The 50,851-nt window shown below is 39.0% G+C and overlaps 1 protein-coding gene across 1 annotated transcript; it reads left to right on the top strand.

Moving 5' to 3' along the window:
- Window positions 1-7,014: 7,014 nt before the first annotated feature.
- STX7 (syntaxin 7) lies at window positions 7,015-49,035 on the top strand. The gene is made up of 9 exons (XM_007947372.2): window positions 7,015-7,099; window positions 34,763-34,832; window positions 35,404-35,497; window positions 36,258-36,395; window positions 38,395-38,447; window positions 39,100-39,196; window positions 40,354-40,426; window positions 43,442-43,524; window positions 48,943-49,035. Exons 1-9 carry the CDS (start codon window positions 7,015-7,017, stop codon window positions 49,033-49,035), a joined length of 786 nt encoding a protein of 261 aa, XP_007945563.1.
- The last annotated feature ends 1,816 nt before the right edge of the window (window positions 49,036-50,851 follow it).

Here is a 50,851-nt window from a genome sequence, read left to right as displayed (position 1 = left end):
TGTACCATGGAGCAAAGTACTGCCCAACCCTGCACCATACTATTATAGGTACTTAATAAATGCTAATTTGTTGATTCTCTAAAAAGAGCAAGATAGAGATTTTAAAGAAAACACTGAGAAGGCTTAGACTAAGCATCATGAGTTTTCAGGGTTATGGGAAATACTACAGTATACTTTCTCTATGAGAGAAAAGAGGCCTCAGATGTTTTTGTGCTTGTATCACCCTGAAGCAGGCAAGGTTGTCACGGTCACATGTTAGTGCTGACCCTTCAGGAACAAGAGCAGATCATACCTTTCATCTGTAGGGTGGAAAAGCACTTGGTCCCTGGGCATGCGTGATCTCATTTTGATCCTGGCTGTGGGCCCAGATGCTAGAGTCTTGTCCAAAGTAGGGAGTTCTGGTTGACAAAGCCACTGGCAGCTGAAAACACAGTTGGTGAGTTCCTACAACGTCAAAGACACGTGGATACTAGAGAGTTAAGAGCATGACTTGAAGATATGGATCTGAGGTTCATAAGAGTATAAATTATAATGGAACTACATGGCTTGAGGATCCCCCGCACCCCCAGGAGAGTATTCCTAGGAGTCAGTACCTGGGCAGTACAAATGGAACATAAATAAGAAAAAAGGAACATTTCCTCATTCAGTGTATTTATGTTGTCAGTAACCCAGTTTTTCCAGATATCTACTTGATTGTGGGGAATGAGGAAGGAAGTTATCACTGAGCCAAGAGAAAATTGTCTTATATTCAGCCATTTAATGGACTTAAAAAAAAAACCAGATCACAGGCCGCTACCCCAAAGGCCTTGAGTTCTGTAGACAGAGTTGCATAGCTGAGCTTAGAAAGAAATACACCTAAATCAACAGACGTGTGGCCCTTACACCACACACAAAGATTAATTCAAAATGAACCATAGACCTAAATATAAGAGCTAAAACTCTTAGAAGAAAGTCTAGGAATAAATCTTTGTGACTTTGGCCTACACAAGGGCTTCTTAGGTATAATACTGAAAGCACAAGTAACAAAAGGAACATATCGATAAATTGGACCTTATCAAAATAAAAAACTTTTTTGCTTCAAAGAATACAATCAAGAAAATTTAAAGCTCACAAAGTGTGAGAAACAGTTGGAAATATATCTGAGAAGGAATATTTTATCTAAAATGTATACAAAGTTCACACAACTCAATAATAAAAAGTCAGCCCACTTAAAAATGTGTACAGGATCTGAATAGACACTTCTCTAAGAAGAATGCGAATAGCCAATACCAAACCCACTGCTGTCAAGTCAATTCTGATTCAAAGCCACCCTGTAGGGCAGATCAGAGCGGCCCAGGGTTTCCAAATCTGTAAATCTTCATGGAAGCAGACTACTTCATCTTTCTCCTGTGGAGTGGTTGGTGGGTTTGAACTGTTGACCTTCTGGTTAGCAGAAGTGCCTTAACCACTGTGCCACCAAACCAAAGCCAAATCTACTGCCATCCAGTTAATTCTGACTCATAGTGACCTCCATTGGGTTTCTAAGGCAGTAAATCTTTGCAGAAGTCAATTGCCCCATCTTCCTTCTGCGGAGCAGCTGGTGAGTTTGAACCACGGACCTTCTGGTTAGCAGTCAAATGCCATAGGTGCTGCACCACCAGAGCTCCTTACTGTGCCACCACTCGTTGAATATTCAATAAGCACCTGCAAAGATACTCAGCATCATTAGCCATCAAAGAAGTACAAATCAAAAGCACAATGAAATTCCATTTCATATCCACTAGGATATTATTATAACGAAAATAAGCAAAGACCTAGAGTTAGAGAAACAAAAGGGAAGAACATGCTCAGCATTTCTCAAGCTGAAAGAACTGAAGAAAAAATTCAAACCTTGAGTTGCGATATTGAAATATTCTGTAAACAAAATATTGAATGATGCAGGAAATACTAAATAAAGATGGAAGGAATACAGTCACTGTACCAAAAAGAATTGGCTGATGTTCATCTATTTCAGGAGGTGGCATATGATCAAGAACCAATGGTATTGAAGGAAGAAGTCTAAGCAGCAGCAAAGGAATTGGTGAAAAACAAGGCTTCAGGAATTGACAGAATTCCTGTTGAGATATTTCAACGAACGAATGCCACACCGAAGGTACTTACTCATCTATGCCAGGGGATTTGGAAGACATCTACCTGACCAACTGACTGAAAGAGATCTATATTTGTAACCATTCCAAAAAAAGGTGATCCAGTAGAATGTAAAAATTACCAAAAATATCATTAATATCACATGCAAGTAAAATTTTGCTGAAGATAATTCAAAAACAGTTGCAGCAGTATATTGACAGAGAACTTCCAAAAATGCAAGCTGGATTCAGAAGAGGATGTAGGATGAAGGCTGTCATTGCTGATGTCAGATGGATCTTGGATGAAAGCAAAGATGATCAGAAGGATGTTTACTTATATTTTATTCACTACGCAAAAGCATTCACCTGTGTGTATCCTAACAAATTATGGATGACATTGCAAAGAATGGGAATTCCAGAACTCATTGTACTCATGAGGAACCTGAATATAGAGCAAGAGGCTGTTGTTTGAACACAATAAGGGGATACTTCTGGTTTAAAATCACAAAGGGAGTGCGTCAGGGTTGTGTCCTTTCACCATACTTATTCAATCTGTATGCTCAGCAGGTAATCCAAGAATCTGGATTATATGAAGAAGAACGTCGTATCAGATTAGAGGCAGACTCATTAACAACCTGAGATATGCAGGTAACACAGCCTTGCTTGCTGAAAGTGAGGATGTCTTGAAGCACTTTCTCATGAAGACTAAAGGCTACAGTCTGCATTACACCTCAACATAAAATGAAAATCCTCACAACTGAACAGAAAATCCTCACAACTAAGCAGCATCACGACAAATGGAGAAAAGATTAAAGTTGTCAAGGACTTCACATTACTTGGTTCCACAATCAACGCCAATGGTAGCAGCAGTCAAGAAATCACATGTCATATTGCACTGGGCAAATCTGCTGCAAAAGACCTCTTTAAGGTCCTGAAGAGCAAAGATGTCTCTTTGAAGACTAAATGTACACCTAACCCAAGCCATAGTGTTGTCATTCGCCTCATATGCACGTGAAAGCTGGACAATGAATAAGGAAGACCAAAGAAGAGTGGATGCATTTGAGTTGTGGTGTTGGTGAAGAATACCGAAAGTACAGTGGACTGCCAGAACAACTAACTAATCTGTTCTGGAAACAGCACTGCCGAATGCTCCTTGGAAGCGAGAACGGCTAGACTTAGTCTGACGTACTTAGGTCATGTTGTCGAAAGGGATCCTTTCATGGAGAAAGATATCATGCTTGGTAAAAAGTGGAGGGGCAGCGAAAATGGGGAAGGCTCTCAACAAGATGGATTAACACAGTGGTGCAAGGATGGGCTCAGGTGTGGGAAAGATTATGAGGCTGGCACAAGGCCAGGCAGTGTTTTGTTCTATTGTACAAAGGGTAGCTGTGAGTCAGAGCCAGCTCGATGGCAGGATGGTTATAATAAAGATACATAAATAAATACCGTGTTGGCAAGTATGTGGAGAAATTGGAACTCTTACACATTTCTAGTAGGCATATAAAATGGTGCAGCTTTGGAAAACTGCCTGACATTTCCTCAAAAGATTTTTGAGGAAAACTCTCTAGAGTTACCATAAAACCAAAACTAAACTCACTGCCATTGAGTGAATTTAACTCATAGTGACCTCCCTTGGGCTTCTAAGGCTATAAATCTTTATGGAAGCAGACTGACCCATCTTTCTTCCATGCAGTAGCTGGTGGATTCAAACCACTGACCTTTTGTTCAGCAGTCAAATGAATTAACCACTACACCACCAGAACGCCTTCGGGTTACCATATGACCTAGCAATTCTTCTCCGAGGCGTATACCCAAGAGAAATGAAAACATGTCATTTGTGTATGTCCACATAAAAACTTGTACATGAATGTTTATAGCAACATTATTCATAATAACCAAAAACTTCAATCAACGTGAATGTTCATTAATTGATGAAGAGATAAAATAAGGTATATCCATACAGTAGAATCTTATTTGGTAGTAAAAAAGAATGAAGTAATGATAAATGCTACAGCATGGATTTGCCTTGAAAACATGCTAAAAGAAAAAAAAAAAACAGACACAAAAGACCACATACTATATAATTCCATTTATATGAAAAGTCTAGAATAGGAAAACTCATAAAGACATAAATTCGTAGGCTAGAGAGTGGGGAGAAATGAGAAAAAGCTGTTAACGGGTACAGGATTTCTTTTTGGGTTGAGGAAAATATTCTAAAACTGACTGGGTAAAAGTTTACAGAACAAATTCACTTTCCATACAGTAGTTCATACACACGTTGTCTCATGACATTGACTACAATTTACCCCAATGCAACAGCTCCCCTCCCACTTCCTCCCAATAGTTACCTCTTCCCTGTGTCCATCCCTCCATGCACTCCTGCCCCCTGAACTGTCCCTCTGTACATAAGCAGCCCCTCTTTCTCCCATGATTGTTCTCTCCAAGGAGAGTATCTACCTCAGATACATGTTCAACTCATATGCTTGTCTTTTTTCTGAATATATTTTTTAAAAATTGACTTGTACACTGTAAATAGATAAATTGTCTGGTATGTGAATTATATAAATTATATAATAAAACTCTTATTTTAAAAAAGATGCAGAACTTAGAGGACCAGCCAGGGCTTTGTAGCATACTCGGGATCGTGGTAGTCTCTTTGAATTCACTGGTCCAGTCTTGTTCTGGCTGGCTGCAAGCTCTTCACATTGCTCCAGGCCCAAGTCCAAGGCTACTTGGAACAAAGTTTATTCTTGCCACCTGCTGAGTTCACCATCTGAGTTGAAATTTGAATTTACTCTATTTTTCAAATTGGTTTGGAGCTTACCTCTACATACAGAGAGGCTCATGGGCCCAGAATGGGTAAACTAGTACTGTGCAGAGGAATGAAGAGCATCTGGAAACTTCCAGACCTTCCAAGGTGGCCAGGCATATCTCACCACGTGCCAGAGTTTCAGGCATGGAGCCTGTACTGTTCTCCCCTTCTCAACGGCTCAGCTATTGTACTGCTCTACCAGTACTGTCCCTTTGAGAACCAAGACACTTATCTCATTGTGGCCTCTTCTCTACCAGAAACCTTCAATGGCTTCATATTGCAACATTCCGACTAAAGCTGGCAACCAAGGCCTTCCCTTTTCTGGGACATTAGTTTTGTGTGGTAGCAAGCATGAGTAGCTTTGGAATCAGAATAATGGGATTGAGTCCCACCTGCACCTTGTGCTAGTTGAGTTACTTCAGACCAGTTACGTAATCTTTGTAAGCCATAGTTTGCTCCTCAGCAAGGAGAATGCTACTTACTTTAAGGAGAAGGTTGTGAAAATTAGAATAATTGTCTCTGGAAAGCTTATCAGTTCCCAGTTGGGTTAGGTCATTTGCCTCCTTCCCCTTCTGTGTTGTCTCCCCCTTTTCTCAGCAATGAATTATCTGGTCCGTGGTTAACCAAGGACGGCCCCTTCCGTTGGTAAATACCTCACTGCATTTGCTATTCCCACACATTCTGGGCCAGTCCATTCCAGTCTTCATGTCTTTGGTTCTGTTGTTCTCATACCAGTCATACCCAGGTATGTGTATTTCATATTTCTAGATTAAGAACAATAGCGATTTTTCTCTTTTCATAGCCCCTATCAGTTTTTGTCTGATCCTTAACCTATTACTGCTTCGGATTGTTTTTTGCTGTTAACATTGTTAACTTTATCCTTTCTCCTAAATTATAAACTTTATTTTAGCAGATACTTTCTTTTTGTTCATTTTTACCCCCATGGATTTAGTTTAATGTTAAGCACGTAGCAGGCTCTTGCTAGAGAGTTGGCTTGGAAGTGGTCTGCCATGACTTTGCAGTATTCTACTGCACACTTAGTGAAAGATAGATGCAAGGATGGTTGAAATTCTTTGTTGTGCACAGTCTTATATGCAGGAACGCTGCTTTCCGGCTTCTTTCCAAACCCTGATAGTGTGGTGTGGGGTGGAGAAGAACAGGACTTCGTTTTCCTTCCTTCCTATAGCAGTGTCCCAGCTTTGCTTCCTATTCTAAGATCCTGGCCTCTAGAAGAGGAGGGTTATGCGTTTGCTTTGCCCTGTTGGGAAGGTGTGAGGAGCATCTTACAGGACATTCTTTCTCTTCTCAGGAATTGGCTGTGCTATCTCCAATTTAACTGTTTTTCCTTTAAAATTTCCTTTAAAATCATTAGTCTTATGTTCTTGAGCTCTTCCTGTGTGTGTTGATGTCAGTACAGTGACATTTCTAGGGATACCCTGAAGTCTACACGCATTGAACAAATTTGTAAATGCCTGCTTTGTGTCAGATGTTCTAAATATTGCGAAAATGAAGAAATGATATATAAGCCTTATGGCATAGTGCCTAAGGCATTTGACTACTAACCAGAAGGCTGGCGGTTCAAATCCACCAGCCACTCCTCAGAAGGAAGGTTGGGCAGTCTGCTTCCATAGTGTTACCGCCTCAGAAACCCAAGGAGGGGTCGCTGTGAGTTGGATCCAGCTAGACAGCAGTGAGTTTGGTTTTTGGTGTTTGTAGTTTAGTTAAGGAGAAAATATATAAACAATTAAAATGTTAGACATAAAAGAGACCTATAGAAAGGAAGTTTTTAAAGGGCTTTTGCAATTTGAACCTTATTTTAATTGTGTAACATACTGCATATGACTTTGTCCTTTAAAGACGAGATTTTTTTCCCTAGATATGAGAGTTGTGCTATTTGATGTGTTCCTTTGCTGAATTTTCCTGTTAAGTTAATCAAGTTTATACTTGTAACCTCTCAGATTAACAGTGTGGAAAATGTCAGCCAATAACTTTGAAAATACAGTTACGTGACTTCTCTTTTATGTTGTTTAGGTGACTGCTTGTCAAACAATCTGGAAAGCCAACATCTGATGAAATTAGTGAATAAGCAATTCAACCATGGCTTACACTCCGGGAATTGGTGGTGACCCCATCCAGCTGGCCCAGCGCATCTCTTCCAACATCCAGAAGATCACACAGTGCTGTGAGTTCATTTTTACATTGACTTCTTTTGCTTGTTTTTACTTCTTAACTGAGCATGGTGGCCATTCATATAGGGTACCAATGCTATGCACATAATATATCGTCTTACTAATGAAATAAAGATGGAAAAGGATATGTTGTTGTTGTTGTTAAGTGCCGTCGAGTCGTTTCCGACTCATAGCGACCCCATGCACAGCAGAATGAAACACTGCCCGATCCCGCGCCAGCCCCACAATCCCTGCTGTACTTGATCCCATCATCGCAGCCACCGTATCCATCCATCTCGTTGAAGGCCTCCCCCTCTTCCGTCGACCCTCCACCCTACCAAGCATGACATCCTTCTCCAGGGAATGGTCCCTTTTTACAACATGACCAAAATAGGTGAGATGAAGTCTGGCCATTCTTGCTTCCAAGGAGCATTCTGGCTGCACTTCCTCCAGGACAGATCTGTTAGTTCTTTTAGCAGTCCACGGTACTTTCAGCATTCTCCGCCAGCACCACAACTCAAAAGCATCAACTCTTCTTCGGTCTTCCTTATTCATTGTCCAGCTCTCACATGCATACCAGGCGATTGGAAATATCATGGCTTGTGTCAGGCGCACCTTAGTCCTCAATGAGATATCCTTGCTCCTCAGCACTTGAAACAGTTCCTTCACAGTTGACTTTCCCAATGCTATTCTGGTAGCATAGTGGCTAAGACACTTGCCTGCTAACCAGATGGCTGGCAGTTCAAACCCACCAGCCGCTCCTCGGAAGGAAGGTTGGGCATTCCTACTTCCGTAGTGATACTGCCTCGGAAACCCAAGGAGGGGTCGCTATGAGTCGGGGCCGATTCGACGGCACTTAACAACAACAACAACAACACATCGTCTAATGTCCTGACTGCTGCTTCTGTTGGCATTGATTGTAGAACCAAGCAACGTGAATTCCTTGACAACCTCAATCTTCTCTCCATTTATTGTGATGCTGCTCATTGGTCCAGTTGTGAGGATTTTTGTTTTCTTTATGTTGAGATGTAATCCATACTGCAGACTGTATTCTTCAACCTTCATCAGTAGGTGCCTTAAGTCATCCTCACTTTCAGCAAGCAGGAAAAGGATATAGATAACTTATATTTGCTCTAAAACCATTTTATTGAGATTAGTGAGGCTTATTAGCTAAATTCCATAGGTTTCGAACTGCAACATACTACTAAGACCTTAAAAAATATATATTTACCAAAAAGAAAATCTAATTGGATATAGTTTTGGTAAATTTTGTAAAAGGCAAATACATGCTGCATTATTTAGGAGCAGGGCAGAACTTAAAGGGGTATGTTTTAGCTGTGAAGGCAGATAATGTAAAAGATAACTAACTACCTGCATTTACCACAAATTACATTTGCTACATCTGTCAGAAACAAAATGTCAATAGAATGATCCAATGTGACATTTCTTATTTTGTTAGAAAGTAGTACTCTTTGGAATGTATATAAGAATAAAAAAAAAATTCTGTAGCAGATTTCAACCTTTGGATTTTTTTTGTTCCTTATCACAGCTAATAACACATGACAGATTAGCCTCATCAGCTTTCTTTCGTTATTTGGTCCTTTGGGCATTACCTGAACTCTTTCAGAGTATTGAAGAGTTTCCTTCTTTAGTCTACTTCCTCATGGTTACTTTCTTTATAGGAATGTGTGAGCACACTGCTGAAACACAGGATGGTTTCGAATGACCATCCTATGTACATTTCATCTACCGTATGTTTTCACAAATAACATCCATCTTCTGCATACTGCTCCCTCACTCAGAAAGTATTTTTGTAAAACACCCCTGTGCCAGTTTTTAAAAATAAGCATAGCACATTTACAAATATACCTCCCAGAGGGAGGGAGTGGTTGGCAAACAAATGGTGCATGTTATTTGCGTAAAAATACGGTAATCATTAACTTCACAACAGTTATTACTCTACCTGGGTGATTTCAATGCAATGTCAGTGATTTTTGGGGTGGGAGGGAGGTAGCTCAGTAAGATTACAGATGGAACTAAAAAGGAGCCACTGTGCACAACTGTGTGACATAACCCTTATTCTGATTTGGGGTAATTCGTGTTTTCTTTGGGTATTCTTAGAGGAGCAAAGCAGTGAATAGCATAGAGGTCTCATGTTGCCCACAGCTGAAACTGGGAAGATGGTACATCATCAAAGATTGTTCTGCTTTGTCCCAGGGTACCAGCACTGGCTCCTTCTTGCTCTTGTGGCTTCAGGTCTGATGAGAGTAGCCAAACAGCCTCTCCTTTTTATGACTCCCTTGCTGCTGGTTGGAAATATTCCTGATCTGTCTCAAGTGATTCTGGCTACCTATGTGAAAATTAAGGGAGCATATAATTTTAATTTACATTTGTGGAAAATCAGGAACTTTATTCAAGAAAGGACAGGGACCTTCCTCTAAAAAATGGGGCAGCTGTTCTATGTTTGGTAAGGTTAACTGTGTCAGGAACTCCAGGAAGAGGATATCTTGAGTGGAGGGGCTCTTCTCTGGAATGACTGTATTGAGATTATAGAGATAGATTGGTGGTATGAAAGACATATGGATTGGAGATTGTGGGTGAATGTGAACTAAAAGGGGGTAGGGTTAACTTAAACGAGGCCATCCTCCCTGAGAAAGGGATCAGTTGATCCAGCAAGGTGAAAAGTGGTTCCTTTGGGTTGGAGTGGAATATGCCTAGCACAGTATGTTGGCTGAGTGGTGTGATCCAGGGCAGTCATGGAGTGGTAGGAGGATGGTGGTAAGACTGATGACTGTCCCATGTGAAGAGATGTTAAGATGGGACTACACAGCCAAGACAAAGTATAGTCACTTCCTGCAGATAATTGAATCACTGTCATGTAGGAAACGAGAAATATGTTCTGCATGAACATAAAGGCAGTTGCTATCAGCCAACTCATGGTGGCCCCATGTGTGTCAGAGTAGACCCATGCTCCATGGAGTTTTTGTTGGCTAATTACATCACCGAGCCTTTCTTTCATTGTGCCCCTGGGTGAACTTGAACCCCCAGTCTTTGAGTTAGCAGCTGAGTACATTAACCATTTGTACTACCCAGGGACTTCACACAGTTGCTGTTGAGTTCATTATGACTCATGGTGACCCATCATGCTTCGGGGTAGAACTTACTCCTTAGGGTTTTCAATCGCTGATTTTTCAGAAGTAGATCAATATGCCCTTTCTTCCAAGTTGCAGCTCAGTGGACTGGAATCACCAGCACTTTGGTTAGCAACCATTTGTGCTACCAACATAAAGTCCTCTACAAATAAATAGACACCAAAGAGCATCAGACTTCAACTTGAAAAGGAAAGGTTGTTGAATAACTTAAGTTGTTTGGGGATGGAATTGGCTGTCTCAGGAAGAGAAAGATTCCTGTTAACTAAAAGTGACTTGTGTAGGATGGTCAGCTCCTTCTCAGGACTATTATTAACAGTTTGAAACATTGGCATAATAGTTCTGGTTAAGTGATTTTTAATTTTCAAATTCTCCCTTGATTCATTCAAAGAAATTATTTACTGAGCACCTACTGTTTACTAGGTACTATCCTAGACTATGAGAATGCAGCAGTAAACAAGATCCCTAAGGCCCTGCTCTCTGCAGTTTACAGTGTAAGGAGAGACAGAGAGAAAGCAGAATGAATGACCAGAAAATGAAATGGAGGGATGCAAGTGAGTTAGTGGGAGGAAGCTGCCTTAGTTTACATGGTCTCCTAAATGAGCATGAGAAAGGGCTGGTACGACTGTATAGGAGCAGAGCATTTCAGGTGGGGGATAACTAGTGTTGAAAATCTAAAGCTGTGCAGAGCTTGGGGTGTTCAGAAAATTGGAAAAAATTGGGGGAAGAGAAAAGAAAAAAAAAACCTTTTTAGTGTAGCTAGAAAACAGTACCTGAGGAAAGGAAAGTCAGGAGATGAGATTAGGGAGGAGACCCGGGTGATCACATAGGGACTTTTGGGCCTTGTAGGGAATTTGTGTTTGGTTCTAAGAGGCAGTGGAAGTCCATTGGAAGATTTTAAGCTGGAGAGAGACACGATCAGAAGTGTATTTTGAAAAGATAACTTTGGCTGCTGCTTAGAGAATAAACTCTGGGGGAATAGGAAGAGTGGGAGGGGGATACATAGGTGAGAGACAATGTTGGCTGGCGCCAGGCTGGCAACAGCAGAAATGGAGACAGATGATGGATATATTTTGAGGTAGAGCCAGCAGGACTTGTTGATGAAAGGGGTGGGGATGGGAGGAAAAGAGAGAAGTCAAGGATAGCATTGTGGTTTTTGATTTGAGCAGCTGGGTGAACAGTGGTGAGAATGTACTGAGATGAGAAGGACTAAGGTTCCAGAGAAGTGGAGAAGAATTTTGTTTTGGCCAAGTAAGGTTTTTTTTTTTTTTTTTTGTGGTGTGTATGTGTGTGTGCAGTGTTACCTCCCCTCTCCCTCCACCCCTGGTAACCAACAAAGAAAGTTTTCTTCCACATATAAATCTTTCTTTGACTTTTTACAATAATGAACTAATACAATATTTCTCCTTCTATGATTGACTTATTTCACTCAGCATAATGTCCTTCAAGTTCATCCATGTTAAGTGGTGTTTTGCATTATTCTTTAGTGTTGCATAATATTCCATTGTGTATGTACCACAGTTTGGTTATCCATTCTTCTGTTGATGGGCATATGGGGTTGTTTCCATCTTTTTGCTGTTGTAAATAGTGCTGCAATGAACATGTGTGTGCATATATCTGCTCTTGTCCTGGCTCTCACTTCTTTAGGATATGTACCTACAAAAAGGATAGCTAGATCAAATGGTTTTTCTAATTCTAATTTTTTAAGGCATATTGGTCAAGTAAGTTTTGAGTTATCTTTTAGACGTCTAAGTGGAGATATCAGATATTTAGTTTGGATACGTACATTTGGATTTCAGGATGACATCAGAGTATAAATGATTTTTAAAACTAACGGCCTAAAATAATCACCAAGAATGAGTGTAGTTAAGAGAAGAGAGCTGATGCATTAAAACTGTAGACATTGGGAGAAGCAGGTAGAAACCAGCACAGAGAGTCTGAGAAGTAGTGAACAATGACAAAAGAAGAAAAATCAGGATACGGTGGATTTCCAGAAATCAAGAAAGGAATGTTTTCAAGAGTGAGTAAGGCACCATCTGTGTCTAAAGCTGCTGGATAAGACAGAAGCAGAGAATCAGATTTAGCAAAGTGGAGATCACTAATAACTTTGAAAGCAGTATGAATGTTTCAGATGTGAGATAGAGGAAGGAAAGGAAAAGGATCTACTCTGTCCATCCCAGAGTCCTACTCATGTCTGCTTATATTATTGATGAGAATTAAGGTATAGTCACATGACTACACCTAGCTACTAGGAAGGCTGCTGAACACATCTTTTAGCTGAGTTACAGTGTCCTCACAAAAATTGGAGTTTGCTTCATTTAAGAGAAAAAGGAAGAAACATTATTTGGTCGGCAACTAGCAGACTACCATGAAGTAGAAAGAGGGTCAAAGAAAGGATTGTATTTTTTCACCACAAAAGAGAGATCCTATAAATTTGCATTTTAGTAGATATGATCAAGAAGAAAGGGAGACATGAGAAAGCAAAAAAGTGAAGGTGTAATTGCAGAAGAAATGCTCTTGAAAGTAAGGGTCTGGGGAATGGAGCACTAAGTAAATGGTTCCTCTTTACTAGGAGCAAGGGCAGTTCATTCACTCTACAGGGCCAAGTGTGCTGTGGATGCTGTGTGGTGGGGACGACGGGCAAGCTTCTGTCCCAGTGGGTCTGGTTTTGAATGAAATAGGAGGCCAAATCATCTTAAAGAATGGGCAGGATGCTGTTTGAGTTTATGGAGAGAGGAAAGAGTTAATTACTTGCAGTTTTGATAATTGAGAAAATGAACATACTAGGGAAGTGGAGAAGGAGCTCTGGTAGCGTAGTGCCCAAGGCATTTGACTGCTAACCAGCAGGCTGGCAGTTCAAACCCACCAGCCACTCCTCGGAAGGAAGGTTGGGCAATCTACTTCCATAGTGATACCGCCTTGGAAACCCGAGGAGGGGTTGCTGAGTTGGGTCCGACTCGATGGCACATAACAACAACAACAGGGAAATAGAGAAGGGCTGTTCGCAGGTGAGGTACTCATTCAAGATTTGAAGGTATGAGCTGAGTGATACCAGTCAGCACTGTGTATTTTTTCTAATTGAGATTCAATGTCTAGATGAAGCAAAATTAAGGCTTAGAGTAATTTCTGTTAAAAAAAATCTAACCCATCATCCATTGTGCATTGCTGATAAGGAATGTGCAGATATGACGTGGAAGTGAAAGGCAGAAGTGCGAAATTTCGGTTCACTTTTTCTTCCCATCTGGTAATGCTAATAATACTGGATGTGATTAAATCAAGTGATACTTGCTACCACAGTTAGGTGTTTTTCTTCACACTGTTTTTTTTTTTTTAATTTTCTTTTTTATTTTATGTGAGTACAAGTTATATGGCTTTATAAAAAAAATATAAAGAAAGGATGCTATAGGTAAGATAACAGCCTTGCAGTTAGAATAGGTGCATCTGTTCAACTAAAGCTAAAGTCCTCCAGTGGAGGTCTCCACTCCAGAGTACTGCAGTGGGAATAGTTTATTTGCATATTCGTTTGCATTAAGATACATGAGCACTTGCAAAATAGTATGCTGTGTGGTTTGGTTTATACTAAAAGAAAAAATAGTAATCCAAAAGAGTTTTGATTCTTGGAGGCATGGAAGAATAGTAATTACTACATTGGAAGTTTATTTTATTTTACTGGTGTTATATTCCAGTGATCCTTTGCAAAAGAAAATAGTATGGAAACAATATGTTTTTAAACTTAATTTTTTTTTTTTGTTAAACCATTATTTGTTTAAAAATATAACCTTATTTGCTTCACTAGTAGTTACAGTATATTAACTTAAGCATTACATATTACAAATATTTAAATATAAAGTATATGAGATACAAATACAGGTATAATTAAATAATGTAAATGTATAGGGATACCTTTTTAAGTAGGTACAGCAAACTAGAACTTTATCAGGGATTTTTCTGTTTGTTTCTCTTTGGAGCATTTAAAAAGATTAAGAAAGTAATTCTATTCTATAGATAAAAGTGTTCTGTTTACTTAATTTTAGAATTGGCAAGATACCTTGCCATCAGTGCTTTGTCTTTTACCCACAGCACAGAAGGTATTCTCTGTCATTGGTCCTAACCTGGCACTCAAGCTTTCTCAACCCAGAGCTCCAGGCAACCATTCCCAGTAGACTGGAGTTGGCATGCAAATAAAACCGATTGTTAGATCATTATACATTTAAAAAAAAATGCTTACTTTAACTTAAGGTGTTAAAAAAGAACATTTTTATTACAGTATCTGGAAATAAGATAATATACTTATTCACCATTATCATCCCTCTGAAATTTTCTTTGAAGCAAACTTTTACCTCTGGAATACATTACAGAAATGAGCAAGCCTTTGTGAGTTGAAGTGGTTAAGCCTATTATATAAGGTTAACCAGAGTAGGAAATACAGGGGACAGTCACCCTTGCCCCAAAACAAACAATATAGAAAACAGTATGTAGAATACACAGAAAGAAGTCTTATCAGTAATATTAATATTCGTGGTTTTGAAAGAAGCAGAATAGATACTTTGAAATCTATAACATAAATAAAGATCAGACTCTTTATGAATTTTTAAAAATAGAAATATAATGTATATATTGAGTAGCATACGAATAATTGGTGTATAGAGCTCTGGTGGCTTAGTGCCTAAGGCATTTGACTGCTAACCAGAAGGCTGGTGGTTCAAACCCACCAGCCACTCCTCAGAAGGAAGATTGGCCAATCTACTTACGTAGTGATAATGCCTCGGAAACCTAAGGAAGGGGTCACTATGAGTCGGGTCTGACTCAATGGCAGTAGGCTTGGTTTTTTGGTTTTGGTATCTCAGTTATCTATCATAAAGAATCCCAGTCAGGGTCAAGTAATAGAATGTTACTGGCTCCCTAAAACCCTTTTCATGCTTGTACTCCCTCCATCATCACCATAACTGATGTTTTGACTTCAATGCTATTGATTAATTTTCTTTGTTTTTTAACTTTGTGTAATGCAGGCAAGTAGTATGTTTCCTTTTGTGTTGAGTTTCCTTCTCTCATTATGTTTGGGTGATTTGTCCATGTTGTTGGATGTAGCTACAACATGTAGCATATTGCAGGTCATTTATTTTCATAATTTCTGGATTGTATTCCATATGCAGGTATACCACTGTTTGTTTATCCTTTCTGCTGTTGGTGAACATTTAGAGTGCTTCCATTTTCCCCCTTTTATGAACAATGCTAGTTCTGTGAACATTCTTCTCCATTGTTTTGCTGCATGTGTCTATTTAAGAATCAGTTTGCTGGGTTATAGGATATGTGTATGTTCAAATTTAATTTAAAAAAAAAAAAACATACTGCCATCGAGTCGTATCCGACTCACAGTGACTCTTCCTTGGGTTTCAGAAGCGGTAATACTATGGAAGTAGATTGCCCAGCCTTCCTTCTGAGGAGTGACTGGTGAGTTTGAACCGCCAGTCTTCTGGTTAGTAGTCAAATGCTTTAGGCATTGAATAGGTACAACTAACCAGTTTCCTAAAGTGATTTTACTCCCACCAGCTAATGTATGTGAGTGAGTTCACATTGCTCCAAATCCTTGCCAATACTTGGCATTTACAGTCTTTTTTATTTTAGCCATAGTGGAATTTCATTGTGGTTTAATTTGCAATTCTGTAATTAAGATCAGATTATTTAGAATGTTGATGAATTAATGAGGGGAGTATGATGTAGGCAAGCTATATGCATGTATGTGTATATTTCCTGAAATCAGATCCAAATAGTAATGTGTCCTTGAGTAAGCTATTGAACTTTCCAGGACATAGTTTTCTTACGTATATTTTTTTGTGGGACTGTATTATGGTTTTTTCCACTTGTAACAGGATATAATTCTAACCAAAATTCTTACAAGCTCTGAAGGTTCTCACATAGATGGGACTATTTTCTGTATTATCCAGCAGAAAGGATAAACAAACAGTGGTATATCTGCATATGGAATACAATCCAGAAATTATGAAAATTTGTATGGGCCATATCTGGACCCATAATGCCTGCTTCTAGAACCCCACAATAGAAACAGCCATTCCTAAGACAAGCTAGAGTTCCATTAAGATGTATGTATTATTTCTCAATATTAGGAGATGAGAGTCGTAGGGACAGAGCATCATAAGGGATTCTGGTGTGAAAAAAAGTGTCAGAATTAGAGGTGAAGGAAACTGATAAATAGAAATGATCATGACATATAGTCCATTATATAAATTTTTTCCATTCATGCATACTGTCACACCACTAGTACAAATGAAAAATCTGGCATTCAAGTAAGTAGTTTTTTCAAAGCAAAACCTGAAAGAGGAGGATGGAGAGTGACTGAAACAGTTTGGAAAATGAATTAAACAGACCCACTGGTGCCATAAAATCTGCTCATAAGAATGTACGGTGCAGACATTTTCTGCTGATGGTTGCATAATATATCGTGTGCGTACATGTGTGTGTTTTGCAAAAAATTTGGGAAGGCAGGACTTTCCTAAAAACCATTCAACCAGACCCACTGCTGTTGAGTCAATTGTGATTCATAGCAACCCTATAGAACAGAGTAGAATCGCCCCGCAGGGTTTCCAAGGCTGTGATTTTTACCGAAGCAGACTGCCTCATCTTTCTCTCATGGAGTAGCTGGTGGGTTCGAACTGCCAGCCTTTTGTTTCACAGCCAAGAGCTTTAACCACTGTGCGACCATGGTTCCTTAGGACTTTTCTAGGGAAGCGTAAAGTATGAACTGAAGCGTGTGTTGTAACGATTAAGAAGTAGTAGAAAACTTTTTGTTGAATCTTCATTGTCTCGTTTTCTATTGCTTGTCTCCTACTGATTAAAGCTATTCATCCAACACAAAGTTGCTTAGAATGGAAAAAAATAATAATATTGGTGGTGATTAGCTTCCCAGGCAGTGTTCATACTTTGTTTAATAAGAAGGTTTGGTGTGTGGCTCTTGTCCCCGTAAGGTTTTAGGACTTTGAAATGAAATTAAAAGCTCTATATAAAAATGAGTCATTTTGTTACCTTTAAGAATGAATACAGTTCTTTTAATTGGGTCTGGTGAACAGGACACTTGTTTTTGCGTCTTAACACATGACTGCACAAAAGGGAAGCTAATATCACCAACTTCTCTTTTTTGGTGCCAGGGAAAGCTTCTCTTTTTTCTTTTTTTTTAAAGGCACTGGTCTTGAGAAGTTAATGAATTTACTGGAACTCCATATTTGCCAAGGGATTGGAATGTTTCTTTTTTTCTGAAGTAGGCTGTTTGTGGATGGGAAGGCGATTTGCAGGAGAAAAGAAATTGAAAAACAGCTCGCTCTCTCTCTTTTCTAAAACACTATTTTTATATACCTACTTATAGCAACACAACTTCTGAAGTATTTGGTTGAGGTTTTCCCTTTTGAGGAGAAGAACTTCAATATCTTTGATTTTATTTTTGTTACTGTCTTTATGCCTAAGATAGAGAATTAAGAATGACTTTCGCTAATGGCCAAGAAGCTCTGGTGGTGTAGTCATTAAGGCATTTGGCTGCTGTCCACAAGGTTGGTGGTTCGAACCCACCAGCTACTCCACAGAAGAAAAATGAGGCAATCTGCTTCCGTAAAGATTTACAGTTTTGGAAGCCCAATGGGGATCGCTATGAGTCAGAATCAACTCAATGGCAGTGAATTTGGATTTGGTTTTTCACTAATGGTCTTTTAATCTAAGATTATATGTTTATAAGTTAGGGAATTTACTAATTATGTTGCTTCCATAAGTGAATATTTCTGAGTTCAATATCAATCAAATAAAGTGTGATGTTGAGTGTATAATAAAACTTGTTAAATATGTTTCAACACTCCACTTATTTTAGAACTACAACTATTAATAGAATATTTTTCACCTTAAAGCATTTAATATGATCAGTAATTGTATTATAGGTAGCTTCTCTTTTATTAGTTCATGGTTAGATGTATAACAGCCAGTCAGCTGCCCTGCAGTTGTGTCTGTCTGCACATTTTAGTTGGTGCTGATAAGGGAGTCAGACAGCAGAAGTTAGGCTTAGCTGTTTAGTTTTGATTTCCTGTAATGGGGTTTGACATTCTGTTCTCATCTCTTTGACCATTACTGTCTCATTTTTTTTTGCCAATTATAGAGCCAGATTTTTCATTAAAGAGTAATTGCCTTTTATACTTTTCAGACTGTGTAATTTTTTTCTTAAAGCCCTTATTGATTTATTTGCTTGTTAATTGATTTAGAATTACTTGAAAGTGATACAAATTAGTGTTCTGTAAGTCTTGGTGTATTTATTTTTCATAGTCTTCATTCTTATTATAGTGTTATTGTCATGATTATATTATTAATGTGTTATAGTGCTATTAACATTATTTAAAGAAACCATCAGTGCAACGTATTGATATGGGACACGGCCATCTGCTTAGCTGGCATAGTTTGGTCTACATCACACACAAAATCAAAGAGAATGCCCACAAGCATTGCCAGGATCCCCTTGAGCCATATGGACTATTATTTTTCCACTTGGGATTATGGGAGCTGTTAGCTAAAAATCCAGCTGAGGCCTGGTCATTTATGAACATCAGGAGAACTGCCTGCGTGCTATGTCCTGGGAGGAACGCTGGACGGGTGGCCCAGAGCATCAGAGATTTTTTTAGGTTATGTAATATTGCCCATGCCAAACCAAAACTTACTGCCATCGAATCAGTTCCAACTCATAGCGACTCCCATCAGGTTTCTGAGGCTGTAAATCTTTATGGAAGTAGATTGCCCCACGTTCCACAGAGCAGCTGCTAGGTTTGAACTGCTAACCTTCTGGTTAGCAGCCAAATGCCTTATACTCTACACCACCAGAGCTCCTTAATATTACTTGTATACCCTGCCTTTTTCAATAATGCCTTTCTGAAAGATATGTAAATATTTTTAAACTGTCTTTTATTGACTGTTTACTCTGTGCCTTGTGCTGGGCATTGTATATCCATTTGTACTTGGTAATTTGATGTTTCCACCAACCCTAGAAAGAATTGAGGTTGGGGAAGGTTAAGTCATTTCCTCAAGTTAATAAAACTGGTAAGTGGGAAGGCTGGCATTTGTGCCTAAGGCAGTCTAATTCACATAACATTATGCATTTGAGTCATGACTTATAACAGGTATTACTTGTCCATTTACATTCATTCATTCCTTCCACAAATATTCATTAAGCACTTCTTATGTATGTCCAGATGCTAGAGATAAATCAGTGAAGAAAATGAACAAAAATACCTGCTGTCATGGAACTAATCTTTAGTGAGAGGAGGAAGAGGTAGACATTAAATTAACAAGTAAATTATGAAGTATATAATAAAGAGATAGGTACTCTGGTGGTACAGAGGTTAAATGCTCACTTGCTAATCATCCAAAAGTCAGAGGTTTGAACCCACCAGCAGCTCTGAGAGAAAGATGCAACAGTCTGCTTCTGTAAGCTTTACAGCCTTGCAAACCCTATGGAGCAGTTCTGTTCTACCCTAAAGGGTTGTTATGAGTTGGGTTTCAACTCAATGACATTGGATTTGTTGAGGTTTTTTTTTTGGTTTTAAGAAGGAGATATTTAATGTTATGCAAAGCAACAAAACATACTGTCAGGGATCCAGTATGCTAGAGAGGAGATTGCATGTATAAATAGAGTACAAGGGGAGTCAGGTTAGACCTTATTGGGATGATGATAGCTAAGCAAATGTTTAAAAGAAGTAAGGGAGTAAGAGAATGAGTCCTACAGTATGTGGAGAAGGAAGGTTTTTAACAGAGGAACAGCAAGTACAGGGACCTTCATGTGGGAACGTGCCTGTAAGTTTCAGGAGTAGTAAGGATACCAGGGTGTCCAGAGCAGAGAGTATGAGCTGGGGCAGATTGGGTAGGGTCTTGCAGGTGATTGTAGGCTTTTACTCTAGATGGAAAAAGAGTTTTGAGCAGAAGAATAACACTGCAGATCCAGAGGAGGTACAATATTGGGCTCAGGCAGAGTTTTAGATTTGTCAAGTGATTAGATAAAGAGAGATAAACTTGATAATATATACAAGGGAGTGATTTCATGCCTGACTGTGGAGGATAGTTGGGTGAGGAGGCAGGCGAAGACATCAGTGGCTGAGGGAAAGTGGCAAAGTGGTAGGACCAGTGTAGGGCCTGATTGATGAGTTAGAGGATTGGTGAAGTCTTTGTCAGTGGGAGTGAGCTGAACATACAGGAGGTGATGATTTGTAAGTGTTATGTATGAAACTAATAATGGAAGTTATAGTCATTGGTAATAAGAAAAAAAATTAAATGATCTTGGAGTGATGGCTGAAGTAGATGGAAGGCAAGATCATCGGAGGAGAATCGTTCAAAGATCTGAGGCCAAGATGGTAGAAGGATCATTGATACGTATATTGAAGTTACCAAGAATTAAGACAGGGTGGTATTGGACAGAGTGAGCCGGGAGCCGGGAGCTTAATCTTTCAAAAAATGAGAAAGACTGGCCTAAGGGACTTAAAATGACAAAAACTGTAATGGGTATTAATAATGGGGTGTGATATGATGCTTTCTGTGTGTCTGTTCTTTCTTTCGCTCCTTGTCATTTCGTCTTCATTTCTGAATTTTTTTTTTTTCCTTTCTTTCCTGAGTTTCTCCAGTTTCTGCTCCTCAATGCTATTATTTGGCCATCACATTCATGGGTTCTTTTGCTGTACTCTGTGATCTGTCCTTAAAACTGTAGTTGCCTCATTGAGTTCTTAAAATTTGTGTTGAAATTTTGGGTTATAGATTTCACTTTATCTGCTTTGTGGCAACATTCTTTTTTTCCTGTCACATTTCTGTGTAGGGAGCTTTGCTGTTTTCTACATTTGTTGTAGCCATTTGTGTGTTTGCTGTATCCTTGTTTGTTATTCATTGGAAGGATTTGATTTCCTTGGCAGCAGATTGCTGTGGAAGGAGGGAAAGGCCTGGCTTCTGCTCTGGGCTCCTTTCTCCACTCTGTGCGACGTCAGGGCAGGTTCTGTAACGCTGTCTGTCTTTGCATCCAGGCCTCCTCTGCTTCCCAGCATGTCGTTTGGTAGGTCAGAGGGTCCCCTCCCGTCCTCATGCCACCCCATTGCTTCACTGAGCCCAGGGTGCACAGCCATCTCTTGCCAAGATCTTCCTTTCCTTCTAGAGAAAGGTGGCACTTCAGAGGTCAGGTGAGCTCTAAGTATGTTCCAAGCCTCCTTGTCCCACTTCCCCGAGGAGAGGGCCAGTTCTTCTCAGCTCTGCTTTTGGTCATGACGATATGCTGGTGACTTGGAGCTCTACCTGCCCTACACTGCCCTGAAACCCCTATGATTCCCTGCCACAACCATATGGCTTCCCACTCAAGGTCAGCTTCTTTATGTTGCTTTTGTCCATATTCTCTTATATTTTTTGTTCTCTTATTTCTTTGAACATGTAATATTTAGGGGTTCTTTTTATTATTCTGTATGGTTTGAAGGGGGAAGATTCAGAAACAAGTGTCTACAATGCTGCTATAGGAAGTTGAAGTCTATTTTCAGTGTTTACGAACATCTGAGTAGAAATGTCTTGCCAGTTAGAAGTGATCAGAAATCAGGACTGATTGAGGCTAAGCTTTAGGAATCACTGTTGTGTGAACTCCATGCCATGGCTAATATTTAAGTGTTTTGGAGCAGGATAATTATTGGGTTACCTAATGGATAATGGAAAGGAAGATTGCTAAGGAGCTGGGCAACATTGTCAGGAAGGGGAGAGAACAAAAAGGAGATCTTCACCACTGTAAAGTCCTTGCCTGTGTTTGCAGCTTACAGAAATCACATTTCCAGGGACCAGGTCCTCCTCTGAGCCCTGGTTACTTCTGATTGTAGACTGCCTCAGAGCAGATAAACTGATCAGGTCCGTCTGATAAAATGTTAGGGCTGAAATATCTTTGCCAAGAGTGAGAGGGTTTGCAATGTTCTGGCCACCTAGAAATCCAAAGTATTGTTTTTATGCAGTTTTATTTTTGCACTTCATTTTTTAATTTTATTTATTTTGTTGTTGACAGTATACACAGCAAGCATGCACTGGTTCACTAGTTTTCTCCATGTACGATTTAGTGACATTGGTGACATTCTTCGAGTTGTCCAAGCATTCTCACCCTCCTTTTCTGAGTTGTTCCTCCCCATTAACATAAACTCACTGCCCCCTAAGGCTCCTATCTGATCTTTTGAGTTGCTGTTGTCAATTTATTTTAAGAACTGTCCCATCAGACTTAACCCATTATTAATCTCCAACAGCTTTAAGATGCCACAAATTCCCACTTTATTAACCCTTACTCTTCTCTACCTTTGATGTATCTGGTATAAAACCCAGTGAGAAATCGGAAAGTAAATGTATTTGTTGTAAATTTGAGATTTCTTCTGCAGAAGAGGGATATGCCTTTAGAATTTTGGTGTTGAAAGAGTACAGTAAACCAGTGGCCTTGACTCTAAGTCAACTCTAGATGCACCCTTTGGAAGATCCTTCCCCATTTTGCCCACTAGCAGCAGTTTGTTTCATTCTTTTATCTCTAGCATCTAAGACAGAACATGAAACAATGAGTGCATGGGGAAAAAGATCACAATTATTTTAATAGCTTTTTTCAGACTCTCTAGGAAATTTTTGCCACTGCAATGTGCTTTCTAGAATTATAGTACCCTTTTCTTAGTTTTTCTTGGTATGTGAAATAGGTGAACAAGTTCATTTAACTTTTCTTCTTAGAACATTCTTATATTCATATTTTATTTTCAACTAGTGATATAGATATTTTCTAGTGATATAGATATTTTATTTGCTCTATGTGCTTATACTCTATAATGAACTTGGATTCTAACTCTAATTTTAATTAACTTACTTATAATAGCATTTTGTATTCTTATAGATACCTATTGCCATTTACAGAATGTTTTCATTTATGTAATCTAATTTAATATTCCAAACAATCCCTTAAAACTGGTAGAGTATGTATGGGGCACAGCCCTAAAACCTCTCAGAATGGTTCCCAGACTCCTTCTTATTTGATCAAGAGAGAAATTTGCTAACTCCACCTCCCTTCCTCTCCTCAGGGCCAGTGGAGCCCTTCTTTAGAATAGCTACAATTCGTTAAGCTGCTGACAGTAGCATCTAAATCAAAGTACAGCACAGGTGGTGATCAGAAGACACTGTTCAAGGCCCTTTTAGCCTGGGCTTGGCACCATCCTATCTGGGAACAGACATGCAGCCCCCATCCCTAGCTCCTCAAACCCAGGCGTGGATATCCTGGAAAGTGGGAGGGGGTCAGCAGTTACTTGAACTGGACCCAGCCTGCCACCACTAGAATACTTGCCTTCTGAAGACATTGGTAAGCCTTCCTCCCTGCTCATATCTTGTAAACTCTATACTCTTACTTTGCCATCTTACTTTCTTCATAATAAATTCCTCTCTTACATCTCTGAGCACGCCTCCAGGTAAGTTTTTAGATTTTCTCATACCTACTCAGGGGGAGGTCTTAGCCTCCCTTGGTAATTCTCTGAACAAAGGTTGGATAAATGTGGACATATTTGAGACTAGAAGGGAGTTTGTTTCTTGTAATAGTTAACTCACTGCTGTTGAGTTGGATCCGGCTCATGGCGACCCCTGCTGGGGTTTCCGAGGTGGTGTCACTATGGAAGTAGATTACCCAACCTTCCTTCTGAGGAGTGGCAGGTGGGTTTGAACTGCCAATCTTCTGGTTAGCAGTCAGATGCCTTAGGCAATATGCCACTTTTTTTCCTACTTCTGTTTCAGTTCTCTCATTGCTTATTACTGTCAGATAGTTAGTGACTCTTCTCTCTTAACTGTGGAATATAACTACCTTGTACCAATTGGTATCACTGTAACTACAATGTTCATAACTCTGTCAGAGGTTATCTACCACTTATCTCTCAGTTTATCGTACTTGGGTGGCTTGCATGTTGCTGTGATACTAGAAGCTATACAAATACCATTAGGGTCACCCATGGTGGACAAGTTTCAGGAGAACTTCCAGATTAAGACAAACTAGGAAGAAGGACCTGGAGATCTATTTCTAAAAAAAAAAAAGAAAAGACTAGTGAAAACCTTATTAATAGCAACAGAATGTTGTTTGGCATAGTGCCAGAAGATGAGCCCCTCAGGTTAGAAGGCACTAAAAGTGTGACTGGAGAGAACTGCCTCCTCAGAATCAAGTTGAACTTAATGATGTGGGTGAAGTAAAGTTTTTGGGACCCTGACTTGCTGATATGGCAAGACTGAAAATGAAAAGAAACAGCTGCAAATATCCATTAATAATTGGAATGTGGAATATATGAAGTAAGAACCTAGGAAAATGGGAAATCATCAAAAATGAAATAGAACATGAGATCAATATCCTAGGCATTGTTGTTGTGGTTTTTGTTGTTATGTGCCATTGAGTCAGACCCGACTCGCAGCGACCCTTCCTTGGGTTTCCAAGGCAGTATCACTATGGAAGTAGATTGCCCCATCTTCCTTCCGAGGAGTGGCTGATGGGTTTGAACCGCCAGCCTTCTGATTAGCAATCAAGTGCCTTAGCCACTATGCTACCAGAGCTCCCATCCTAGGCGTTAGTAAACTGAAATGGACTGATATTGGCCATTTTGAATCAGACACTTACTTACATGATCTACTGTACTGGGAATGACAAATTGAAAAGGAACAACATCACATTCATTGTCAGAAAGAACATTTCAGGATCATTCTGAAGTTTATTGCTATCAGTGATAGGATAATATCCATACACTTACAAGGAAGACCCGTTAATATGAATATTATTCAGATTTATGTACCAGCCACTAATAGAAAAGAGGAAGAAATTGAAGATATTTACCCACTTCTGTAGTCTAAAATTGATGAAACATGCAATCAAGATGCATTAATAATTACTAGTGATTGGAATGGGAAAGTTGGAAACAAAGAAGGATCAGTAGTTAGAAAATAAGGCCTTGGTGATAGAAATGATGCCAGTGATCGAATTTTGCAAGACCAACGACCTATTTATTGGAAAAATACCTTTTTCCAGCAACTTAGGCATTTACTGTATACATGGAACTTGCCACATGGAATACACAGGAATCAAATTGATTCTGTGGAAAGAGACAATAGAGAAGCATAATATCAGCAGAACAAGTCAGAAAAAGGCCAGGGGTGAACTGCAGAACAGGCCATCAATTGTTCAGGTACAACAACTTCAAGATGAAAGTGAAGAAAATTAAAACAAGTCCGTGAGAGACAAAGTATGATCTTGAGTATATTCCACCTGAGTGTAGAGACTATCTTAATAGATTTGGCACCTTGAATACTTACAGCCGAAGACCAGCCAAGCTACAGGGTGATATCAAGGACATCATACATGAAAATAGCAAATGGTCATTAAAAAGACATGAAAAGACCAAAATGGATGTCATAAGAGACTCTGAAACTTGATCTTGAGCATAGAGTAGCTAAATGGAAGATGTGATGAAGGAAGAGCTGAATTGAAGATTTCAAAAGACACCTGGAGAAGACACAGTAAAATATAATAATAAAATGTACAAAGATATGGCGTTATAAAACTTAAAGGGAAGAACATGTTTGGCATTTCTTAAGCTAAAAGAAGTGAACAAATCCGTGTCTCCAGTTGCAGTGTTGAAGGATTCTATAGGGAGAATGCTGAATAACTCAGGAAGCATCAAAAGAAGATGGAAGAAATACACAGTCTTTGTAACAAAAAGAATCGGTCAATAATATTCAACCATTTCAGAAGGTAGCATAGGATCAAGAACTGATGGTACTGATGGAAGAAGTCCAGGCTAATCTGAAGGCATTGGTGAAAAATAAAGCTCCAGGAATTGATGGAATACCAGTTGAGATTTTTCCCTAAACAGATGCAGTGCTAGAAGTGCTCCATGTATGCCAAGAAATGTGGGAAATAGCTACCTGGCCAAGCAGCTGGAAGAGATCTGTATTTGTGCCCATTCCAAAAAAACAGTATTCCAATAAAATGTAGAAATTATCTAACAATATCATTAATATCACATACAAGTTTTGCTGAAAATAATTCAGAAATGATTGTAGCAGTACCTTGAAATGGAACTGCCAGAAATTCAAGCCAGATTCAAAAGAGGACATAGAATGAGGGACATCATTGCTGATGTCACATGGATCTTGGCTAAAAGTAGAGAATGCCAGAAAAATGTTTACTTGTGTTTAATTAACTTTGCAAAGGCATTCAACTGTGTGGATCATAACTAATTATGGATAACATTGTGAAGAATGGGAATTCCAGAACACTTTAATTGTGCTCATGCAGAACGTATGCATAGACTGAGAGGCAATTGTTTGACCAGAACAAAAGGATACAGTGTGGTTTAAGATCAGGAAATGTGTGCATCAGGGTTGTATCCTTTCACTGTACTTAATCTGTACACTGAGCAAATAATCTGAGAAGATGGACTATATGAAGAAGAACACGGCATCAGGTTTGAAGGCAGACTCATTAACAACTTGAAGTTTTGCAAGTGACAACCTTACTTGCTGAAAGTGAAGAGGACTTGAAGCATTTACTGATGAAGATCAAAAGACCTCAACATAAAGAAAACAAAAATCCTCACAACTGGACCAATAAGCAATAATGGGGAAAAGACTGAAGTTGTCAGGGATTTCATTTGACTTGGATTCATAATCAATGCCTGTGGAATCAGCAGTCAAGAAATCAAGCAACATACTGCATTGGGCAAATCTAGCTCAAAAGACCTCTTCAAAGTGTTAAGAAGCAAAGATGCCACTTTAAGGACTAGGTGCACCTGACCCAAGCCATGGTATTTTCATTCACCTCATATGTATGCTGTGGTGGGGTATGGTTACAGCATTCAGCTGCTGACCAAAATGTTGCCGGTTCTAACCCATCAGCCACTCTGTGGGAGAAAGATTAGGCATTCTGCTTCCTTAAAGATCTGCAGCCTTGAAAAGCCTATGGGGCAGTCATACTCTGTCCTGTATGGTTGCAGTGAGTCAGAATCAACTTGATGCCAGTGGGTTTTTGGTTTCATGTGTATGCAAAAGCTGGGCAATGAATAAGGAAGACCAAAGAAGAATTGATGCCTTTGAATTGTGTTCTTGGTGAAGGATACTGAGTATATCATGGACTTCCAGAAGAATGATAAATCTGTCTTGGAAGAAGTACAGCCAGAATGCTCCTTAAAAGCAAAGATGGCACAACTTCTTCTCACATACTTTGGATATGTTTTCAGGAGGGACCAGTCCCTGGAGAAGGACACCATGCTTGGTAGAGGACCAGCAAAAAAGAGGAAGACCCTCAGCTAAAGGGGCAGAGAGGCGGCATCTTCTGACCTCCTCTAACTTCACAAAAGGAAGAGAATCACCATCAGCAGCCCAAGGCCTGTTCCTATGAGACCAGACATGCCACCACCCTCCAGCCCTCTTACCAACTTTGACACCAATCGTCCCTCTCACAGCACCCACCACCTCTCTTGTGGGTTCGATAATTTGCTGCAGTGGCCACATAGAACTCACAGATTATGGGGTTTATTAGAGAAGCAACAGGCTACAGTTCAAATTCAGGAATGCACTCAGGATACAGTTCTTCAGTCAGGACAGTCTCCCCTATGCCGTGCCCTTAGACACGCCTCTCTGGTCCTTGGCCTCTCAGCCTGGCTTCTGCCTCTGTGGGCCAGGTAAGCCAGCTACTCTCTTTCATGCCTGTTGGTTCCACTGCTGCTCTCTCTCAGATGGGCATTTCTCTGAGCCAGGCACCTCTCTCTCAACCAGGTGTATCTCTCTCAATCAGGCATCTCTCTCTCAACCAACTCACTGCCATTGAGTTGGTTCCAACATAGAGTGACCCCTCCCTGGGTTTCTGAGGCAGTATCTCTGCAGACGTAGATTGCCTAGTCTTCCTTCTGAGGAGGCTGGTGGGTTTGAGCCACCAGCCTTCTGGTTAGCTGTCAAATGCCTTAGGCACTACACCACCAGAGCTCTGCTGGTAGGAGGGCTCATTTTGAGCCTGGCACAGTGGCAAAACCAACCATTCCCAACATCAGAGTTCTACACACCTGAGAGAGAATGAACTTTCCCAGAAGATAACTTTGTGCTGCTCCAACAGAAATACTCCAGGTGGATGACTTTAACAATCAGGAGTTTAAATTGCATGGTCCCACCTAGTAATCCGGTGGGAGTTACAAAGACTATGGCTAGGAAAGCCATACCATGTAATGTACTACATCACACCCTCAATGAAATGGATTGATACTGTAGCTGCAGCAGTGACCTCATTATAGGAATGGTGCAGGACTAGACAGTGTTGTGTTCTATTGTATGTAGGGTCACTATGAGTTGGAACCAACTTGACAGCACCTAACAAGAACATCAGAGGTTGTTAAGGATGGTTAGTATCTTCCTTAAACGTAGTTCACATTAGCTTGTAAAGATATATTAATAAGGATATTCTTGTGGCTTGTTTCTGACTTTCAGGAGAAACCCATTTCATGTTTTTTAGCTCTAATTTATTGAGCTCTTAGGAGCTCTGGTAGCACAGTGTCTAAGGCATATAATTGCTATCCAGAGGTTGGTGGTTCAAACCCACCAGCCACTCTATGGAAGCAAGACTGAGCATGGAAGCAAGACTGAGCAATGTACTTCCATAAAGATTTACCACCTTGGAAACCCAATGTGTCTTAATATGAGTCGGAATCGACTCGATGGCAATGTGTTTGGGTTTTTGTAGGTTTTTTTTTTTTTTTTAGTATTTTCAGTAGATACTTACATTTACATACATTTTTTGCAGTTAATTTCTATTATAACTGAGTAATAGGTGGTTTTCTCTCCATTTGACTGTTGAGGCCATTATAACTTGGAAAGATTAGGTAAATTGCCCAAGATCAGCAGCCAGGAAGAAGAGGTTGGTTTTCTAAACCAGGCTGCCTGACTCTAAACGGCTTGCCCGGTCAACATTAACCTGTGTTTCCTCTTCAGTGTGAGGGTGAGGGGTGATCCTGGAGGTTTACTAACCATTACTTTTTTCTATGGTTGGCTATTACAGACCTCAGTTGTTTTTGGATTGTGCGACAGAAATGTTTTGTACTAAAAGAGAAGATAGCTGTGCTGTCTTCTCAGTTATGTAGAAACAGCTCTTTGAAGCCTCTCTCATGTACCTATGAGGGCTGGCCTGTGATGTCCCTTAACCTGGCCACTCTCCCTGGTCAGATAGCACCCACAAGAACTCCCTCGTTCCCCAGTGAGCTCCAAAGGCTTGCAATATTATGTAGCACAAGATAAGAAATTTGTTTACATTTTTATGACCAAAAAAAAAAAAAAAAAAAACTCACTGCCGTGGAGTCGGATCCGACTCACAGAGACCCCTCCTTGGATTTCCAAGGTGGTATCAAAAAGACCCAAAAAAAAAAAAAAAAAAAACTTTACCGTGTGGCATTGTTTTTTACTCCACTAGATGGCAGTACACCCATGTAGAATAAAAGTGGATCTTAAGTACTGCATGAAGGTGGTGAAACAATTGAGTAATGCAAGTGCACTCTTATAGGATGTGTAGGAAATAGTGTTCTATGTCCATTATGAAAAATGTCATATACTCTTCCATTTTAAAGTCACCTCTCTTGAAAGCAATGATGGTGCCAACTGTTCCAAATTGTAGATGGTGTCAAAAATTATCTTCATTATATTTTTTTTATAGAGATGAATCTTAATTTAATCCTCCCTCCATGTATTAGGTGAATATTTCTTCAAGAAACTATTTATGGCTCTATAAACGTGTGGCTATATGGTTATATAAACTATCTTCTGCCATGGCATTGCCTTCTGCATCCTCCCGACAGAGCAGTGAAGTGTGAATACAAGAAGGCATCACCTTGTAAGGAAAGGCTGTTTCTAGTCTTTGTGGTGGCATTTCTTACTGTTTCCCCAGGATGGGGGAAATAGGAGTTACACTTGCTTTACTGTTTTGTTTGAGAGAGGAGTCCCCAGCAACTTCCAATTATTTCTTCTTTCTCTTATGAGTCCTTACTTCCCGTGAACTAGGGGGTTGCTCAGTGTATGTGTTCAAAACTTGAGAAATAACCACAGGGTGGATTTAGGTTTCCACTGGGCCTGTCACGCACAGTTCTACTTAATTCTTCTCATGGCTTCATAATTTCTTGTTGTGTTTATACATTACAATTGTTTGTCCTTTCCAAGATTGATACGCTTTTCAGTCTTTTTTTGCTGTTCTATTCATTTATTCCTTAAATGTTAAAGGTTCTGATGCTATTGTTGATCTGTTTTCTACTGGATTGTCTGACCTTTCCTCAATTACTTTTAGTTCTTCTTGTATTCTAGATATTGTTCTTTCATTCCTTTTATATATTATGTAGTCTTTACCTCTTAAGGATTTTTGTTATAGTAATTCATAGTCTCATCTGTTTATTTTTCTTAATATTTTCTAATCTGATATGTGAAAAGTTGATTACCAACGCAGTTGAATTTCTTATGTTTATTGAACTTTTGTCAAATGCAATATTTTATCCTTTGCCTATTTTTTATTGTGCTATTTATTACCAGTTTGTATTTTTTTCTGTGTTAGGAATATTAACTCTGTTGCCCACCATATGCTATAGATATTTTCTTTCAGGTACTCACACATGTACACATATGCACATATTTTCCATATAACAGTTGTTTTTTTTTTTAATTGTGATGAAAATAAACACGACGATACATTCACCAACATAACTTCCCCATTTATAGCTTTATGGCTCAGGGACATTGATGATATTTTTCATGTTGTGCCACCATTATTACTATCCCTCTCCAAAACATTCCACCACCATTAGCATAAACCCCGTGCCCTGCAAACAAAAGCTTCCCCCCTTCCCCTCCCCCCCCCCCCTAGTAACCACTAATAATCTCTGGTTTCTTTTTTTTTTTTCCCACCCTACCTAGGAATTTAGCCTCCCCTCTCCTATCCCTGGAAACCAACAAAGTTCCTTCCATGTATAAATTTATCCTAGACTTTTTATGTTGTTGTTGTTGTTATATGCCATCGAGTCGGCCCCGACTCATAGCAACCCCTCCGTGGGTTTCTGAGGCAGTATCACTATGGAAGTAGTATTGCCCAACCTTCCTTCCGAGGAGTGGCTCGTGGGTTTGAACCGCCAGCCTTCTGGTTAGCAGTCAAGTGCCTTAGGCACTATGCTACCAGAGACTTTTTATAGTAGTAGACTAATACAGTATTTGTCCTTCTGTGATTGACTTATTTCACTCAACGTAACACCCTCCAAGTTCATTCACGTTATGTGGTATTTTGCAGATTCTACAGTATTCTGTAGGGTTGCGTAGTATTCCATAGTGCATATGTACCACAGTTTATTATCCATTCCTCAGTTAAAATTTTTTTTTGTAGTCCAATTTGTCAGTATTTTCCTCAATTTTTAGGGTTTTTTTTTTTAAAATCATATTTAGATAGTCTTTTATTCCTGATTCCAAGATCTTACAAACATCATACCACTTACACTCACTCACTGCCATTGAGTAGATTCCAGTTATAGCCACCCCCATTGGGTTTCTGAGGTGGTAAATCTTTACCGAAGTAGACTACCTTGTCTTCCTTCCACAGAGTGGCTGGTGGATTTGAACCACCATCCTTCTGGTTAGCAGTCAGGTGCCTTAGGCACTATGCCACCAGAGCTCCTTAAATAGCATATAATAACTATATATTTACATTTTGTTGTAACAATTCACTATTTTAAATGTTTAAGTATTTAAAGTAATAATTTGTTGTGAATTTGTTTTGTAATGTTATGTATGGTAAGGTTCTATTTTTTTTCACCAAATGATTAGTCCATTTTCCTATTGTCATTTATTGAATAATTATTTTTTTCTTACTTCATTGGACTTTTTAAAAGCAAAATATGAGATAAATACCTGTCTATCCTACAGAATTCCACACTACCATTTGTCTTATCAACAGGTTGTTGTTAAAAATATATATAAAAATTGTAACCCCTTATAAATCAATTTCAAGAAAATCTGTTGAGGTTATAAATAAAATATTTAAGTACTTACAGTTAGCTATAAGTTAAGGATAACAAGCAAAAATTCTCCACCCTACAAAAGGAAAACCTTACCATATACACAAAAAAAGCAAAAAGAAATTCCTTGAAACTTGCTAAATGGTAACAGTTACTATATGTTGTATGATTCCTCACTAGTATTTATATTTTCAGCTTTGACTTGAAAGCAGCTCTCATTACAGCATCCTCAATGAGCAAAAATAATCCTGAGGTTTAGAATACTATCGTTTCTTTGATCTCATAAATAAATGACTATTTGAAAGCACTAAAGCTATACAAATAGGCCATTCATTTTAAGTAAAAGAATGAGTGGGTTGGATAATTTTTCTCTAATTCTTGCAATTCTGACATTGTCTGCTATGAGGTGGATTTTCAGACTCTTAGACTGTGACATTTGATTTATGTACGCCCATATGTAAAACCAAGGCTGGTGGTTCAAACCCACCAGCCACTCCTCAAAAGGAAGGTTGGGCAAGCCACTTCTGTAGTGATACTGCCTCAGAAACCCAAGCAGGGGTCGCTATGGGTCGGGGCCGACTCCACAGCACATAACACCAACAACTACAACGTATGTTGGCCTTCTTCCTTGTTGAAGAGGCTGTCTTCACTGCAGTGGTCATAGACTTCTGGATTGTGAGTTTAGCATGAGATTTTTAACCCCTAATTTTTAATATTAAATATGTTAAACCTACAGAAAAGTAAAAGTATAGTATAATGAGTATTTTGTATACCCATCACCTCAGTTCACTGATAGTATTTGAAATTTTACAACTTTAATAGTTCTCTCTTCTCAGTCACATTTCTCCAAGTGACTTCATAATTTTTTTTTTTTTTTTTTTTTTAATAGCTTCTTCCTTTTTTCTGGTTCAGAATCCAGATAAAGATAATACGATGTTTTGTGGGCACTTTAGTTCTTTAGTGTTCTTTAATTTAGAAGCACTTTGTTGCCTTCTTTTACTTCTTTTCGTTTGTTTGTTTTCCTTTTATGACATTGATATATTTGAGAAGTCCAGACCACAGTCTAGATTGGTCTGATTGTTCGTCATGACTAGATTCAGATCAAACATTTTTACAAGGAAATACAAAGGTCATCTTGTCTTTCCTCATTGCGTCATGCCAGGAGGTTCATAATGCCAGTTTGCCCCTTGTTGGTGCTAAGCCTGATCATTTATATTTAAGCAACAGATTTATCTATTTCTTTTGTAATTAAAATAAATACAGAAGACTCGGAATCAACTTGGAACACCTCAGTTACCTATATGGTAGCAATTTGAGGTCGTGTGAAGACTCTGAGGCTCCTTGTCTGAATTAATTTTTACATACCAGACCAAAACCTAACTCACTGCCATCAAAATAATTCCAACTCTTAGTGATCCCCATTGGGTTTCTGAGGCTGTAAATCTGTACAGAAGTAGATTGCCCGTCTTCCTTCCACAGAGCTGCTGGTGGTTTGAACCACTGACCTTCTGATTAGCAGCCACATGGGTTATGCACTACACCAGGAGAGCTGCTTAATTATTGCATTAAAAAAAAAAAAAAAAACTTACTGCTGTGGAGTCGTATCTGACTCATAGTGACCCCTTCTTGGGTTTCCAAGGCGGATTGGCTGGTGGGTTTGAACCGCCAGACTTCTGGTTAGCAGTCAGATGCCTTAGGCACTACGCCACCAGAGCTCCTAATTACTACATAAACTCACTATGCTTGAGTCGGATCTGACTCATAGTGACCCCTCCTTGGGTTTCCGAGGCAGTATCACTAGGGAAGTAGATTGCCCAACCTTCCTTCTGAGGAGTGGCTGGTGGGTTTGAATTATCAGCTCTCTGGTTAGCAGTCAAGCACCTTAGGCACTACGCCACCAGAGCTCCCTAATTATTACATAGGTAATTAAAAATTATTTTTTTCTAATTCTGTTATTCCCTTCATGTTTATTAGCTAGTCATTCACTCATTTTATATTCTAATGTATTACATAATTATTGCAGTTACATTCCTTACAAATTTTATGCCAATAGCAAACCAAAACAAATCCACTGCCACTGAGTCAATTCCTACTCATGGTAACCCAATAGGATGGAGTAGAATTGTCCCCTAGGGTTTCCAAGGCTGTAAGTCTTGACAGAAGCAGACTGCCTCATCTTACGTGAAACTCTGTGTGCCAACGTTGATGGCAGAGTAAGAAGATATTTTTGACTCATTAGTACAGTGCAGTTCCGTACGGTAACATCCCCACATCATTTCCTCTTGAAAATTAGTCTGTTATTGTTGCCAATTAGTTTTAAATAGTTTCTCTTTTTTTAATATATTTTCATATTTAATCTCTGTTTTTATACCTTTTTTTAACTACCTGACTGTCTGGTTTAATTTCAGATCTATTATTTTGTTACCCTGATATTTGTAAATAATCACACATTAATTTTCCATTATCATAGCTGTGGAAATACAACGGACTCTGAATCAACTTGGAACACCTCAAGATTCACCTGAACTAAGGCAACAGCTGTAAGTATTTAATTTAAAAAAATGTTGGCTTGTATTGCTTTGACAGTGTGCAGTATTATGTTTATGGGAGAAGACAACGGAAAATTGAAAAGGTTTTTGTGCTGCTTTATCCAACTCCATGGCTGGGTGTCGTGTTGTTGTTTGTAGATGGACCCTGAGGCAAAGTCTAAGGCAACAAATTCTCTCCACTTGTTCACCTAGTGACTCCCAGGAGCAGGATGCAGATAAAAGACTCCCGAGCCCTGAGATTCCACACATGAAAGACCAGACAACCCACAGTCTTGTGGTTAAATTTGCTTCTAACTTGAGTCATCCATATTGTTGCATGACTGCTAATACTTCTCTAAACTTGGTTACCTTGTGTGAATAAAGACACCCCACCCCATGTCATATAGTTCAGAAGTGTTTATGAAAGAAGCTGAAAATTTTATTTTCATATACAAACTTTAGAGTCTGTCTCTGAAAAAGCAGTTTTTATAAAATTATTCCTTAGGGTAGATTTCAAGCGGCAGAGTTGTAGCTTAATGAAATACTTAGTTCTTTGACTGTAATGCGTGTTTTCTCACTTCAGGCAACAGAAGCAGCAGTACACTAACCAGCTTGCCAAAGAAACAGATAAGTACATTAAAGAGTTCGGATCTTTGCCCACCACCCCCAGTGAACAGGTAACAAGCTTTAAGACACCTTCTTGATGTATTGAACGTGAAAGAAATCAAATGTATTGTAGGATCTTTGAACTGTAAGCAAGGAAATTAGGAGGAAAAAAAAATTCTGAGATTAGTTCACAGAACATAAAACTTTGTTTAACTGCTCAGGTGGTACCCTGTGGCTCATAAAGCAAAAACCATTCCCATGGATTTGCCCTGACCCATAACTAAGTGCTTGAAGGTACTTCCTGAGTAATTGTTCCCCAGCCTCCCAGGACTGACCAGGTGCCCCATGCACGCTCACTCAAGGTGTGAGGTGTCCTAGGTACACACATTTACTTCCTGGCTTCCTTACAGGGCTGAAAATTATTATTCAGGTGAGAATATAAGGTGTTTTTTTGTTTGTATGTTTTTTGCCTGAAGAAGAATTATTTTTAAATAACATCGAAATCATGACCTGGCTTTTTAGAGCACATAAGTGAGAAGTCTGGCACCTTTGGGCTCTTTGCCTCAAGGTAAAGTATGCACAGTATTTGACCATGTTGTCAGAATGTTATTGAGAGTTCATCAGTAAAGCCCTGAAGTGGGGGAGTGAGTACCTTTTCAATATCATAGAAAGAGCTGTTGTTGTAGTTGTCTTTGAGTTCATTTCTACTCATGGTGACCCCTCGCTAGTGGTGATCTGTAACTTCTGTGAATCCCATAGAACTTCACAGCTTGATTCTAGTAGTTTTTGTTTGTTTGTTTGTTTTGTTTGTTTCTTCTTCCTTTTCTCTAGCGTCAAAGGAAAATCCAGAAGGATCGCTTAGTGGCTGAATTCACAACATCACTGACAAATTTTCAAAAGGTTCAGAGGCAAGCAGCTGAGAGAGAGAAAGACTTTGTTGCTCGAGTTAGAGCCAGCTCCAGAGTATCTGTAAGTATTTAAAAATACATTGTAAACATAACGTTGAACCATTTGCACATATACTGTGTTGTTAATGATGGCAAACATTGATCTATGAATGGATGATGGATGGATGGGTGGACAGGCTGAACAATTAGGTATGTCTATGCAAGAGGCAATGTGCCCATGACCATGTATAGGGTTGGCAGACAGTGTTTCTATAGGTGTGTTTGTATGTTGCATAAGAATTTCTAGGTATATAGTAGAGCTGACAAAGGACAAGGTTATAGTCACTTCTTGGCAACAGCCAGCTTCCCAGAGGGAGCAAGTAGTTAGACCTGTGGGCTAGGGACCATGGTTGCAAAGGACATCAAGCTCAATTGGCATAACATACTACCCAAAAACACTGTTCCACATCCTACTTTGGTGAGTAGCGATGGGGATCTTAAAAGCTTGCCAGCAGCCATCTAGATGCAACAATGGATCTCCCCTCATCCAGAGCAAAGAAGAATGAAGAAAGCCAAAGGCACATGGAAACAATTAATCCAAGGGACTGGTACACTATGTGATCCTCAGCCAATACGACTATGAGATCAGAACTAGATGGTGCCCGGCTACCACTGTCAACCACTTAGAGGAGGGGATGTATGTAGGAGATCCTGGATAGATTGGGAGAACAATGTAGAACAAAACTCAAAATCATTTTTTAAAAAAAGCGGCCAGGTTTGCTGCTCTAATAGAGCCTGGTGGAACCACTGAGACTATGGCCCCTAGCTGCCCTTCAGGTCTGAAATTGAACCCACTCCTGTGGGTTCCAGCCAAACAAAAGGCAGGCATATGAGCTGAACATTTACATTGGGTAGATATACTCCTTGGAGAGAACAAACATTGGAAAATAGAAGGGCTGTGCATGCACAGGGAGACAGCTTGTGGGGGCAGGAGTACATGAGAGGGAAGGACACACAGAAGACGTGGCTATGGGTTGGAAGTGGGAGGAGAGCAGTTCATTATGGGAGATTACAGTCAATGTCATGAGACAGTGTATGTGAACTGCTGTATGGAAGATGAATTTGCTCTGTACACTTTCACCCAAATCACAATAAAATTAAAGAATGAAAAAAAAATGCATTGTAAACATGAATTTGATACTAACTAGGGGTACTTAGAGTGAGTACACATTGGGAGGACCTAAAAAATTACATTGCCATGTTTTTTAAGTCACAAAGATCAGTAAATACCTTGAAAATCAACATTTGAACGTTTATTTTTCAGATGTTTCTGCTTAAAGAGAGGAGATGGTTACCTCTATGTATCACTGTGTACCACTATAGTATTTTCCCCATGTCTTGGAGGAAAATATTGTAGATTACATACAAATAAAGAAACATACTTTGTCTAAAGAGATTAGGGTTAAATTCTAAGTAGTGTTCCCACACTGACTTGGTACTTAAGGCTTTCACATTGTTTAAATGCTAGTGTAGGTAGCACTTTATATGATTATATGAAGATGATGGAAATGAACACAGTGAATATATCTTCCTAATATTGGAAAATAATTATATAAGCCTGGAAATTAGTAAAATATTAAAGTAGAATTTTGAGTTAATCCAAATTTAAATGCCCTTAGAAATGATCAGAAGTTATTTCTTTTTACTGTAGGAGTTTTAACCAAATAATATTTCTCATTTTCCCACTGAGAATCATTAATGAATTCCTTCCTTGTGAGATTACAAGATAATTTGATTACTGCTTGAAGCAGTGGGCCTCCAAATCTAGAACCACAACATCTTTCCCTTTCTCTCACTAGCCCTCTCTTTCCTTTCTTCTCTTTCTCTCTCTCTATGTGTGGGAGTGCGTGGCACAGTTACACAGACCTCATATGTATACATACATACATACATACATACATACACACACATAAATCAGTTTAGGATATTATAAGGGAAAATGTGAGAGGTTTTTTTTTTTTCATTTTTATTCTTGCTTTTCTTTGTCCCTTCTCAATCTTTCTTATTCCCTAAATTTTCAGGGTGGTTTCCCTGAGGATGGTTCAAAGGAAAGGAATTTTGTATCCTGGGAAAGGTAAGAAATGAAATCAAAAGATAATTTTCCAAATGGCACGGCCAATCCTTGGAAGGAAAATGGGCAATCTGCTTCTGTCAAGATTTATAGCCTTGGAAACCCAGTGGAGGTCTTTGTGAGTTGTAACCAACGTGATAGCCGTGGGTTTGCTTCTTGGTTTTTATTGACACGTTTTAGTTTTTGGAACAGAATTAAAGTTCTTTGCATATTATATCACCAATATCCTGTCATTTGTAAATTGAAAACAGATAATAAATTTGAGCATGTGTGAAAATTTTTTCAATAAAGTATCATTGCCATATTGGAAAAGTAAGGTCCAAATAAATATTTATTGGCTTAATTATTATTTACAATAGATGATTCTGTTGTGTAAGATATAATTCAACCAAGAAAAACTATCCAGTTGTCAAATGCAGCTTCCCAATAAGTAAATTTACCTCTAAACCTTTATATAAAATAAAATAGGATCAGTTATCAGTGGAATACAAATGAATAAAACTTGATGACTATTCCTGTTTTATTTTTAAACTTTTTTTTAAGTGAGAAATTTTCTCATTTTGAAGAACAAAATGTTTGGTAAGTATTTCTTAAGTTAAAGATAATTTCCATTGATTTTAATGCCTGTCTTTCCTTTTTCTGTTTTTCTTGCTAGCCAAACTCAATCTCAAGTGCAGGTGCAAGATGAAGAAATTACAGAGGATGACCTCCGCCTTATTCATGAGAGAGAGTCTTCTATTAAGCAACTTGAAGTAAGCCTTATGCTTTTAGAGTTGAGCTGATGCTCTATTCGTAGAGAGTTTTTCCTTAAGGTGCTTAAAAATGCTGAAAAAGAATCCAGAAAGGAATTAAATAAATACATCAATGTGGTGGTATTTCTACTACATAACTTAGAATAATTTTGTTTTGGGAAGTATTTGTACTTGAGTGATAGCACATGTTCCCTACCCCCTAGTTGTTTGTTTGTTTGTTTGTTAAGTCATCTAAAAGTAACTGTAGAATTGAGAAAATATCAGTCTAGAGATAAATGACTCTCCAGAGAGACTGAATGGCATCCGTATCCTACGTGGATGAGTAAGACTTTTTACAAGAGATTTAAAATGATATTCTTTCTCTTTAGTGTGTTTATGACATCAAAGAAATCTAAAGGTTTATTGAATCTTACTTAGTTCCTGTGGAACCTACCTATTTCCTAAAAAGTAGACCAATAAGAGCTAACAATAGCAACAGCTTGTTAGAGCTTTCCATATATTGGGTACTAGGCAATACATTGTTTGTTAATTACCTCACTTGTTACTTACAAAAACTTAACTGTGTCACCTTCACCATTTTACACATAGGGAGACTAAGATACACAGAAGGTTATATAAATTACCCCACTGCCCTTAATAAAACATTTCAGCGTTACTCTTTAATCAGGCAAAATATTAGCTACCATATGTTGATGTAAAATAAATTGATAACTTCTTTATCCATCTTTCCACTGCATCTTCAAATTTATAAATGTGAAACTTTAAATTTATACCTTATATTATATTATTTTAAAATGTCAAATTGATGTGTGAATTATTACTAGAATTAATGCATTATTGTGAGTAGATACTGTATAAAATAGAAGACCAGGTTGCATAAAATAAAGGCAATAACCCATGGCCCTGTCTCTATCATAGATCCTGTTTCCTTACCTGATATTTTTAATATCACGGATTTATATTAGAGAACTGATGCTATTCAGGATCTTTATTAGGATTGCTTATAGAAAACTCTTTTTCTATATTCCCAAAATTTAAGTAGCAAATGTAGATGCATGCTAGCCTGTGTGAGTGTTGGTTTAGGGTTTTGTCATTTTCCACTGTGTTGGAGGAGCTAGATTTCTGATTATAACACTATGTTCCTTTTTTCTTTTTAGGCTGATATTATGGATATCAATGAAATATTTAAAGATTTGGGAATGATGATTCATGAACAAGGAGATGTGATAGGTAAGTTCTACTAATTTAATTTTCTGAATTGAGAACAAGCTACATGCAGTTTACCTGTGACAGCTTTCATGGGCAAGACCAACTGCTTCCTCTCTCCTTTTGGTTCCCTTCCTGGAATCAACAGAGCTTGACTTGACATCTAAAATAGATCTCGTTTTTCACTCTTAGTGGTTGAAAGAAACAGCTTCTTCTATTTTAGAAGCACCACATTTAATCAGACTCTCCTGCTGCTGCAGCCATTGAAGGGTCCTTCCAGCTGATTCCCAGTGTTCATGGTTTCTGTCATATCCCAAATGATTACCATCACTTTCCCAAGGACTTTTGGGAAATGTGTAGTATTTGTAATTGTGCCTGCTGTCTTGTCTTTGTGATTAGAGGAAATAGGTAGCTATTTACCTAATCATTCTAACAGCTTATTGGTAGATTAATTTAGTAGTATTACTCAGAAACTAGGAATTCTTTAATTTGTTTTTTGTTTTAAAAATAAAGCAATGACTAAAATTCCCTTTAAATTTTAAATGTAATGTTTTTTCAATTATAAGCATTGATCAAGATCCTAACAATTTTCAACATTTTGAAACATGAAGATAATGTGTGGGGATATTTAATAATTATAAGATGCATTTAATATATTTTCTGAGATTGGTTCAATTGAAATACTTGCACCTTTGTTGTTGTTGTTATGTGCCATCGAGTCGGCCCTGACTCATAGCGACCCCTCCTTGGGTTGCCGAGGTAGTATCACTACAGAAGTGGATTGCCCAGTCTTCCTTCTGAGGAGTGGCCGGTGGGTTTGAACCACCAGCCTTCTGGTTAGCAGTCAAGTGCCTTAGGCACTATGCTACCAGAGGTCCTACTTGCACCTTTAGTTTAATAGAAGTATTATCTATCTGTTTTAATCCCCTATCTAGCCCCAGTACACACTGGGTGAAATTTTAGAAACCTTTATTCATTCATTCATTCAACAAATCTATATCAAGCACTAATCTAGACTGGAAATCATCTTGGTCCAGGGAGTAAGTTTAGTCTGGGGTTTAAATGGGAGTCATCATAAGGAGCCCTGGTGGCATAATGGCTTGGCTCTTAACCAGAAGGTTGGCAGTTCATACCCACCCAGCAGCTCCACAGAAAAATGAGCTGTCAATCTGTTCCTACAAAGATTACAGTCAAGTAAACCTGATGGGGCAGTTCCACTCTGTCCCATAAGGTTGCTGTCAGTCATAGTCATCTCAAGGGCACCTAACAATGACATCTCCACATAGATAGTATTTAAAGCCACACAAAAATGGCACACAGGCAATGGAGTCTGACCTCCTCTAACTTCATGAAGGGGAGAGAGAACCACCATTAGCATCAACAACCCAAAGTTGATTCCTGTGAGATGTCAGACATGCTACCACCCTCCAACCTTTTTCCTAACTCTGACACCAACAGCCCCTCCCACAGCACTCTCTACTTCTCTGCTGGTTTTAATAATCCATTACAATGGCCACATAGAACTCACAGACAGTACTCACCATTATGAGGTTTATTAGAAAAGTTACAGGTTATAGTTTAGGTTCAGGAATGCAAAGGATGCAATTCTTCAGTCAGGACAGTCTCCCCTCAACCATGCTCATAGGTTGGCCTTTCTTTGGCCCTTGGATTCTCAGCCTGGCCTCTGCTCTGCTTGAGCAAGTATACAAAGCTCTTCTAGCTCTGCCAGTAGGTGCCCAGAGAGGTACCTCACTCTGCCAGCAAGCCTCTGCCTAAAGGCATTCAACTCTCTTGCTCTGTGGGCCATGAAGCCCACTGCTCTGTCTCAGGCTGGTCTCTGCTGCCAGGGTCTGCTACTGGCTTTCATTGTCTCAGCAAAGTGTTTCAGCTATCTCTCTGTCTCCTGGCTTGAGGAGATTCAGTGCAGGGATCTTGGGTCCAAAGGACACACTCCATTTCTGGCTTTTCTTTCTTGATGGTAGTAAAATCACACTATCCACCTCTGGGATGGCCCATTTTAAGCCTAGAGGGTGGCAAACCTCACCAGTCCTCACATTAGGTTCTAAATACCTTGTTTGAATAGTCCCACCTCTACAAAGAGGAGCTCTGGTAGCATAGTGCCTAAGGTACTTGACTGCTAACCAGAAGGCTGGTGGTTCAAACCCACCAGCTACTCCTTGGAAGGAAGGCTGGGCAATCTACTTCCATGGAGATACCACCTCAGAAACCCAAGGAGGGGTCACTATGAGTCGGGGCTGACTTGACGGCCCATAACAACAACCCCTACAAGGATGCCAAGGACTTTCTTTATATTATTATCAAGTTATCCAGTCCCCTTGGTGGGCCACCAGCACCTCACATTTACATAGTCCCACTCAGTCATCTGGTGGAAGTCACAAAAACACATAACAACAACAACAGAAAAGCCATAGTAAGTAATTCACTGCACCACAAGCCATAAGACTGGAAGAGGTCACCTAGGATGTAAGCGTAGACAGAGAAAAGATGGGTTCTGAGGATGTAACCCTGTGTCCAACAAACACGTAGAGTCAGTAGACTATCCATTCTTGTATGTGTTGTCTGTAGCTGCTGTTGCATGGTGCAAGAAGAGTTGTGTGGTTGTAATGGAGAGCACGTGGCCTGCAAAGCTTAACATATTTGCTATCTGGCCCTTTAGAGAAAGAAAAAGTTCATTGACCCTTGATTTAGAGCCCAGAGAGCTGAAGCACCAGGAAAAAAAGACTATGAAAGAATGGTCAATGATGTAGAGGAAAGGCAAGTGAATCGTAGTGTCCTGGAAACGAAGTGAAGAAAATGCTTCAAAGTCTTGCTTGAGCCACCTGTGAAATGGTATAGGGAAGACATAGAGTTCAAAAAGAAAAAAAAAATCAACTTTTTCATATACTACTAATATTAACCTTTGAATATCGGGCAGATTTAGTCTGACCTTGAATGAAATACAGTGATTTATTCAGTTCTGTTACTGGGACATTAATCTGTGTCTAACAGATAGCTCTGTGTGTGTGTTTTGTTCTAAAGATAGCATAGAAGCCAATGTAGAAAATGCAGAGGTACATGTTCAGCAAGCAAACCAGCAGCTGTCCAGGGCGGCAGAGTATCAGGTAATGCTAACTGTCATCAGTGTTCTTAATTTCGTGTGTGTGTGTGTGTGTGTGCGTGTGTTAATTTTTGTTATTGTTGCTAAAATAGAATCACATTTAAGTGGTTGGAGATATTAAATAACATTTTTAAATCCCAGGGAAGAGAAGTCAGAATATGCCAGTCAGTTGAGAACTGGTTTTAGCCTGTATATTCGTAGGTTTGAACCAGCATTATGGCCCTCAGAGAGATGCAGTTTAGTGTTCAGTCTCAGGGAAGCAGTAGCGGACTGTAGGTTTTGCTAATGGTTGGTAATCACTGATGTTATTGTGGCTTTCCAACCAGAAATCTCTTTGAAAGCCTTCTCCCTGTATTTCTTTTACTCTCACTTTCTTTCTGTCAGTTGCGTCTTAAGAGACAAGATCTTTACCCAATCTCTTCAGGTCCCACTGAGATTATTTTAGCTTGCGATGTCACTGACTGTGAGATATTCTGTCAGCATTCACCAGGCCCTTCCCTAGGAATGAATTTATTTCGTAAGTGAATCAAGTTAATACAAGAAATCCGTATGTATCTGTCAAATATAAATTATGTATAAAGCATTATACAAATATTAGGATCATGAATTATTAATATATAAAACAATATGTAGACCTTTTATGTTCAACAAGGATAAAGCTCTCTGGGAATCCTTAAATACCACCATAGCATTGAATTCCCATTTAAAAGTCTGTTTTTTGATTATTCATTGTTTAGGTTTTCTAGTGCCACTCTAACAGAAATACCACAAATGGGTGGTTTGAACAAACAGGGATTTATTCTCTTACAGGTTAGGAGGGTAGAAGTCCGAGTTCAAAGTGCCAGCTCTAGGGGCTAGGTGAAAGCCCCTTGACCTTGGGCTTCGGTTGTTCCTCTTGCTCCCAGCCCATTGAAGCTAGAGACGTCTCTTAGCTCAGGTAGCTGCTGGCTGCTGAGACTGAGAAACCCAAGGTCAGCAAGTAAAATGGCTGTCCCAAGATTATCAAGCAGTACCACAGGCCACTAATTCAAGTCCATTAACAGCCCCAAGATTGCCAGACAACATGGCAGGCCACTGAGATGAAGACTTGGTTACATGCAGGGTCCAAGTATGCCAAAAAGCTCAGAGACCTTTCTCAATGCTTCTCATTATATGCTGGAAGCAAGCTGCATCCCTAGGGCAGCTACTCAGCTGCTCCAGTAGATCCCACCATGGAGTTGATTACCAGTCTCATCACGGACAATAACTACATCCAGCTGCCCAGCCACTCAACCAGGCCCAGCCAACTTAACACAAAACTTAACTACCACATTCATAAATAACATTTTCTCAAACCTTGTTACCTTCTTAAAAATATCTGTGATACAGTCACCTTATTAGATATTTCCCATTGCTTTTTGCTTTTCTCACTAACCTTACAAATTACCTTTCATTGTAGTGCCGTTCTTTTTCATTATACATGTGTATATGTGGGATGTGTGGAAACAATAAAGCTATTTAGAGATTGCTGAGTTCCAATAAGGCCAGGTTACTAATTAACTCCTTTTTGCCAGCTTTGTGCATATTATTCAGATAGACAGCTCAGTGGGATTAATAACACTATGCCGTGGACTTTAAGTGTTACTCATGAATAACTGAAAACACACACACACACAAGTGGTAAATCATTGACAAAGGGGCAGGGAGGGTGCATCTTCTGACCTTCTTTAATCCCACAAGAGGAAGACAGAATCACTATCAGTAGCCCAAGGGCTATCCCTGTGAGGCCAGACATGCTGCCTCCCTCCAGCCCTTTTAGCAACCCCAATACCAGCTGTTCCTCCTGCAGCACCCACCAGCTCTCTGCTGGGTTTGATAATTTGCTGCAGTGGCCACACAAAACTTACAGATTATGGGGTTTAATAGGGAAGCCACAGGCTACAATTCAAGCTCAGGAACATACTCAGTCTCTCTCAGCCTGCCGTTTCTCAGCCGACAGTCTCTTAGTCTCTCTCCCAATAGTGTTTGTCTCTTGGTGTTTCTCTCCCAGCAGTGCATGTCTCTCACATCTCCCAGCTGGCAATGAGAGAGATTTCTTCTGCCTCTAGGAGGGCTCCCTTTGAGCCTGGCAGAGTGACCAAACTAACCAATCCCAACATCAGGATTCTCTACACCTGGGAGAGTGGACTTCCCAGAAGATTGCTTCGTGCCACTCCCAAAAGAAATACCACAGATATACAACATTAACAATCAAGAGCTACTCAGTTGCTCATGGCAAATTCCAACACGGAGTTTACAAAGACTTATGGCTAGAAAAGCCACACTATGGAATTTGCTACACTGCAGTTGTAAATGCCAAAACTCATGGATTTATTGGCAAAAAAATTTGTTCAAACTTAAGTGTTCAACAGGATTTATTAGTGACTAGACTTATGTATTGTTTTGTTTTAGTTGTGGATTTTTGGAGAATGTAGATGTGCCCCCAGGTTTTACTTTTCCTCTCTATTCCTTGTGGAAGAACAAGCCAACATCCACACTGGGGAAAAAGAACACATCTTCCTAAGCTCCCCTAGGTCTGGGTCCCCCTTCCCATGCTTAATTCACACAGGCCCTGAAGGGATGAGGAGAGGGACATACAGCCCATATGCTGAAAAAGGGGCAACTTTCTAACAGTTCTACTTGGAAACCTTCATAGTAACCTTATGAAATCTGTAAAATGTGGCATATATAAATTACTGGGATGAATTCTGAGCATAAAAGAAGGTGCTGAATGCTTCTTTTATCACTATAACACTCAAAGACACCACCCCACGCTAAGGAGAGAACCCTAGACAACAAATATACCATAGAGGAATACCTGAGACTACTCGTAAAGTTACAGCACCTAAGTATCTGTGGTGACCAAGCAGAGGCTAGGAAAATATTTATGCATGACGATAATAAAACTTTTGAGGAATTTAATTTAATACGTCAGGATTATTGAGTTGAAAATTAGATGAACATGGGAAATCCTGAAAGAAGTTGTGGTTTTCAGGGTCATTTCAGATTTAGACACATATCTTTTTTATAAATTGTATGGTCATGGTAGTTGACAAAAAGTAAATTTACCAATTTTTCTACTTTGTAAGAAAAATGATTCCTGTATGTTGCTGTGAGCGACACAAGCCATTAAAGAAATGGAAATCTACAGCTGCTCCGGGACTGAAGATTGAAGCAACATTCTTAACCTTTATCTTTTAAATGACAACATTATAATTTTTTAGCTCTTTATTTTATGTTAAGATTTTGAATTGAGTTTCCATTAATATTAAACAATGGGAATGATTTTAGAATTTCATAAATTTATTTTAGGGATAATTTCCACATGCTGGTATTTTTAGGAACTCAATTTTTAAGAGTAACTTTTTGAGAATATTAAATTAAAAACTATATAAGCTTTTAAGCTGTTCTTTATTTTCATGGAAAGGTAACCTCGGACTATTTGTTTAAGACAATAGCTTTTATTTCTGTGTCTTCTTTTTTGAACTCAAGCATATCTCTATAAAAATTACCATCAAAATTTGAAAAATTTAAAAATCAAGATAGATTTACACACAAAAAGAAAAATTATTTTATGGTTACCACAGGGAGGTAGAGGGAGGAAGGGAGAAGTGCTAACTAAATAGTAAACCAAAACCAAACCCACTGCCATGGAGTTGATTCCAACTCACAGTGGAACTGCCCCATAGGGTTTCCAAGGTTGTAAATCTTGGCAGAAGCAGACTGCCTCATCTTTCTTCTGCAGAGCAGCTGATGGAGGTCTGAACCACTGACCTTTCAGTTAACAAGCCTAATGCTTTAACCACTGTGCCATCAGACATCCTTAACTAGATAGTCAAAACCAAAACCAAACTCACTGCCATCGAGTTGGATCGAATCATAGCAACCCCTCTTCAGGTTTCTGAGGTGGTATCACTATGGAAGTAAATTGCCTAATCTTCCTTGTGAGGAATGGCTGGTGGGTTTGAACCACCAGCCTTCTGATTAGCAGTCACATGCCTTAGGCACTACAACCCCAGAGCTCCTGAGATCCTTAATAGGGCATACCCATTGCTGTTGAGTTGGATCTGACTCATAGTGACTCTTCCTTGGGTTTCCGAGGTAGTATAACTACGGAAGTAGATTGCCCAACTTTCCTTCCAGGGAGTGGCTGGTGGGTTTGAACTGCCAACCTTCTGGTTAGCAGTCAAATCCCTTAGGCATATGAACTCAAAAAAAAAAAAAAAAAGCCACTATCGCCAAGTCATTTGACTCATAGTGACCCATCCTTGGGTTTCCAAGGTGGTATCTCTATGGAAGCAGATTGCCCAATCTTTCTTCAGAAATAGGGCAGTTAGAGGGCCCAATTATAGAAACTACTTAGACATCAGGACTGCAGGCTAAGGACCACAGCTTCATAAAGATAATGTTCTGCCTAGTCTGATGAGTAACGTCTGGGGTCTTAAAAGCTTGCGAGTGGCCATTGAAGAAGCAACTATTGGTCTTTTCCACCTGGAGTGTAGAAGAATAAACATGACAACTCAAGTTAGTTCAAAGGACTAATGGCCCACATGAACCATAGCTTTCACTAAATCTGAGGCCAGAAGAGCTGGATGGTACCCAGCTTCCACTACTGACCACTCCGACCAAGATTGCAATAGAAGGTCTTGATGAGAATGGGTTAAAAAAAATATATAGGACAAAATTTAAAAAAAAAAAAAAAAACCACCAGATTTATTGATCAGAAAGAGACCAGAAGAACCACAGAGACTACTGCCCTGAGAAAACCTTCTAACTTGAAGACACTCCTGAGGCTACCTTCCAGCCAAATAACAGATGGGACGATAAAGCAATGGTAATAATGTACTCCTCAGAACAATCAACTATAGGAGACGAAAAGGGCAACATTTGCCCAAAACCAAAGATGAAAACACAGGGAGACTGCATGAATGGAAACAGGGAAGCCAAGGAGGAAATAGGGAGAGTGCTGACATGTTGTGGGTATAGCAACCAGTGTCAGGGAACAACTTGTGTATGGATTATTGATTGGGAAAGCTAGTTTGCAATATAAACTTGCACCTAAAGCACAATAAAATGTTAACAAAAGCCAATAGCTGTGTTACTATTCATGAATAGCAATCATTTAGAAAATAAATAACTCATTGTCTTCTAGAAGTAAATTAAAACACATAACATAAAAAAGTTGGGAACTACTCCCTCAGTTATTCAAGAAGAATATGTTTTAAAATAGTAGTGTCTTACATTTTGAAGAGATTTTTGAAAGGCAAAAAATACAACCAGAATTTTGAGAAGAATACATGCTATTGATTTTACTCTAGGAATGAACCAAATCCTTTTCAGTTGCTATAGAGATGCTCCATTAAATCTGTAAAAAATGTTTTTGTTTTTGTGTTTGCATCTGCAGCGCAAATCCAGAAAAACCCTGTGCATCATCATTTTTATCGTTGTCATTGGAGTTGTGATTATTGGTCTCATCATATTCGGAGTGAAAGGCTAACATTATAAACCACGCACCATTGCACTACATTGTCTAAGTCAAGTCGGAAGAGCCCTGTAATCGTGTTTTTTAATTTTTGTAAAGATTCCCCTACTTTGTTATTTTTATTTGGGGGGAAGTTTCCTTTGGACTAAATCTGATATTTTCTAATACTGAAAGGTTTTCTAAATACCACTGCTGGCATAACTTCCATGCTTTTCAGTCTAATATCTGTTAGGTTTTTGCCCACATTGTATATGCTTTTCCTTTATAATTTATTTATCCTGTCGACTGAGTTTTGAGAATTAGTCGACTCGAGGTGTTTGTGCTCTATAATGCATTTCTCTGTCACTGTGAAAACATGTCCCAGATTTGTGTTACTTCGGTTAAAATCTCAAATCTGATCTCGATTTGGGCCAGCAGAGAAAATATTCTCAGTAACTTAAAAAAGTTATGTATCTTTTTTTTTTTTTTTTTTTTACTTCTTCCTCATTCACAATAGGACAAATGACATATTTAACTTTTATTGTTGGTTTTCTCTTAACATCTTTGTTTACTCTGAATGAAATCAGTGAATAATTACTTCAAATGTCTCATACTCCTGATGTGTATATATTAAGCATTTGTTACAGCTTGCCTAGTAAAATACTGGATTGTTTTTCTATAGGCTTGTTTTAAGTCTGACATTTACTGGGGTTCATGTAGTCACTATGATTGTTTATTTTAATTTGGAAGAAGAATATGGAAAATCACTACTTAATTGTTTGGATTCTAAAGATCCCAACTATTTCTTGCCTAAAACTCTTAAATACTGTATGGCTTTGTGGTCATTATTTACTTTCCTTTATGTTCTGTGGAATAATGATTATGTATGTATCCTTGGGTCAGAATTACTTTTGGGAAGTAACTTTCCTATGATTATTGTTTTTGAGCCCCTAACACATAAACTTTAGTGTTTAACTTGCGTGCCATTTTGTACCCTCCTTCATTAGAAAAGTAATGTTTTGCCAATTAACTCACTTGCCTTTTTTAATCACTGTTGTTTTAAGGCACTAATCTGAATTCTGTAAAGAGGATTATCTTTGTTTGTAATTTGTATTTTATAATGTTCTTGTATAGCAGTTTGATAGTGAAAGCGATGTTTAACATGGCAAGCTATGAAACTTCACATGGGAACATACCATGTTAAGTACTTAAGGGAATTGTATCTTTGCAACCAAAATAAAGATGATGTAAAAGGTTTCTGGGTAGGTCTACTTTATGAGGACTCTGCTTCTGTGGGACTGATGCTCGCTGCACACTTTTGTTGCTGAAATCTCAACACAGGAGATGCCACCACACAGCAGCCATTTGACATCTTCTTGGAGCTCCAGTTGACTCAAAATTCTGTGTTTCTGTGATTTTAGGAGGTTTTATCACTAACAGGTAGAAACTGTTTTGTAGAAATGTCAGCAGAAACTGTTTTTTCCATAAATGTAAGACTGTGAGTGATTGGAAACTTTGATCTGGTAACTTAACAACCTTACCAGAGAATCAGGTTGCTTCAGTGAACAGGGCAGGCGATACAGGGGGAGAATTCATACAAATATTCCCTGAGGTTGATGCAAGCCCATGAGCACAGGCCTGCCTCATACATGCTTTGCAAGTTCACTGCTTCATGGTATAAACCAGTGTCTTATAAATGTATAAGAATGCTAATGGCTTCTGCATATCAGTTCCATTTTTTTGCCACAGTTGTCCTTGATAAAGTCTTTATTCACATGCAGGCAAGTGCATAAACTTCCATTAACTTCACAAGGAGTTCCCAATAGCAGCCAAAGTACTTAAAAAAAAAAAA

This window comes from Orycteropus afer, unplaced genomic scaffold (genome assembly GCF_000298275.1).
Source record: "Orycteropus afer afer isolate SDZICR_OR568_19922 unplaced genomic scaffold, OryAfe1.0 scaffold00182, whole genome shotgun sequence".
Taxonomy (NCBI): Eukaryota; Metazoa; Chordata; class Mammalia; order Tubulidentata; family Orycteropodidae; genus Orycteropus; species Orycteropus afer.
The sequence above is the reverse complement of the archived record's forward strand: the minus strand, read 5'-3'. Positions and strand labels throughout refer to the sequence as shown.

Excerpts from the sequence above, each read along its gene's own strand:
- STX7 (XM_007947372.2), top strand. The coding sequence starts at position 7,015 with ATGGCTTACACTCCGGGAATTGGTGGTGACCCCATCCAGCTGGCCCAG. Across the intron at positions 40,427-43,441 it reads TGAACAAGGAGATGTGATAG|ATAGCATAGAAGCCAATGTA; the intron begins GTAAGTTCTACT and ends TTTGTTCTAAAG. Across the intron at positions 43,525-48,942 it reads CCAGGGCGGCAGAGTATCAG|CGCAAATCCAGAAAAACCCT; the intron begins GTAATGCTAACT and ends TTGCATCTGCAG.